Below are 71138 nucleotides of genomic sequence, written 5' to 3' on the forward strand. Positions count from 1 at the left end.
AAAGTTACATATCTTCCGCATTTTACCAGCAAGGATGAAGCTTTCATGCAGCACTCAGAGGAACTAAGAAGATTTAGTTACTATAGCTGCTAGAACTGTGTAAAGTGTTTTGAGGATGAGGAGCTGTGTGTGAAAGTTAGACCATAAGGTGGTGATAAGCAGAACTGGGGTATCAGACTTCCTGACCTGACCCAAATTCTGATACCCAACAGCAGCATGTTTCATTCTGATAGTTCATACTTTATCATAAAACCAGTGATAATTGTTATTCTAGCATCTGGAGTAGCTCTGGTTCTGGTCGCAATCAGACCTCAGTATCTAGCTCTAGCTCCATAGGAAATAGCTTCTAAAGCAAACAGGTATTTCCACACACATATGCAGGAATTATCAGCAGTATGTTAACTCTAATTTGGTGCCAGAGACTGCGGGCTCTGACACCCGTTTATGTGGGCTCACCGAGCAGCAACGTGCAGTTTGAAGCTACAAAGTATTCTGTACGGGCCTATTAGTTTCATTTTTTTTCTAGAAACAGGACATTTGAGGAAAAAAGAAAATTATGATAATGTATTTGGTCATTTTATGGCAGTACTGTGCAAGATTTTCCTGATCTGTCTGTAGAATAGGAGTTCAAATTAAGGCCACTGTTTTGTTTGAACAGAAAACCATTTCTTAACTGTAAAGCTGGATTGTAAAGACTTGGATGATGACACTTAAGTATTTTTCTGCCCTTTCTGAAAATGCATCTGCACTACTAAAAGCAGCACTAGTTTTGAAAGTGACTTGCATCAAACCCAGTTTATTAGAAACACAGTTTGTTTTATCGGAGTTTTAACTTATTATGGAAGGGACTTTATGCTTTCTGCTTTCTGTATCAAATAATTAGATTTATGCTCTTTGTTTGTATACTGTTTAGAAAGAGTTACTGAACCTAGTGACCTGACTGAAGCTAATGAGGTTCTTCCTAAAGTGATAAAGTTTGGTGTACTCACTGATGATACTCTTTTGATGCTAAAGAATGCAGTCTCACAGGTAAATGTGTTACAGCTTTTATACATGGAGTCTTGAGTGTTTCTATGAGTGATTTGCCTGTTTAATACTCTGCTGACCATATAGACTATAGATAAGAAATACTACTATTTAATGAGTGACCTTCATATGCCAAAATGAAGGTTTTGTTAATCCTTATTCGATATTTTGTTTCCCAGATTTTTGTAAAGATGTGGAGACAGGCATTATTTCATTGCCTGGCCCTATATGAGAAACATTTGAGAGTGTGACACCAGATACCTTTATTTTTGTGCTGACAGACTTTTGTAAAAACATGCTGGAGCTATTCCCTTGCAGAACTTGAGGCAGAGAGAATGATGCTAAAGAGGTGAAATGGAAGGAGATGCTCTTCTTTAATTTAAGAAATTAAATTTTAGAACAACATATCCAGTACTTAAGTGAATTGCTAGTAAGCTGACTTATATTGTTTTCTTTTTTAATATGAACCATCTAATCTATGGTACCTGTTTGAATTATAGGTGTTTTCACCAGCTCTCTCCTACACTCAGCAGCAGACTGAGGAAACTTCCTTTCATCCAGATAGTGAAAACACAGACCCTGAAAAAAGGAATTTACCCGAGACTGAGCTTGCAGAAAAGACAGGACAGCCTGTGGAATACTGTAATATTCAGATGAGGAATGAGATTCAAATGAACAGGCAAAAATTCTTAAGTGTTACTCAGCAGACTGTACAACAATCTGAAGGTGAGTGTTCTGCCTATGCTGGCACTGTGGTGTTTAGAGTACACGACAGTAGAAAGAAATTCACCTAGGAAAGACTTTATATAGAGTAACAAATACATACAGTTTCTGGGGAAGCTGCAGACCTGATTAGTTTCTCTTTGCTGATAACAGTAGTATTTTTACTGCCCTGAAGCATTGCAGGCAGTAGGGAGAAATGGATGAAATCAGTGATCATCTTTCAAATAGTTTGCAGTAAGAATAGGAGAGAGGGTGAACATGGCTCATTGCTCACTGATGTGCAGGGCCCTCAGGGCCATAGGAGGGTATAGGAGGCAGTAGATTGACTGAGACTTTCACATGTTGTTTAGCATCCCTTCTCTGACAGGGGCTACTGTCATGCCATTAAGGAGAGTGTGGGCAGATTGATAATCTTCAGCAAAGCCCTAATCCTAATTCTTAATAGTTAGAGATTGGGTTCAGGCTTGAAAGCTGAGAGCTTTTCATTTATTTTTAGGCATACATCTTCTTTTGCACTGTGTTAACTGTCAAGCAACTGGATGTATTTTGCCATATTCTCAAACAGGCAGAGCAGGTGGTATGTTACCTATCCTCAAATAACTGACAAGACGGAAGGCATAACCTGTTTCAGTGATGTTACTTTACTAATGCTGATGGAACAGGACAGTTAATTCTATGTGCCTTTTCTTCCAATAGGGGATATTAAACTGGAGATGCCAACTATAAATCTAGACGGAGAAGTGACTGTTCTTGCTGCAGTTCCAGAAGTGGTTGAAGCTCTGGAAAGTTGTGCAATGACCTGGCAGAAATTAATATCCACAGCTCTAGAGGAACAACTGAAAAAGGTTCCACAGGTAATGTTGCCTATAACACCAAGCTGCTTTTATTCCTGGAGACATTACTTCATTTCCCCACAACAATCTCTTTGAATGGTTTGTGCTCATTTTTAATCTCTCTTCATATTTGATTGTTGGAAAGCCATTTACGAATTGATGTAAAGTAGAAGAAAAGTAGTGAGGAACTGTGTGACTCTGGGAAATAGAATATAAATAGAATATAAAGTACCTCACTGCAGATCCTACTCACAAGATAACTGGAAAATTAAGGCACTTTTGTTGTCTGCATTCTTCTAAAAGAGCCATGAAATATTAAAAGCTGCAGTGATTATTTTTTTTTAAATAGATGATTATAGTTTTGCTTGAAAAAAGTCATCTCACTCTCAAAAAAAAATTTCCAATTGTAAGGTTCTGATTCTGCAAATACTTACACATATGACTAATACCGCTAAACATACCAAGGGATTTCATGTCTACAAAGTTCCTTGTGCATAAGCTTTTGCAAGCATGGACTCTCCAGACCCAACTCAGGGATATACTCCCCATGAGCAGTTCCCTTCAGTGTGTGTAAAACTCTTGATTTCAAGGATCTTCTTCTGTCTGGGTTTTTTGCATGGTTGAATCATATCAGGTTTTTCTCAGCATACAGCATATGGAAAAGAAGGAACAAATATAGTTCTGGTTATAGGTTTTCACTCTTGCATAATGGTAATTTAGAATTTTTATTTTATTCCACGTTTCCTGTAGGGTGATGGTCCACTTGCAGAAATTGACCTCTGGCATGAAATAAATGACAAATTAAGTGCTCTTACTGAACAGACAAAGCTTCCCAATGTGCAAAAAGTCTTGGAAATCTTACAGGAAGCTGAATCTGAGTGTATTGGAGATTTACAGATAGTCTTAAGTGACCTCAGAAAACATCAGGTGGAAGCTCTAGATAATGTTAAGTTTCTTTCAACTCTCGAACACCATTTGAAGGTATGTATCCTTAAGAAAACTTTGTAAAGTTTTAAATGTAGTTACTGAGTTTGGTTCCTCTGTTGATATAATCACATCATTTATTTTTTACTTTTTAGCAGCAATAAAGATATGCTCTAGCTTTTTTATATTTAATAAAAAAGGGCTTGTTTATTTTGTTTGAGTTACAGTTGTTCTAATATTTGAAAGCAGAAGCCCAGAGCTGTGAACACCTTGTTGTAAATCACAGCCTTGGGAGAATTTGATAGTGTGGCTGAACTGGGGAAAACAAAGATTTCTCTACTTCATTTTTGAGGTAGCTTCTATCACTGATTATAGCTGATGTCTAAATTTTTAAGTTTTATTGACGATCATCCAAACATCCAAATAAAGAGTTGAGCCAAAACCAGTGCTGGGACATCTTTTACAGAAAGAGAGCATATTAATGAGACAGGACCTAAAAAGCATTTGGAGCAAGTGATGCAGATTTGCACATCCTTAACCATGTGTGTTACTTAGGCACCAGGGTGTTTCCTTGGCTGGATTATTTATTTAATAATGTCACAGAATTTCTTAACTTCAGGTATCCATGGAGTAAGTATTGGTTTATTGAATATGTATTTGTATATTTTTATGACATCTTATTCACAATATTTATAATACATTTAATAGAATTTAACGTATGGCACTGGGTTTGATGTTGTCTTGGATACAATTCCTTCACTGATGAATGCCCTGAGAATGGTATGGATTATCTCACGGCATTACAACAAGGATGAACGGATGGTACCCCTTATGGAACGAATTGCATGGGAAATTTCAGCAAGAGTGTACAAAGTGGTGGATTTACACACACTGTTTAAGTAAGTACTGGATTCCTGTTTGACTAGAATGTATTTATTAAAAGCTTTGCTTGTTTTAGATGAAGTGCAGTAGATAACACTTTCATCAAATAGGTTTCAGCGTTTTTCACTATCTGAAGTAGTATTAGAAGGCCAATTAAAAATCAATTTATTTTGTAATTTTCATAAATTACTGAATCAGCCCTGAAGAAATAGGTGCTTGTCCTCTTTTGTCTTGAAAGGACAGAAATCAATAAAACCAATAGAATTATAGTGGTAAAAAAGTGGCATAAATATCATCAAAATCAGTCCTGAAATAACGTCTTTCAAAATCAGTCACATTGAAAATCAAGACTTCATGGTTATAAGCTTAGACTAGATTTAATATAATTAGAAGCTGCTAAACAAGGGTATATTAATCCAGTTGAGATATAATTTTCTATCTATAGTCTTTCTATCTATAGTATCTTAACTGTTTTGTTTTGATTAATAGAGAAGATAGAGCTGCCGCAAAAAAGAAAATAGCAGAAGCCAAAAGCACGCTTGAACAATGGAAGAAATGTTATTTTGCTGTTCGTGCCCAAATTGAAGCATCAGGAAAAGAGCAACACTGGGAATTTGACCGAAAACGTTTATTTGAAAGAACAGATTATATGACTTCAGTCTGTCAAGATCTGTATGATATTTTGCAGGTAGTAATACAGACAATAAATAAAGGGATTGTGTCTTACTCTGTAGAGGAGATTCTTTTATATTGTAGTTGTTGAAATGTTATCAGACTTTAGTTTTGTGAATGGTTTTGTGTTCAAGACCTGAGCAGTGCCCTTGATTCCAACAAAGCTGCACTTAATGCTTGAGATGAAAAAACTCTTCTCAAGGTACTGGTTGAGGAAAGATATTACTGTGTACATTGCTGTTATGAACACACAGACTTGTAACAACTGCTTCACAGATTTGCAATTTTTATGCGTTGCTAGCTTAAATAATACAATTTCAGTTAAAATAACCATTTACATATACTATAATATAAAATTTGACCATATATGAATCAGTTTATCAATTGCAGGATAACATATAAATGGAGAGATGTTATGTTTAGGCTAATTTGAGTCAGGGTAACTAGCAATATTAGTGGTACATCAATGGTCAGATGCTATAGACTCTGTATGTAAAAACTGCGTATGTGAAAAGTGGAATAAAAAGGAGCAATAACAGAATTATCTGTTTTAACAACTGCAGTGTTAGGCCTGTATAGTGGGGTTTTTTTTCCCCCCATAAAGCTATTTAGTGTCTTGTACAGAAGTATACGAAATGTAAACCACAGCATGAATTGATCATTCTCTGAGCTGTTTTTAATTTATAAAGGAAATAATATCAGAAAGATGTGTTAAATGGCAGAAAAAAAACCCATTAAAAATAAAGCATTCTGGTATGTTCTTCTGAATTAACAGATCATTGAAGAGTTTTACAACATATTTGGTCCTGAATTGAAAGCTGTCACAGGGGATCCAGAGCGTGTTGATGATCTACTGAGAGGCGTAAATGGACTAACTAGTCCTATGGAAGAACTGACTTTTGACCCTTTTAGCATCACAAGCGCAAATGACTGGAAACTAATTATGGAAGAATTTAAAGAAGAAGTTTCAGTAAGTACCACATACTGTGATCCCCCCCATTACTTCCTGTATACAAATTTCTTCCAGAATAACATTTTCATTTGAAGAAAACAGTATATGAATAAATATGTAAATGAAAATGTGAGGAATTTGACTGGTTTTTTTACGTCAGTATTCTGTTTCCAAGTTGGTTTTGTTTATAGTTTCACTTTCTCTTGAAAATGGTGAAGCACGCTTTTTGTTCATTGGCAGAATCACTACAGCATGAACAGAGGCTACATACGACCTCCCTGTACTTGTGCTGACATGTCTCAATCATGACCTACAAAGAAGTAAAACTTCCTTTTCTGGACTCATTCAGCCCTTCACCCCTCAGCTAGGAATACCCACAAAGGACAAATTGTTACAGTGGTTTTTGTGATTTATTTACCTGTCCAGCAGACTCATTAATTAACATGAATTTCCTGCAGCATACTGGAAAGTGATTGGTTTGTTAGTAATTTATAAGACAAAGAATAGTAAAAATATGCTTGACCACTATTATAAAAAAGTATTTTCATTTTGCCTTCCTTTCTTGGTTTTGCAAGTTGAATCTCTAAGAGATAGGATTTCTTGGCCTTCTTCCTTTGTTTAGGTTATTGAAGAAGAGACCAAACACTTTATTGATGAATCTTTTAAGACCCTTCGATCAGCAGAAGCTGCATTTGACATGCTGTTAAACTTCAGACACATCCGTTCTCGTGAAACCATTAATAAGCAGATGATGATGAAGTTCAATGATATTTTGGACCAATACTGTAAAGAGGTATTTAAGGATTTCTTATGTAGTACATGAAGCTCTTTACCTGGTGAAAATCATAAATCTGTGTATATATCTAAATACCTGTGTAGTGTATTTTACTATCTGAAAGACTGGCAAGTTTTACAAAATAAACATTGTAATTGCTCTCACTTTTTTGGAGCCTATTGGAGAAATAGTATGGTGAATTTGCTGAAATGGATGTGCATATCTGTGTATGTGTGGCACTGTATGGGAACTGAAAGGTATATGCACATACTCTGAATGCATCAAGGCTTGTGGCTATTCCTTTACCTTGTGAAAAGCAGTTCACTCTGAATGCATCAAGGCTTGTGGCTATTCCTTTACCTTGTGAAAAGCAGTTCAACAGTAATCCTTCCTGAGAAAATATATCTTTCGTACCCGACAGCCTTCTTGTGATGGACAACAAGTTCATGGTATGACCAAGAGGTGTCAGAGATCAACCATGAATGCAGAAATGATTTCTGACATGTTGAAGCCTGTACATTGGAAAGCTTTTAATGTCATAGCATTTTTCTTGATATTTCAGAGAACGTTGAGTTTAACAATAGCAGTTCCACAGGATATTGAAAGGAAGACATTCTCTGTAATGCAATTAATACAAACAAGAGATGCAGGAAAAAAATTGATTTTATCCTGCTGCTGGAATTAGCTTCAGAGCTTGTGCTGTGTACCAGGTTAGATACTGACTATGGACAAGCAAGTAGAGAAAAGATTCTTTGCAATATTTTATTCTCTTCTAGGTTGAAAATGTTAAGCAAATCTTTGTTCAGAACCTCAAGGATCCACCTTTGTACAAGAATCATCCTCCAGTGGCTGGAGCAATATACTGGTCCCGATCCCTTTTCTATCGGATCAAACACACTATTCTTCGATTTCAAGAAGTAGAGGAGCTGCTTGCCAGTGAACGTGGAAAGCAAGTATGTTAGTTCTTTTGATATTTAATGAAAGAAGAAATGCTTTCTTCATACCCTTCTTCTAAAGATGTGAAAGTGCTCTTATGTGAGGTGAAGTTCCAAGAATGTCTTTGCACAGAGCAAGCCATGTTAGATGTGAAAAGCTGACTGGGACCTTGCCACTGTTTCCCAGAGAGACAGTGACAGAATCAATGACAGAATTCAAGAATCTGAATTCTCCATCACCTGCATTAATTACAAGGCATTACTTGCCCTCTCACCTAATAAAAATTAGAAACCATACTAAGACACCATATTAAGACAGGTTAGTTGAACATTTCTCATGATCTTTAACATGAATTATACATAATTTTCCTTTCTAGGTAAAACAAATATATCTTCAAGTGGCCAAAAAGATGAAAGAATATGAAGATCAAAAATACAGTCAGTGGAGAGCTGGGACAGAACAGACACTCCCACTGTTGTTGAAAAATACTCTGCTGACTGTCATCACTGGTGGGGCTGCAACCCATGTTAATCCAGAGACTTTTGAGCAGGTGAGGTATAGGAAGGTAGTATACCAGACTTCTCTATGGGGAAGAACTGAAGAATGGTCAGTGAGATTTTTCTAAGAATAACATTTTAAACACAGTTTTTGAAAGGAAAATTTCAAAAGCTCTGAGCTCAGAATTGTTTGTAGTCCTTTATAAGACATGGTTGCTGTCCTGGTTTCTGCTGGGACAGAGTTCATTTTCTTCCTAGTAGCTGGTATGGTGCTGTGTTTTGGATTTAGTACTAGAAGAATGATAACACACTGATGTTTTGGTTGTTGCTGGGTCGTGCTTAGTCTGGCCAAGGACTACTCAGCTCTCAGCTCTGCCAAGTGCATGAGAAGCTGGGAGAGGAAACGGCCAGGACAGTTGACCCAAATTGACCAAAGGGCTATTCCGTACCATATGACGTCATGCTCAGTATATAAGCTGGGGGAAGATGAAGGAGGGAGGGACATTTGCAGTGATGGCGTCTGTCTTCCCAAGTAACCATTAAGCATGATGGAGCCCTGCTTTCCTGGGGATGGCTGAGCACCCGCCTGCCCATGGGAAGTGGTGAATGAATTCCTTGCTTTGCTTTGCTTGCATGCGCGGCTTTTGCTTTACCTATTAAACTGTCTTTATCTCAACTCATGAGTTTTCTCACTTTTACTCCTCTGATTCTCTCCCCCATCCCATTGTGGGGGGAGTGACCGAGCGGCTGCGTGGTGCTTAGTTGCCAGCCAGGGTTAAACCATGACAGTTGCTCAATGACCTGGTAAATGGATGAATGTTGTTTCTCTATGGATTCTGTGCTGTAATTCCTGTTGATTTTGGGGTTTTGGTGCAACGTCTTTGGGATGTTACAATAAAACTTGGGACTGAAGTTAGGTAGAGGTAGGTACCCAGCAGAGAACATGCGGAATCCTATTCTGACTAAACTTTTGTCTGACTATGAACTTCCACAGGGATTTCTGTTGTAACTGGTTGCAGCAGTATGTAAACCGAGCTGACGTGGTTTGTTTCTTGTAATCAGCTTTCACTGAAGAAGTAGCTATGTATGATTTCTGAAATTAGAATGCTGAGCTTGCTATTGAATTTAAAGGCATTTCCACAGGCTCTGAATGTCAGCCATTCTGACCTTTACCTACTGCCTTATCACATGTCTCCAGAAGCTAACCTTTTCCTTGCATTGTAACAATTTGGTGTTCCTCTCCTTTCTGCTGCTCTTTCTTGTGTTGTAGAGTTCTGTAACAGAGCAGCCTGTCACCACAAAGAACAGTGTCCGCTTCATAGTGAATTTTTCTCCCATACTCCAAGAGATTATCATTGAAACAAAGTACATGGACCAACTTGGGTTTCCAGTCCCAGAAATAGCAAGATATGTGGCATTGCAGGAAGACAAATATCTTAGGTAAGGCTGTAACAGAATATCTGCTCACATACAGATTTATGGCAGTGTTTCAAGTGATTTCACTCCAAACCAGAATGGGCCCTGAATCATCAAATTTTGGAAATGTGAGAGCTCTTAGTGACTTTTTTTTAAGGGTAAAATTACTAATGGCCATGTTGCACTAATAAGCTTTTCTCTGGTGCTGTCTGCATCCTTCAACCTGTCCTCTACATCATACAAATGAACATCTCGTCAAATCTGAGAAAAAACAAGGAAAGGAATTACTTTTGCAATGAATTGTTAGTGCCATTTAGATTTCAGCTCACATTTTAACTCACTGCCGCTTACTTGTGCAGCTTTGGATAAGTCACTTTTGCCCAAATTATCGCAGGCATTGAGCACACAGGTCTGCTGATAAGATCCCTAACAGGATTTTAAAGTTCACCTGTTGAGTTCACTTATGTGCTTCAAACTGAGGCTGTCTTAAACACTTTTTCTGAGTTGGGGCAGGACAGGTTTGTCTAGGTGCTATTGGAGCCATATGAAATTTTTCTTTTGTTTTCAATAGGAAATTAATTGCATTTATAATCAATACATATTCAGTGGTTATTTCTGCAAATTTTGCTTTATATGGAAGTCTGAATGGAATGATGGAAGTGATCTGTTCTTTGATCTGAGTTCAGAGCTGTATTTCCAGAAAATCATGATTTCATGTTTTGTTGTCATTGCTGTTGTGTTTCTTACATTCCTTAGGTACACAGATGGATTGAAAACCATGCTGGATCGCTATCACAAATTAATGGGAACACTGAATGAAGCAGAAGCTAAACTTCTTGATGACCATATTCAAGAACTCTGGAGAGTATTCAGATCAGGGCACAGGAGACTCAACTGGAACTCCTTAGGTAATGGAGTTACTTTTTTTAAATGGCCCTAGATACTGATTTTCAGTTAAAAAACCTTCTTCAATTCTGCAATCTGTTTTTTATATCATATGACAGCAATGTACCCCTAAATGGTACATCCTATTGCCACAGTCAGAGTCAGAATAGTCAGTTAGACAGGAGAGTATTTCTTATGTTTTTATTATATTTAAAATACTAAGTGGAGGGGGAGAGAAACCCTTAGATAACAGCTATAAGGGAGCTAGATGAAGGATTTGGTGAGAAATTATCTAATCTATCTTTCTGCGGAGCATTAGTTCACTCTCAGACATAAACCACATCTGGTTGTAGTAATTTTGATGCATTGGTGAAATATTGGTTTAAAGAAAAAAACCCAAAGGTTCTGTTTTATTTCAAGGTATTGGTGACTTTATTGTCCGATGTACACAAGCCATCAGGAAGTTTGAATCACTTATCCATCAGATTCATAATAATTCTGAAGACATAAGCAACAAACTAATGTTCATAGAATCAACAAATCTCTTTAAGTTTCCGCTTTCAAAAAATGGTGATGAGCTTCCTAGTAAGTCTTTATATTTTCGTTTCCAAGCTCTGTGATGTTCTATTTTGCTTTGTCTGCTATTTTGCATTTTTAGTTGCTACAGTCAACCCTTTTAATTGTTACCAAAACTAGATACAGTAGTATTTAATGGTGTAACAGAGGAAGCACAAGCAGAGCTTCAGTACCCTGAAGCTGATGGTGTCAACGAGAGAAACATAAAGATGAATATACAAATAGATCATTTGACTTGTGTCTACCTTACTTTCAGTCACTTTCCCCTAGCTTTCCCTTGATTTCCTTACCCTTCTTGCATGCAGCAGTATAGCCTTAGAGCTGCAATCTGCATGGAGTGTCAGCTCCCTTCTGGGCCATCTGAACTGAACAGGTTTCCTCAGATGGAAATTGCAGTGAGGCGATTGCCTCCCAGGTCTCCCTGTCAGTTGAGTGAGTCGGTGATGGACCAAATTTCTTTTAACGCTTTTTAGGTCTTAAAAAGATTACTTTCATATCTAATGGTTGCTATTAAATAATAGAATCCATATAAAATCCGAGGGCTGAAATATTAATAAATTAAGCATCAATAAGGAAGATATTTTTTGTCAGTATACAAGATCATTTTCATGTTCACAAATAAAGCCCAGCTAATTATTCCAGTATGCAAACTTGTTAGGTCTTTTGTGGTTAGTAACACTATTTTTTTGTGTCTTTTGCAGAAGCAAAAGAATTTTTTGAGTATGTTAAGTGTGAAAGAGCAAAAGATGTGGCACACATGGTTAGAAAGTATACTGCCATTCCACAGTTGCTAATACAAGTGGAAGGACGAGTCGCCAATACAAACAGTGGCAAAAATCCAAAATTAAATTCCTATTATGCATACTGGGAAAATAGGATTTATAAGGTGTTGACACAGTTAATTGTCAAGTAAGTAAATAGTTTGCTCGAATGGACTTTTAGTATTTCATCTTAATCTTTTTCTCAATCTGTTGATCAGTATGTATACTGATGTTTTCTTTGAACACCTCAGTGATTTGCGGATTTATATTTGTACTGGTTTTTTCGTGTGAAGAATGGAGAACTGATAACAAGGTACAGGAGACCCCCAAATTCTGAGAAAATGGGTATTGGCATGTTGTTAGCAGAAGGGGGAAATAAGATAAGTTTTTTTCTGCCATGTGTGTAGTTGCATATCCCTGGTTTATTTTTAAAATCAAGGTTTTGTTTTCCTATAGAATACAATTTTGATGTCTGGGTGCCAGATGCATCCCTGTAATGCAGGGGTCATCAGTGTAAGAACAAAGGTTTGTCGGATTTTATATTACCTGTTTTGCAGCAGCTGGGGCCAAGGAGGTTCCTGTAGCAAGATATTATAAAAGTTTATATTATAAGCAAGATATTACTACAATAGAGCATTGCAGGGTTATAAAAGTTTCCCAGCTGCCTCTTCCACTCATGATCCATGTCTTTGTAGTCTGATCCATGCTCAGTTGACTTCACTGTGCTTTCTTGGCTGGACTCTTGGAGTGGAGTTGACTGTAGTCTCAGGGTCCTTTTGCACCAGGATATCCCCATTCATTCCTTTCAATATCTTCTTTTAGCTACTCAAGCTTTTGCATTAAATCAGTATTAGTGGGACAATTTGCTCTGACACACATCAGTATTTCCAGCTGAAATCAGTGCCAACTGACTTCAGACAGATCTGCTTACATATCTAAGCGCATATATGATAATTGCAGTCTCTGTTGGGCATTTCCATGGGGGGCAGCACCTGATTATTATGATCTTCGACAAGATATTTCCTTTCCCAGGAATCTGCAGGCTTTTAATGCAACTGTTCTTGCAAATGTGCCACTGTTCCAAATGGAAGCTATTTTATCTGTTCCTGAGATAATCTTGCAACCTGATGCCAGTGAGATTGACAAACTGACTGCACAATGTATCCGGGAGTGTGTTGAGGTCACTAAGGTGATTTTTGATAAAGATTTACTTCTTGTCAGAGTTTGCTTGTGATTATAATAAATTAATCTTGCTTTATGTTTGGACAAGTATAAATGTCAAAGGGAAGATTCATATTGCTTCATCTTGAAATCAAAATGTCCAGTACATTGTTGTAATTTTACAGACTGTCTTAATTTTATAAGCGGATGACAAAGGAAAAAATTTCCAGAAAGCTTCATGCAATTTTTACTTAGGCAAAATTATTTGTTACTTTTCTGCAGTTTTGCCAGTATAAGGACATGATTGATTCTATAAATCAGCATACATCGGAAGGAAATACTTTTCATATTGCACTGCAGATGTTGCTTTCTGATGTATGAATAAGATGGTAGAATAAGGAATGTGAGTAGAGTAGCTTTCTCAATATTACAGCTGTCCTCAAAAGTAGCAGAAAAACAGTTCAGAAAATGTTGGGAGAAGGGCATCTAGGACACATCTAGGACAGTGGGTTTGCCGCAGATGAAATACCTATCTTGCTGGCAAAGGTGTAGCGATATTTCCCTGCATAAGTATGTTCACGTTGAACTACTTTCCAGAAAAGAACCCAAATATTTCAGCAGTGTTCCTGCCCTGTGCTGATGGAGAAATGATTCCAGATGTCACCTGAAATGAATAAATTTAGGTTAAGTGTGCTTTCTATGCTCACATTTGCTGTTCTGCTCCACTGCTGCATCCAGCCTGTTTGATCTAATGCCTGTTTCTCTGTGTCATGCTACATTGTTGCTCAGTGTAGATTTTAATAGCAGACTGAGTAATGCATGGAAGGGTTTTGTTAGGATGAAACTAACTCTTCTCTCAAGTTTATGGGAAAATGTAATCTCTTTTCTTGCTGTCAGAAAACCAATTTGATTTGAAAAATCATTCACACCACCTCCTACACAGTCTTCTAAATAAGGATGAATGATTTGACTAAAATGACGCTCTACAAGTAACTGTTTTTCAACCCTGTCTTGAAAACTCTAGCATTTTGTACGATGGATGCATGGTACGTGTATTGAATGCCCTCCTCAGCGTGTCGAGGAAGATGAAGTTGCTACTTTCAGCTTTTACAATGACATCTCCCAGAACCCTCTGATAATTGAACAGGCTGTTCTCATCACTCAGAATGTCCACAAACTCCTGGCTTCTCTCGGCAAGTATTTGAACCAATGGAAGAGGTATCACCTGCTGTGGAAATCAGACAAAGGCATAGTCCTGGAGAGGTTAGCTGCAGAAAAGCCTGCTTGTATCACCTTTGATGAAAAGTTGCAGTTCTATATGAAGGTAGCTCAAGAAGTGACTGAACAGCCCTTGATTAAAGATGAGCAGTTTATCAGGCTTCAGCTGGCTGCTTTAGCCTATGCAGTGCAGGAGAATGCTAGAGGCTGGGTGATTTCACTTGGAAAGTTGCTTAACGAGTCTGCAAGAGAGGAACTCTTCAGTCTTCAGGAGGAAATTAAGGTAGGTGTTTTCAGTTCCTGTCGTCTGATGTCACTGACACTGCAGACTAGATGACAATCTGAACCACGCTCCAAATTGGTTGAAACTATCTGGTGTATTCTGGTGCCATATGTAAAGAGGTCCCTCTCTGTAGCTGGGAAACGGGAGAGAGTAGTAACATGAAACCCCAGGACTTTCTTGCTCCTGTACTGGTGAAAGGTTCATACTAGTAATTCTGAAGTTCCCTCTAAGCAGCTGCTTACAATTTCTATTTTGTTGTAGCAAAAACATCCCTTCTGTGCTGGGGTTTATGTTTTGATGATTTTTTTGTGTGTTATCTTTATCATATAGTCTAAAAATGAAAATGAATCTGCATGTTATTTACTTTTGTTTCGTGTTTGAATAATAATTATAATTCTGCTTAATTGCTTTGTCAATGTTGCTTCTGGAAATTATGTTTACTTTTTACAGAGCTTATCAGAGAATCTTAAGAGACCTCCAGATTCCCTGGAAGATCTCAAAATTGTCCTTGGCACAATTGCAGACATAAAAGGCATGTCCTTCAGGGTGGAACTGAAATATTTGGACATCTGGGAGAGATACCGAACTCTTGCAATGTACAATATTCCAGTAAGTGTGTGTTATGGCTTGCCTCACAAAACATTTCAGAATTGAGCTAGGGGCACAAATGCCTCACATATGAATGAATAAATGTTTTCTTTTTAAGACCTTTTACAGAATCACAGTATTGTGGGATGTCTGGAGGTTGTCCAGTTCAAAACCCCTTCTCAAAACAGTATCTCCACTTTAAATGGACATATTGCATGTGTTTAAATCTGATTCAGATCACTTCAATACCAGTTTTGTGTTTTGCAGACTTACAATGTGAGGAAATATTCCTCACTGTCTTGTGACTAATTATTTCTTGTGAGAGTTATTACTTGTTTTGTTTTAGGTAGCTGAAGAAGAGCAAGAGATGGCTGACAAGATTAGGGACAAGTGGGAGGCTCTCTTCTTTGAGGCATTAGAAGTTGATCACAGTCTTGGAGGCATAAAAAGAACATTCACAAAGGTATTATTTGTAATTAATATTGAAAAAAATAGAAATGGAAAGGAAAGCAATTTAAACACTGTTCTCTTTAGATTACACAGCAACAAATTGAGGACTACAGCAAAGAGATAGGAGATTTCTTCCATAAATTCATGACCGAGGGGCCTGGTGCTGTTGGGGAAGATCTTGATAAAGGTAAATGGATTAATGTGTGTAAAGTGATGCCTTAAAAATATTAGTCTTTGGACAATTCTTCAAAGTCTATGTAAAACAAGAAAATTTTGCTTTCCTTATTAACATGCAAACTGATCAACCAGGAATGTGACATTTTTAGTACTATAACTTCTACAGACTATATGCAAATTCTGTCTTATTTATTCCCCATGTTCCATGGGATTGTTTATCTAGAAGAATTCCTCTCCTTTCCCAGGATTGGAACTCATGGCCATTTTTGAAAAAGAAATGGAAAAGCTGGAAAAAATTCATCAGGAACTGGGCAGTGTTGAGAAACTTTTCGACTTGCCAGTTACAGTGTACCCTGACTTAATGAAAGCACAGAATGATATGAAAGGTCTAAAGCAGATCTATGAAATTTATGAATTACAAAGAGTAAGTTACTGTGTATACACAGACACACATGTATTCATGCACATACATACAGAAAAGGTGGGGGAGAGAAGAAGGGGCTGCATCGTCCTCTAGTTACTCTTGACTCTGTTCTGTAAGCTGTGACCTGTAATTGACTATCCCCATGAAATTATTTTAATGATGTTAGAACAGGACTGACAGTGCCTCCATAAGGGACCAAACACATACTCTTATCAGATAGCACCAGACCTCTCTCCCTCCTAGTAATTACTGGGTGGCATTTACTGAACAAGTCTCCTGATCATTTCAGTGGAACTACTTTTCGATGTAGTATGTGTACAGGTGACAATGGGTATCTCAGGCTTTAATTGATCTTAACTTTTTAAATAAGTTTCAGTTTTCCAAAATTAAAATGCCCTGTAAAGTATGCTCTTAAGGATGCTTTTCCTGTTCTCCGTATTTCCTTTTGATTATTTCTTATATAACTGGTTGTGTTTGGCTATGAGTCTGTTTGGAGATGAACCTGTCTCTTCCTCTGTTTGTAAAATGTTAATACAATTACATCTGCGTCGTGACTGTGGTCTCTGGATCCTACTGTAGTGGAAAGATTTTTTTTTTTTTGGTCAGAAATAAAAGGAAATTTTTTTCTTCCTGATGACCTCATTCCCAGGCAGCTAAAAAGGATTGGTCTCAGACACTCTGGATAAACCTCAACGTCCAGCTTCTTCAGGAAGGAATTGAAGGATTTCTTAAAGCTCTTCGAAAGCTGCCCAAACAAGTACGCAGTATGCCAGTAGCCTTTCACTTGGAAACAAAAATGAAGGCATTTCGAGACTCCATTCCTTTGTTGCTTGATTTGAAAAATGAAGCTTTAAGAGAAAGGTTTGCTTTGATTTATTTAAATCCATTTTCTATGTATAGGAAGATTTTGTTTCTGTTAGAACTTTTAATTTCAGTTACTGGGGTCATGCCATGTCCTGCAGCTTGAAACTTCATTTTCTGCTTAATGAACTCATGTAATAGCATGCCAGGTGACTGCAATGACTAGGATACTTTATGTATTCAAAATACTAGTACCTGTTTAAACAGTAGAGTGCTGAACATGGTTTCATTATTATATATTAAATTACAGTTGTTCTCATTTTTACTGTGTCATGGTGGTTGGTACAATTGTTAATGTGTGAATTTAAAACAGGCATTGGCAAGATCTTATGGAGAGAACAGGAACAAGGTTTGAAATGACAACAGAAACATTCACTTTGGAGAATATGTTTGCTATGGAACTTCACAGACACTCAGATGTTATCAGTGAAATAGTTGGAACTGCTGTTAAGGAACTGAGCATTGAGAAGGTAATGTAAAAAATCACAATAAAACTAAAAAGACGTAGATGATAACAGTCTGTGTTTTATTTGAGATTTTTATATTGGCATGACAGCAAGTTCGGCCATCCTCAGGGAGCTGCTATAATGTAACTCATGGCAACTAAAATCAATAGCTCTGTTAATAAGCTACCACACAGCACAGAATCCTAGCTATCTTGGCTTTGGCAGCAGTATATTGGATTTCTGTTATTGCAATAAGCAAGTTTGGCCTATGAAAAAGGATCTGAAGAAGGATCCATTCTGTTTCCATCATAATACTTTTAATCGACCCTTCTTTAAAAAACAGAGTTAGAAAATCTGTGCAAAAATTTTGCTGAATTAATTGATTTAATTTTTATGCTAAGATTATAGTTCTCTAATTTTTGAAGACTGAAACATGCATCTTTTTATGCTCACATGCAGGGTGTGAAGGAAATAGCAGATACATGGGAACACCTGAAATTCACTGTACAAGTGTACTTCAAAGGCACTGAGAAGCGAGGCTTTGTTCTGGGATCTGTAGATGAAATTTTAGAGATTCTTGATGACAACAATGTCAATCTTCAGAGTGTTTTGGGCAGTCGATTTGTGGGTCCTTTCCTTTCCACTGTTCACCACTGGGAAAAAACTCTGTCATTGATTGGTGAAGTAATTGAGGTAGGGAGGAAAGTGCTGGACTAAATAATTAAAGCTTGTTATAAATAATCAGGATTTTCTATTGGGTTTTTTTGGTCTTTGATGGTAACATTTGATTCTTAGATCTGGATGGTGGTTCAGAGAAAATGGATGTACCTGGAGAGCATCTTTATTGGTGGAGATATCAGATCACAGCTTCCAGAGGAAGCCAAAATATTTGACAGCGTAGACAGAATGTTTAGAAAGGCAAGTAACTGACTTGACTTGTGATCAACATGCTTATTTAGTGCATTTTGCTTCCAGTTCCATAGTTAGCTGTAGCCTTCTGTGTCATTTGTAATGCTGAGAATGGTACGTTACAATGAATTGAATATGAGATTGGGGAACCCAGGAACTTGTGTTTTGCTTCACATCTGTCATAAACAGAAGACTTCTCCTGATTTAGCTAAGCTGGGCAGAGGTGTGATCCTTGGCTGGCAGTACAGGGCAGGCAGAATCCCCTTTTCCTTTCATTGGATACGTCTTTTTACTTTTACTATGATAATAAGAAGCTTAGATGTGTTTCTATGGATTGAGGACCTGCATACATGCTAAAAAGGCTTTCCTGGTATAATGCCACTGTTCCCATACTGAACACATACTCCCAGTATGAATATGGCTTACTTTTCTTTTTCCCGTCTGAAAAAATTGAGATAGTACTGTGATTCTGAAATGCTATGTTTGTCCTCCTTGAAGTACCACTGCATACAGGAGCAAAGGCAGGTATATGCTTATGTTTGCATGACTTGGGATACAGGCGTGTCTTGCTTACACTTACTTTTACAGTAGTATCTTCATGCTCTCAGCTTTGAAAGCATACTATCATCTCTATGTTTTCATACAGCACTGCAGCAATAGGAAACCATATTTAAAACTCTGTCCAATTAATTTCTGTAAGAACCTATACTGCTTGTGGTGCTTGTGTGCTTTGTCACTAGTTAAATATAATTTAGTATAATCCATTGCTGTTTGGTATTTTCTAAACTTTCTTTTCTCCCTATGTAGATAATGGATGAAACTGTAAAAGAACCAACAATAAAAAAATCCTGTGAAGCCCCAAATCGTCTATCAGACCTCCATCATATAAATGATGTGCTGGAGAAATGTCAGAAAAGCTTGAATGATTATTTGGATTCCAAGCGAAATGCTTTCCCAAGATTTTTCTTTATATCTGATGAGGAGTTGCTTAGTATCCTCGGCAGCAGTGACCCACTTTGTGTCCAGGAACATATGATAAAGGTACAATGTCTGGCTTTCCACAGAGCCTTGTGCTTTTAGGTGCTTTAAAAAGTTTAACAGACCATACTGTACATGCTATTAAGGGTGCACTAATATTTATTGCATAAAAAGAGCAACCTGGCAGCATCTTGAAGAAGCTTCTGAATAACCAAATCAAACCAGATTGATAGTCTCTCCTGGCTCTTATACTGGTCAGTAGCAGTTACAGTAGAGGAACATTGGTAGAGGAACATTCAAGAGACACCAGAATGATCAGTCATTAAAGAACCTCCTGTACATCCTGAGAGATCTTTATTTTCTAGAAAAAAAATCAATGCCATTTGGGCCAGATCATCTGCTTGTCTACTCTGCAGTTGGGCTGCTGAGCTATATATCAGCATTTTGTATGTGATTACTTACGAGTCAGATCCATTTCTCTTCAGAGTCCATGGGAATTTTCTTTCAAGAAGAAGTGGGGGCTAGATACACTCACATCTTTGAAGCTTTCTTTCTAAAATGCCAGTGAAATTCTTCTTTGGTGCATTTCAGATGTATGATAACGTAGCTTCCCTGAGGTTTCAGGATGGTGATAACGATAAGAAAATTGCAACAGCCATGATTTCAGCTGAGGGGGAGATGATGGAGTTCCGGCAGGCTGTAGCTGCAGAAGGCAGAGTGGAGAATTGGATGACAGCAGTGTTAGCAGAAATGAGACGAACGAACAGACTCCTTACTAAGGAAGCTATTTTTCGATACTGTGAAGACAGAAGCAGGTGAAACAATCAGTGTCAAGGATAACACAAATACCTTATATGTTATTTTGAACCTGTAGCAATATAGAAAAATAAAGACAGTTTTTAAAATTTTTACACAATTGCGTATGTGTATATGGGGGGATATGAATACATGCATATGCAGTATTTTAACTGACCAGAAAAAATTGTGTTGTCTATCTAATTTCCTAAGTCTTGAATTTTTATTTTTAGTGTTGTGTGCACAGTATGTTTTTCTTGCTATGAATTCCACTTGGCAGTCTTTACACATGGAATAGACAGCTTTTCTATCAGAATATTTCCTAGGCTTTTGAAATACTACAGCATACCTTCTGTACATCTCTGTAAAGTTTGGCTCATGTTGTAGTTGTTGCAGAAATATCAGAAACTCTTTTTTTTTTTTTTTTTTTTTTTTTTTTTCTGTCCTGATCAGTTACTTAGAATAAACAGTATCTCAGACTCCCTCCCTATATGTATTTCCCACAGAGTTGACTGGATGTTACTCTACCAAGGCATGATGGTGCTGGCTGCTAATCAGGTGTGGTGGACTTGGGAGGTAGAGGATGTCTTTCGGAAAGTGAAGAAGGGAGAAAAACAGGCAATGAAACTTTATGCCAAAAAAATGCATAAGCAAATTGATGACCTGGTTACCCGCATTACAATGCCTTTGAGCAAAAATGACAGGAAAAAATACAACACCGTTCTCATTATTGATGTTCATGCCAGAGACATTGTTGATACGTTTGTAAGAGACAGGTAAACACCACCCCCCAACCTACTGAGGAAATACCACATGCATAAATTGTATTTCCATCCTTTTACCTCATGTGAGCAAGTCTCTCTTGCGTAGCATTCTGCAGGCTCAGGAGTTTGAATGGGAAAGCCAGCTGCGTTTTTACTGGGACCGAGAGCCAGATGAACTGAATGTGCGGCAGTGCACAGGCACGTTTTCATATGGTTATGAGTATATGGGTTTGAACGGACGTCTTGTGATCACCCCGCTAACAGATCGTATTTATCTTACACTCACACAGGTATAAGTTCAAGGAGATTTTTACTAATAAACCCTTTTAAAATATACTTCTAGGCAATCACATAATTGTTTTATTGCCACTTCCTACTATCTCCTAGATGCCAACGTGAACGCTAATATGTTTGAAATCAGTTGTGATATCTTCTAACCTGATTGCCTCAAAGATAACGTAGAATGCATTCACAGATAAAATTTAAGGCTTTTTGTACCCAACGATTCATTTGTGATTTTGCTACCAACCTAATATAAATGTAACCCAAGCTTTCCTTTGCTTTTTGGTCTGTCTCCAAAGGCTTTATCAATGTTTTTGGGAGGAGCACCAGCAGGGCCAGCAGGTACAGGGAAAACAGAAACAACTAAGGATCTGGCCAAAGCATTGGGCTTGCTGTGCATAGTCACAAACTGTGGAGAAGGCATGGATTTCAAAGTAAGAGTTAAAGATCTGTGTTCTGATAAAGTGCCAGTTACTGCTCCTTTGCAGTGCCTAGGAAAAGGACATATTCTGAATTTCTGAATAGGTGCCTCCCTTAGAGATATCATGTCAACTGATAATGAATTATAATAAAAATGTTTATTTTGAATAAATTCTTGAAGGAATTTCGTGTGCTTTCAAGCAGGTGGGGCAATGACTAGATGACGTGTTTAAGTTCATCATAGGCAATCTGCACTTGGCAAGGTATTATTGCAAGACCTTACGACAGATTACTAGCTCCTACATATATAAGTACCCAGAGGTTTTACTCAGACATTAAGAGTTTTAGCATACTCCAAAATTTGCTGACACTGAATGTTTTATATATTCATTGATGAGATGTTTTTCTTGTTGTTCTTGTTAGGCAGTTGGTAAAATTTTCTCTGGTCTCGCCCAGTGTGGAGCGTGGGGATGCTTTGATGAATTCAATCGTATTGATGCTTCCGTGCTTTCAGTCATTTCTTCTCAGATTCAGACTATTCGGAATGCTTTAATGAATCAATTGAAAACATTTCAGGTAAACACTAAAAAAGAAGAGTAGCTGTGAAGGCTGATCTTGTTTTTGAGGCCAAGGTTCAGGGTTAGACCCCATCATTGGCTTGAAAGCTTCTTCTGTAATTCATTTGTGCTGAACATTTCAAACTCCAGAGTATGTACTCTCAGTTTCCGAGATGTTAAATCCTTGTTGATTTCCTAATCCTTTGCTAGGTTTTTCCTTGGTGAAGAGGGATAAAAGTAAGCTAAATAGGATAATAGTAAGTAAATGGGATAATAGTATAACAGTAATTAGGGAGAAGAGTAACTTAACTTGATGTGGATTGTGAGGCTTTATTTACTGATGTTTATTGGAATTCAGAACCCTCAGACAGAAAATTTGATTGAGAAATGTGAAATATCTTGATGTTTACATCCAAGATACAAAGAGTGGGATGAATGTATCTGGATGACTATCTAAGCTAAATATTTTAACATGTCCTAAGTGGGTGCCCCAGTATTGCTGGTTTTCTCTTTGAGCAAACAGTACTATTTATTTCATTTCCAAATACACATTGTTCTAACATTTTCTTATGCCTTTAGTTTGAAGGACAGGAAATTACCCTTGATAGCCGTATGGGCATTTTTATTACAATGAATCCAGGTTATGCTGGCCGGACTGAGCTCCCTGAGTCTGTAAAAGCTTTGTTCAGGCCTGTGGTTGTTATTGTACCAGATCTTCAGCAAATCTGTGAAATCATGCTCTTTTCTGAAGGGTTCCTTACGGCAAAGGTAAGAAAATTTTATTGCTACCCATACCCATGTACACACACATGTATGCACGGCCAGTGTTTGGCTGAGACTTACACATTTGTGATTCTCTAACTTAAATCTCAAACAGATCCTTGCCAAAAAGATGACAGTGCTATACAAGCTGGCAAAGGAACAACTTTCTAAACAGCATCATTATGATTTTGGACTGCGGGCCCTTAAGTCAGTGTTGGTGATGGCTGGAGAACTGAAAAGAGGATCAGCAGACCTCAGTGAGGTAGATTTGCTAATTAGTTACCCTGGACAGGTCGTCTTTTTCATTAGGAAGAGGATGTGTTTATGCATCTGCTGTAGTTTTTCTGCATTGAATGTAGGAGTACTGGTGTTACTCATCTTATTATTTCACTTTGCTCTTACTGAATTTCATCATGCCCTTGGCTAGCAAGTTACCACCAGAAATCAGCTCAAAGTAGGGAAATCTATAGAAAATGAGGTATTTTACTTCTTGTTAAGTCCAGGACGCAAAGAGCCAGATGAATGTCTCTGGATGAATAGTGGAAGCTGGTTTTTGAACAGTGAGTGCTCCAGTCATGCAGTTGTTAGCTGCGTAGCTCAAGTAGTACAGTATACTTCTAAATGAAAGTTTTTCAATGTTGCATTGCTTTTTAAGGCTTTCTTTTACACCAATTTTTTATTTCTGTATATATGGTTGTGGTACCCAGTTGCCTAGGGAAATTGTTATTCAGATTTCTTCTTAAGAACCTGGAGACAGCTGAAGGAAACTCTCCTATAATGTTATGTACAGATGCACACTGCAGGTTGGCAGGAAGTTAGGGTCTAAGTGATGCTCTCAAGGGGTCTACAGAACTTGGCAGTTGGTTATTTTAACATCAGATTGGGGAAGCTGTGGTGCGAGTCATTCCAGCCATTTGGCATTTGGCTAATATGGTAGAAAAAGGCGGTGTATTATTCTTAGCTATTAGTATGCTTAAATCTTATTAAATAACCTTTGTTTCCACTGGTAACTGATGCCAAGAAAACATTCTCAAAGCTGTATTAAAGTAATCAGGCAATAATTTTTAGAGATGTTTGGAGTTACTACATATTAGATAATTGGTAAAGATTGATTCTTCTATGTTTTGTCTAGGAAGTTGTACTGATGAGAGCTCTACGGGATATGAATCTTCCTAAATTTGTGTTTGAAGATGTGCCTCTCTTCCTTGGCCTAATCTCTGACCTGTTTCCTGGTCTGGATTGCCCTCGAGTCCGCTATCCTAACTTTAATGATGCTGTAGAACAAGTGCTGGAAGAAGGGGGTTATGTTGTTTTACCAGTCCAGGTATAAAAAATGTTCATTGCTTGAGTTTTTGTTACAAACGTTAGGCTGGATATGCATTGCTGCACTCTGGAGCGGCTCCAGGAAAGCTTAGCTGGTATAGACCAGCTGCTGATCATTTCCACAGAAGAATTACAGAGAGCAGTGTATTGAATCAATATTTATTTTACAGGTGGATAAAGTAGTTCAGATGTATGAGACAATGTTAACTCGTCACACTACAATGGTAGTTGGACCTACTGGAGGTGGCAAGTCAGTTGTCATTAATACTTTGTGCCAGGCCCAAAACAAGTGAGTATAAAATTTGGTAGATGGAAATCTGGTTGCAAAATGGCATAGGCTGCATTTTTCAGCCCTGTGTAGTCATTACAAGATTAATAGCTGACCGTAACATATGCTTGGGTTAACAGGAGAAGGTATTGTGTCATTTTAATATTGCTTTTCTTGCTGTATCTCTAGGCTAGGATTATTGACAAAGCTTTACACACTGAACCCTAAAGCTATGAGTGTGATTGAGCTGTATGGGATCCTTGACCCTACCACACGAGACTGGACAGATGGAGTCCTGTCAAACATTTTTCGGGATATCAACAGGCCTACTGAAAAGAAAGAGCGAAGGTAGACAACTAGAAATCATTGTGATGATTTTTAGGTACTGAGTTTTACATCAGTGTTTTATTTTATTTTAAATACTTGATACTGCACTATTAAAAAAAAAAAAGCTAAATAAATAGTATCTAGGAGGTTTTCTGTCTTCTGTGAGTTTCCAGCCTCAGTGAGATGGATGGAAACTATGCAGTTATCAAAAATGAATGGGAGGCTTCAAAACACCTGGACTGACATTGACACTATTGGTGGCACACCCGAATTCTGAAATATGTTACTAAAATCAGAGATTTGTCAGTGCCTCTTGGCCCCTATATCCACAGGTACATTCTGTTTGATGGAGATGTGGATGCTCTCTGGGTTGAAAACATGAATTCTGTCATGGATGACAACAAGTTATTGACCCTGGCAAATGGGGAGCGGATTAGACTTCAGTCGCACTGTGCTTTGTTGTTTGAGGTAAGTAATGACTGTACCATTTAATACATGGGAATGGTTAGATACAGATGGGTCTACAAAGCCTGAAAAGCAGTTACTGTCGCTGTTCTTTGTTTAAGTGTATGATTGTCTTGTATGATTATTTTATAGGTTGGTGACTTACAGTATGCATCTCCTGCCACAGTATCCCGCTGTGGAATGGTCTTTGTAGATCCTAAAAATCTGAAATATAAGCCCTACTGGCAGAAGTGGATCCAAGAAAGAGGAAATGAGGTGGGAATTTCTGCACTTGTTCAGAGAGTATCTGTATTGAATACTGAACTGTAGACAGCTGTGAAAAAAAACACCTTTGTAAAGGCAGTCTGATTTTCTGACAATAAATCTAATCACTAGGCCTGCAGCAGAGGGCTAGTTCCTAGCTTTTCTAACTTCTGATTGTTTCTGAGAAGTGAAGAACCAAGAAATCAGTCTACCTGATCTCCAAAGAGTTAACAGTGAGATTGCTTAGGTTCTTGTTTCTTACATTTAAATTAAAAACTCAAGTTCACAGGGAGCTGAAGTAAGACAACTTAGTTGCTAGCACTTAGTGAATGCAGATCCTCACCTGCTGAGAACCCAGTCCATACAACAGTGTCACATTTCTTCATGTGACTATACCCTGTCTTTGGTAGAAGTGATTCCTGCAAGAACAACTGTACTTGGTCAGCCAGGTATTGATGGGAGGCTCTGCTGTCAAAAATCACCTTTCCAGGTTTTCTTTGTGCTGAATTATGTCCTTTTCGTTTCTCAGCAAGAGAGAATTGAATTGGATCGTCTCTTTCAAAAATATGTGCCCTACCTTATCGATATGATTGTAGAGGGAATTGTGGATGGCAAACATGGAGAAAGGCTGAAGACCATTGTTCCTCAAACAGATTTAAATATGGTAAGGAATAGAGAATAAAGATTGAAAAAGTTTATCTAAAAAGAGAAATGGGATGGTGGAGAGAGTAAAAACCTCCCAAAGAAAGTACAGGAGTAGAGTCCATGCTGAAATGTCAGTTCGCTAGTGATGAGCATCAAGAGACAAAAGAAACAGTAAGTTCCTAACAATGCTATTCTACTGTCATTAATACTCATATCAGTAGATACATCTGTAAGGATAAAAGATCAGCAAACACTCAAACACCTGAAAACATATTAAGAGTTTTCATGCATCCGAATGGCAAGTCTGTTTACAGTTTTGTCTTGTTTTACAACAGGTGGTGCAGTTGACTGTGATGCTGGAAGCTCTAATTGTGGTACAGCCTGATGATCCTGATATTCTGGAGTGTTTTTTCTTGGAAGCTTTGTATTCCTCCTTAGGTGCTACTCTTCTCGATGCTGGGAGAATTAAATTTGATGAAAATGTTAAACGTATTTCCTGCATGTCTACTGTTCATGACGACAACATCCTGGCTAAGCCAGGGGAGCTGCCAGGTAGGATCTTGTCATAATTTATTCTGAATCCCATTGATTATATTAGAAAAGTGTGAGTTTCAATGAAGGTAGAACATTGTTCTTCCTTCCAGCTAGCTATCCTGGCTGCAAAATATGCTCTCTGAAGGCCTATCCCTGAAAACCATGTAGTGATACTGATGCTAGAGGACTTTTAGCTACTGGTCTGTCCTCACAGAATGGTACTTTTCTATGCCAAGATGAAGAGATAAACAGTGAAAGGAAAAATAAAACATGAAAGGAAAGCCAGTGGAAGGTGCTTAAAAAACGATAGAATGATCCAAGTGCTGGAGCAGGAGAATTTTGCTTGATGTCTTACTGGGTTAAATGACAAGTAAACAGAACACAGTGTTGCCCAACTTGGTCCTGAATCTTACCCTTCACTTTCATCTCAATCAGATTATTTTCTTATGAAATATTTCAGTGTCATAGAAAACCTCCAGTTGCTTAATGGTTTGCAGGTCAGCTGCCAACTTTGTATGACTTTCATTTTGATGGATTTCAAAAAAAGTGGGTACCTTGGATGAAACTTGTTCCTGAATATATTCATAAGCCTCAAATGAAATTTCGTGACATTCTAGGTGAGTGTAAGATAAAATATAGTGATGATATGCCTTTAATTTATAATATGCCACCGCTGAGTGCATGGCACTTAACGTGAGACAACCTCTTTCTGTACTGAAGGTCATCTACTCAGGTTCAGTTTCTTGTGATGGCACAGATAAATTTCTTTAATGTTCTTGTCATAGTAGTTTAGCAGGAATAGAGCTGATATTTACAGCAGTGTGTAATAAAGAAACAAGGAAGGGATGAAAAGCTTGTTTCGGTTAATAAGGCTTATTAGGAGCTAACAATGGCCTTTATAAGCCAGAATAGCAGAAAATTCACAGTCTTCTCTACCAGAAACTCTAGAAAAAATGTCAGCTCTGTGGTTCAAGTACTTGGTAGATAAAAATTACATTCTTAAGGCTGTTATTAGTTGTTACTTCAAGCACTGTATAATGGTGACAAGTGCTTTTCATAGTTAAGGACAAATTAATGCAGGTTACTTTATAGTAATACTTCAGCAAGCACAGGTTAACTTCACTGACCCAAGAGATAATTATATGATCTCTAAAGTTGCTCTTAATGGCAGGCTATTCACATAGAACAAAATTAATCTCTGTAGAGTTCTGGGAAAATGCTTGTGATCCAAATAAATCCTGATTATATCCTTGAAATAGGGATTAAATGGAGCTTAACCAGTCTATGACCCTCCTACATGGAAGATAATTTCTTTTTAGATATATTTATAGGAGAAAAGATCCCAATGATAAAAGCTGAAAAGAGATGGTTGATCAATTAAAATTTTCTTTCAACATTGTTAGTGAGTTGATATTTCAAAGTATGTCTCTGTGCAACTGTATGTTAATACCTTGAGAATCTGATCCAGCACTATTCTATAAATATAAATCCCTCAGCTGTACTGCATTTTAATTTAACCTGCTATCATATTCATGATCTTTTTCAGTGCCTACAGTGGATACAACACGCACTACTTGGTTACTAGAACAGATGGTAAAAATAAAACGCCCGGTTGTTCTTGTAGGTGAATCGGGTACATCTAAAACAGCAACTACACAAAACTTCCTAAACAATCTGAACAGAGACCTCAATGTATGTATGAGGCATTTTGCCTTGTTTGTAAAGACGCATTTTTGTTCTTTGTCCTTGTGTTAAATTTGCATTGTGAAGCCTGAGTCTGTGGGTAGCAATATTGACTTTGGTAACATGACTGCAAGCTCAAACCCAAAGTGTGTGAATGATTTGAGAATCTTTCAGGATCAAAGATGTTTTGTTCTGTTCTACCATGTACAGACTCAATTTTATAAAGTAAGTATGTATTATCGAAGTGCTAAGAATGGGATTACTTTTCTTTGTCATCTGTAATTCAAGTGAATAAATGGACCAGAGAAGTGTTTCCTGTATGTCTGACAGTCTAACATAAAGAACATTTTTTGAATCATCTAGTTAAAAAAAAGAACAGGTAAAAATACATTCTTATCCATTTCCTCCCCTTTGTAGCTACTGCTAGTAATTAACTTCTCTTCTCGTACAACATCAATGGACATTCAGAGAAACCTAGAGACAAATGTAGAGAAACGAACTAAAGACACTTACGGCCCCCCTATGGGAAAACGCCTCATTATTTTCATGGATGATATGAATATGCCAAGGGTAAGCTGCCAATAGTTTGCACAGTAGTATAGAAACATTTGGGGTGGCACTGACGTGGTCCCTTCATACACAGATCCAATGAATCACAAGTCAAGGAGATTCATGGTAAGTGCATGACTGGATTTCAGCTTAGGATCTTCAGAAGAGTTGGATTTGTGTGCAGCAGGGGGTGTTTCTGTCTATAACAATATTTGTCCTATATGTAAGAGAGATCCTGTTGGATCATTTCTTTATGCCATTAAAATCATGTCTCGGTGGCCTGATATTTGCTGCAGGTTGTGTATTGTGGAAACCATCTCTTTCTCTTTACAAATGGTGCAAAACATTATGTGTGCATTTAGTTTATCTTGGAGAAGAGGCACTTTCCCCATGGGAGACATTGGAATGAATGTTCACAATCAATGCTAGAGCTTTAGAAAGTGTCACTTAGTCCTTCTAATGTTCTTCTGAGTATCGAGCACAATATTTCCACATTTATAGCAGTAATTGGCATGCTGATGTACTGTGCTTTAAATATCTTGATTCTTTTATATTACAAAGGTTGATGAGTATGGCACACAGCAACCCATTGCCCTGTTGAAGCTGCTGCTAGAAAAAGGTTTCTTGTATGACCGTGGCAAGGAGATGAACTGTAAACTTCTTCGAGACCTGGATTTTATTGCTGCCATGGGGAAGGCTGGAGGAGGTCGGAATGAAGTTGACCCTCGATTCATCTCACTCTTCAGTGTTTTTAACATACCCTTTCCTTCTGAGCAATCGCTGAATTTGATCTATGCCTCCATCCTGAAAGGCCACACTGCGGTAATTTCACTGTTTTTAACATGTTTAGTATTTTTAAATAGACATTTATTTGTTATCGCAAGTCCTGAAATCTTCTGTTATCAGGCTTTATTATATTTAGAACCTCATGCTAACCTTTCCCTTCCTCTTCTCATTCTCAATGGGTTTACACTGTTTGGATAAATTCTTGAGTAGTATGTAAACATTCAAGTCAGCAGGTAATTTATAAACCTGGTGCTTTTCATAGGTTGAAACGCGAACAATTTGGTTATGGTTCCTGTGGCCAAATACACAAAGGTAGCAAACTCTTTCCTGAATGACAGTGAAAAATTTAATATAATGCAGAAGACTGCATTACAAGCAAGTAACCTGCAACATTATATAAGAAAAGAGCTGTTTATTTTTTTCTGCTGTAGAAATGCTGTGGTAATTCCAGTCATGGAGTTTGATATTATCTTCAGCACTGTGCGAGGTCAGGAGTGAAGATGGGGCCTGCCCAAAACATTTAACTGCAGAATGTTCATACTACAGAGGAGTATGAATTTTTGAAAATGTTTGCCCTCAGTTATTTAAAATATATCAAGCAGGTTTAAAAGCTGGAAAGCAGGATATGTTTAATAGCATTGAGTTCTCTCTGGGCTGCCTCATTAAAAACACCTCTTCTTTCTCTTGTTTGCAGATGTTTAATGAGTCTATATCAACCATCTCTGACAAGATTACTGTGTGTACTTTGGAGCTTTATAAAATGATTATTTGTGACCTACCGCCTACTCCTTCCAAATTCCATTACATCTTTAACCTCCGGGATCTTTCCAGGGTCTATAATGGACTTATTCTTACAACTCCAGAGAGGTAAGAATAGAAAAATCGTCTTCAGTGGTCCTACACCTATTTATATTGGATGAATGTGGGTGAAGATGAGGTAATTTGGTACATGAAATCAGTCACATTTGGTCACTTTTCATTAAATCTTTGCCAAAATTAGAAAATATTCATGAACATCCTAAACTCTGATCTTACTCTTGATGACAAACGCTGATGCATTAGCCTTTCTTAAATAAGATATCCAGAAGTAAAAATGCAAGCAAATTAGTTATTATGAAAAGAGCAAAACCAAAAAGAGTAAAAAAAAATCTATCCAGAATTTGGTCAGGGTTATTAACTGTATGGCGTTAGGAATCATGCCAGCTCGTTTGGTGCAGTCTGATATTTTAATGTTAATTCAGGTTTCAAACAGTGACCCAGATGGTAAGAGTCTGGAGAAATGAGTGCCTGAGGGTTTTCCATGACAGGCTGATTAATGAAGCAGACAAAGCATTGGTGAGTAATTTCTTTCAACTTTTAGTAGTCACTGACTATTACTATGGCAACTAATTTGCAACAGCAACATTACCAACTGTTGCACTCAGGTCCTGTAGTCACACTGCAGACTCGTCTAACCACTATGTTGCTCCATTAATTTAAAACATGGCCCATAGAGTTTTCTTTTCTAAAAAAAAGTGACTATGGCAGACTAAGTGAGCAGATCTGCTGAAGGAATGGAAAGTGTCACTCGGTTTGCCTGTCCAGGAAAATTGGTTAGCAGTGGCACAGGTGACGAAGTGTGAGAGCAGTGCAGGGGAAAACTCAGGAAATCACTTCAAGTCCATATTTTTCTTTAGGAAGAACTGTATCAGAATGTGAATATACAATCAAGAAGGAAAAAGAAGGGTAAGAGCTGAGTCCTTAAAACTATGGATTCAGTTTTGGTTGTTACACAAACTGGAAAATGCTCCAGATTGTATCTTAAAACACAAGAGAGAATGACACCAGCTTTATACCTTGAGAATTAGGGGAGGAATTGGGGTAAAGTTTACTTACATATAAGCAACTTGCGAAACAACTTGCTTAAATGAAAAGAGGCAGATTAAGATGGCTTCAGATTGTTCTGCTTAAAACTTTTTCCTCTAACATACAAAGATACATTTCCAGCTCAATTTTCACAATTCGGAGTAATTATATCGCAACTTTTCTATATTTGTACATTCATTCAGACTTACAAGATTTGTGACAAATCTTGGTGGTGAGACATCTGTGAATGCTGAGAAGGAAGGTTTATTAATATAATATTTACATCAATATATAAGAAGGCATTTTTTTTAACAGGCTTATCCTTTTCTGTCTCAAATTTCTGTGGTCCATTGGCTTGAATGGTTCAACTGCCTATTAGATCATTTTAGATGATACACAGAACACAATAGGAGGCTGTGGTCTTTGGATCTTCTATGACATAAGTAAACCCTTGAAATCAGTATTTGAGCAAGAATCTGCATTATCACCCTTCTAAGTTTTACTGGATTCAGAATCATCTGCTTTTTGTTGCCTGACTCATTTCATATCCTTGAAGGTACAAGGTCATATAAAAAACCTGATTGAAGAGAATTTCAGAGATGACTTGGAGCAGGCCATGAGGGATCCTATTCTTTTTGGAGATTTCAGAATGGCACTGAGTGAAGGAGAACCTCGTATTTATGAAGATATCCAAGACTATGATGCAGCAAAAGCTCTCTTTCAGGTAGTGTGCATCAGCTTGGAACTGTGCCTGATTCTGTCTCTTGTGCCTGAGGAATGGGCAGGAGCCTGCCTCAAACTGTAGGAAATCTGTTCTCTTTCTGTGTGCACCTAGAATTTTATGTTACCCATTCTGGGTCTGCAGTAATCAAAATTGAGGATCAGCTACAGAGTTGGCAGGGTTTTCCAATAGTTTATTTTCCCTGAGGAAGGGGAAAGGAATAATGCTGCTAAATGTGTTATTATTTTATTAATGTTTTTAATTGTTTCTTTGGTCTCCTAGTAACATTCTGCCCACCTTTCTCTGCAGGAGATTTTGGAGGAATATAATGAAGTTAATATTAAAATGAATCTGGTTCTTTTTGATGATGCTTTGGAGCATTTAATCCATGTACATCGCATCATACGGATGGATCATGGGCATGCCCTGCTGATAGGAGTGGGAGGCTCAGGAAAGCAGTCTCTAACAAGACTGGCTGCCTATACAGCTGGGTGTGAGGTTAGTGACCCTGCATCTTTGCAATGAAAGAAGACAAGGAAAGCAATATTGTGATCAGGATTAAATTGGGGGCAGGGAACGGAAGTCAGTCAGAAAGACAGAAAGCGAGGATGGGTTTGATGACGAACAGCTAATAGTCCCTAACTACTGCTTTTGTTGCTTACCTGTATTACAGCAGCACTCCGGTGCTGCATGAGGAACCTTGTCATTGATACTGTAATATTTCAGATAGGAAATGTTCCTCTCTCAGAGGTACTTTCAGTCTCTTACAGAGGCTTGGAAGGGAAGAACAAAAAAGGAAGATGAACACCAAGCAATATAAAAATGCAGTCCTGCAGGGTTGTACAAAAGTAATTTTTAAAAAGAATGTAGTGCTTATTTTTTTTTTTATACTTACCCATTTATTGATGATAGGGGCCAAACCAAATTCAGAGTTACCATCATGTTGAGTCCACCTGTGTCTTCTCAGTATATGTTTGCATCCTTAGGTATTTGAGATCATCTTGAGTCGAGGATATGGAGAAAATAATTTCCGAGAAGATTTGAAAAATTTGTACCAGAAGCTGGGTATTGAGAACAAGTCAATAGTCTTCTTGTTTACAGATGCTCATGTAGCAGAAGAGAGTTTCCTGGAACTCATCAACAACATGTTAACTTCAGGTGGCACAGGCAGCCTCAATTACTCCCGATCAGTATCTACTTGTGACTCATAATCTCAAATGTACCCTTCATCTAGCTATTACTGTTTCACCCTGTGTCCTCTGCTGCTTTAGTTAGTTACACCTTTCAGTACTACCTGAAATGATCTTGGCCTTAATAATGGCTTTTTGGCATCTTCTTACAGTCATTTATATGTCTGGGAAGGCTACAGGGTTAATTCAAGCTGATCAGTATGTTTTGGGAGTCTCAGATTTCTTCCAAGACTGAGGTGTAACTTCAGCTGCATTTGGCCATAAACCCACCTTTTGTCCCCTTGGCTTTTGTATAGTATTCACCTAACTGCAGCAACTGCTTTTATACATATGTCCTAAAATGTAGTTTAGTATCTTTTAGAGTATGCAGCAGCTGAAAATGAGCAGCAGCTGGCACTGTGTGACCACCCTCTCCATAGAAGTTCCTACTCAGTCTGATTTGAAAACAAATGTGTTAAATCTTATCCCTTTCCTTAGTCTAGTTTTCCCTGTTCCTAGTCTGCTTATGTCTGTCATTAGGTAACTTATGCAATATTTGCCGCATGATTGAGAGAATGAAAATGTGAATTGATGGTTTCTAGACACTAATGCAGATTTTCTTTGCAGTGTTAAAAGCAGTTTATGTTCCTGTGACATTTTGTATATATTGCTGAAGCCCCCTCAAAATGATTTAATTATTCCTCTAAATCCCCTCACATCATCCTAAGTACTGCCTCTCTATTTTGCATGGGGGTTGGAGGAGGGGGGGAAGCATAGAGAGCATAGGTTCATTCAAAAATATCCGGAATAATTTTTGCAGAACTAGGTTTTAAATCTGTGAATCTGGTTTCTCATCTGCCCTATCCCCAGCCATATGGTTTTCTCTTACTGGTTGTCCTCCCTAGCATTCTTCTGTCCTCATGTTACAGGAATGGTGCCAGCCCTTTTTCCAGATGATGAAAAAGACACCATACTAGGTCAGATTGGAGATGAAGCTACTAAAGCTGGCGTGAACCCAGCTAAAGAGAGTGTCTGGCGATATTTTGTAAACAAATGTGCAAGCAACCTTCACATTGTCCTGGGAATGTCCCCAGTTGGGGACAGTCTGAGAACGTGGTGCAGAAATTTCCCAGGTATCACTTGTACAGACTGCTTAGTCCCTTCCCTGTGAAATACGGGTTTGCAGGCAAGAGAAAATCTCCAGTGGACACTCAGAGATGTCTGGCAGCTAAAGCTAAGCAGAGCAGGTTTCATGATTAAGGTTTTGCAGTGCATGATTTTTTTTTTCCAGTTAATTACCATAAATCAGTGAGTATTATTGATTAGCATTTACCAGATCAGTTCATTTTCCAGCTGAACAGCTACAAATCAATTGGTCATCCTCATTTAATTGTAAATGTACAGGCTATGTCTGCAGCTTCTCCTCTGTAGTTTACAGAAGAATGTGTGGTATTAAATCATTATGAAGCTAGGATGGTGGTAAGAGAAACATTTTTGTATCCAAAGCCAAAAAAAAGGCATGGTGAGAGGGACACCCACCCACTGAGAGAAGAAACACCAGAGCCTGGTGGATGCTGTGCTTCAGCAGGTGGCTGAAAGGAGTCCTGAGAGACTGAAGAGACACATGAAAGATGGGTATGGGTGGGAATCCTAACCCCAGGCATTAAAATACCTTGTTGCAGCTCTTGACTGCATCCTGTAGAATGGTACAGCCTAAAGAATAGTATAGCCTAAAGAATAGCACTGGAGTTAGCAGGACACAGGTGCAAAGTTGGTTGTTTACTATCAAAATGGAAGTATTGACTTTGTGGTAAATATTGTTGCTAAGCAGGAGTCAAATAAGACAGATTCTGCAGGTTCCTGATGCAAATAAAGTTAAGCACGGGACTGCCTGGCAGATTAGGGTCTAGTTTTACAAAGGAATTTTTCAGATAACACTATACTTTTTTTTTAAGGTCTTGTCAACAACACTGGTATCGACTGGTTCTTGCCCTGGCCTCCCCAGGCTTTGTATGCAGTTGCACAATCCTTTGTTGGTATGTAAAATGTCAGTATTTTAAGCCATTAACCCTTGGGATACCCTAAGAAATATATTCTTTACTTCGCAGTTATTGTAGATTTCATAATTTGATTTCCCATTGTGCTTGTTACCCCGAGTCTAAATGGGTGATGCAAAATCCCAGTCAAAAAATGTTTCTGGATGGAAGTTTCTTACTCAAATAGATTTAAAAAATTGCTAAAATTCAAGTTCCCAACTCTGCAATGTGGCCTGCCTACCAGGAAGCCCAGGTTCTCTTCTGACTCTTGCTTTTTGCCTTGATCTTGCTTTTTGCCACAGAAAAGGCTTTTTCTGGTGCCTGGCTTAGTTGTACATAAGTCAGATGGTAATTGGCAGACTCTTAAAAAACCCAACAAAACCTTTGAAATTTTTTATTTCTTCTGCCCAATTTTAGGAAATAGCACACGCATCCCATCAGAGAGCTCCAAGTCAGTGATTGAGCACATGGTCTTGGTGCATGAATCTGTAGGGGATTTCAGCAAGAAGTTTCTGCAGAAACTGAGACGTAGCAACCATGTCACACCAAAGAATTACCTTGATTTTATCCATAGCTATTCAAAATTGCTGGAGGAGAAAAATGAGTTCATTTTAGGTAAGGCTGTGTAGATGTTTTCTACTTTTTAATAAGTGATAGAAATATATTAAAAAGAAAAAAAATTTGTGAGAATCTCACATATTACCCACATTATGCAAAAATAATTTTATCAGTACTATCTCAAATGCTGTGCTGGCATCTGGTTTTGACATTGGACCAATATCCTGGCCACATGTGAATGTTCAGACTCTTGCCTGTCAAATTGAGGCTCTCCTCAAATTCTTTTGTGCATGAACCTGAGCCAGAATCTCCAAACTAGACACTCCTCTGCTTGGGGAAGAGCCTGACTAGATCTAACACCTGCTCAGCCTAGCTCAAGGTTTGATATTCTTCCTCAAGCAGCAGTTCTTATTCATACTTCAGTGGGCACTGAAATGTGAACAGTGTGATATGGAAAACAAACTGTGGCACAGGGCCACTATGTGGCAGCTCAATGACATTAACACCATCTTGGGTGGGAGGCTTAGGATAGGCAAAAATCTCCCAGAGTCATTTGCCTTTCATAACCGAGGTTGCCTTGGTACAAAGTGCACCTATAAGCATATTTACCTTCCGTGAGATTGTCTGTTGCTGTGTGATAGTACACAATCAACGAATCACTAACATTTCTCCCTTTTTTTTCTACCTAGCACAATGTAAACGGCTGGATGGGGGCTTAGTTAAACTGAAGGAAGCTAGCATACAGCTGGTTGAGCTGAACAAGAAACTTGCTGAGCAAAAGATTGTGCTAGCAGAAAAATCAGCTGCTTGTGAGGCTTTGTTAAAAGAGATTTCAGCAAACACAGAAGTAGGTAGGTAGGTTAGAACTACTGAAGTGTCCCTAAGCAAGGCTCCCATAGTCTGTGTTGGGTTGGGTTGGAAGACCCTCTGAGAGCTTCAGCTGCTTCTAGAGGTAACCCTCTTGTTCTATCTGTGCTGATCTAGTGTTTTGCTTGAAGAGTAGGTCCCCTATCTTGCCCAGATTGCCATCTTTGCTATATATTTGGCCTACAGTACTTTACACAACTCAATATTATGATTGCCTGCCCTTGTCTTCCCTTTCCAAGGTATAGGTCATAACATGGGAAAGAGGCATTAGCAGGAAAGGGACCTTCTGATTCAGAACATTACTGTTAGAGGAAAAACAGAGGGAAGTGTGAGAGGAAAAGAGATTACATGTGCTGTTGTGGGGAACACTAACAGTGTTCCTAACCTGATGATGGAACTGTAAACATTGGCAAGCTAGCAACAAAGAGATACTGACTTGATGGTAATTTCTGATTTTCAGCCAAGAGCAAATCTATATTAGTATATGGTCTGTATAGAAGTTTGAATTATCCATTTATGGTCCTGCCTTTACAATTCCTAGCTGAGGAGAAGAAAAAACTGGCTGAAGAAAAAGCTGTGGAGATAGAGGAACAGAATAAGATCATTGCTATGGAGAAGGCGGCTGCTGAGACAGCTTTGGCTGAAGTCATGCCTATTTTAGAAGCTGCCAAACTGGAGCTTCAGAAGCTTGACAAGTCTGATGTTACTGAGATCAGGTGACTCATTTGGATATACGGTAGCATAAACTATGGGAAATTCACTGAGACACCCTTGTTTGCAGGGTTTGAGCCTTAGCCTCACCTTTCTCACCTGCATAGTGTATGGGTGAAGGTCAGGACATCAGTTGTCTGGGTGCAGAGGTCACAACAGAATCCCCTGATTCGTAGCCCAGGACTTCACCTCAAGCCTGTTCTTCCAGTCCTTTGTTTGATGTCTTCCCCCTTTTTCTGTACCCTGTGTCTGATGATCTAGCAACTGCTATGGCTTTTGGCTGAGCAGTGACTGTCCAGACCCCTTTGTTCCTCCTCTGTTTTTATTCTGTGTGAATAAGAACACATACCAGCTATTTTTCAGGGATGCTTTGATAGCATGAAACTATATTTCTCTGCTGAATTAACTTCTCCCTGTGTTTTTATAGTATTTGGGTATAGATACAAAAGCACATCCAGTCCTTGGCTCTCCCTGAAATAGCAACAGCTCTCCGTCCCCTGCCACACTCATTTAGTTTCCTTTCTCCATCTCTGGATTCTTCCTGTACCGCTCCTCCCAACGGACAGCTGCTTCCCTGCCCTAGGGAAGAATATCCTGTCTCAGGATTTTAGGCCTTCCACCATTGAAATCCTTTAGTATTTCATTGATCAAATTGTCTGAATGCAAGAATCTTTTTGAGCTTTTGACGAGTTAATAATTTCTTGTCTCGCCTGGATTATCTTTTTCACTTTGTGTAGGATGTCTTATGTGCTAGCTCTTGTATTGCAATGACTCTCTTAAAGGGAAGTACCCATCTCTGGCATCATGTGCTTTGTCTCCTCCTTTTTCTCCTCCATTGTCTCCTTCATCTCTTTTCTAGATCCTTTGCAAAACCCCCTAAGCAGGTGCAGGCTGTTTTGGAATGTGTTCTTATAATGAGAGGTTACAGAGAACTAAACTGGAAGACAGCCAAAGGAATGATGTCTGAGGCAAATTTCCTGCGATCCCTGATGGAGATTGATTTTGATGGAATTACTCAGAGCCAAGTGAAATCTGTCCGAGGTAAATTACAGATCTGTGTACACTTGGAATGAACGTAGGATCCTGTTAATGTGATTAGCCATGTCCGCGGCAATCCTTCCGGTGTTGTTTGGGAGGATGGGATTCACTTTGTGCAAAGGAACAACACTGTCTGCAGTGCTGCAGATGTTGCACTGTTGGGGTGACTGGGTTTTTCAGAGTTCAGAGACCTTCTGCTATGTGTTGCATCCAGTTTATATCTTAGCTGGGATCTTACACACTTCAGTTTAGAACAGGCAAGAAAGAAGCAAGACAGCTGAGCAGGCCTGCTGTCTGCTTTTAGCCACTTAGGAAGTAGCATTATGACCTCATCCATGTGGTCACAATTAAAATGTGATATATACAGAGTGGAAAGAAGATAAACTATATGTAAAGCTTATGGGCCAAACTTTGCACGTGCTCCTGAGGCTGTAATACAGAGTAGTTCCTTTAAGAGGGGAATTTGGCCCTTTGAACAAAATTACATCTGACTGCTGCGGAGAAAAAAAAACATGATCCTGAGATGTGCTGAACAACTCCTGAACGCACGCCCTTCTTGGAGAAAGAACTTGGGAGATCACTAGCAATACTGTGCTTGCATTGTTAAAGTTAAAGCCCAGTAGCTTCATCTTAAGGTCAGAGTCTCTTTAATATTCTGACCAATGTTTCATGTTGCTGGTAGGGGAAGTTATTTCTTTGAGGATTTCTGCACTGTAATTCAACTCACTTGCAATATTTTTCTGTTTCCCCATTTAGCTCTGTTAAAGAATCTTAACACTACCTTCAATGAAATGGAACTTGTTAGCAGAGCAGGCCTGGGAATGTTAAAGTTTGTCGAAGCAGTGATGAGTTACTGTGATGTAGTTAAAGAAGTCAAGCCGAAGAGAGAAAAGGTAAAGTGTGTGGATTCAAACTTAGAGGAGGATGAAGCATGATCCTGATGAGAATAACAATACTTGGCAATTTCATAGACTGCCCATTTCTCCTCTTTGAAGTGCTTAAGAAGAGGTGTTTAGGAAAGCTATTGGAGTAGGAGTGAGGCAGGTACTCAGCTATAAACTGCTGTGTTTGTTGTGTCATGATGCTGGGATGTGGGTTCCCATCCACATCAGTGCTTGAAGGAGAAGGGAGGAATGTGTTCAGATGGACTTTTGTAATCTAACATGGTTAGAAAAACACAGTTTATAGCTGTCTACTGAAAAGAGGCTTCAAAACGTGTGGCATTTGGACAGAGCAGAGCTCAGCAGTTCACAACATCCATGTCCCTTAAGCACAGACCTTTTGATTAACTGTTTTTAGAATGACTGGAAAGTTAACTGTATTACCAAAGGAAATCTAATGTCCAACAGATAATGCTGGGAAACTTTCTTCAAGAAAAGGTTATTATATACAGCTGACTACCGAGAAAGTATATTCACTAGATGATAAGTCTGACGTTTTTGAGGTCTTAATGTTGTTATTAAGCAGACGAACCTCCCCTTCTGTCACAGGATGGCAGTCCTGCTGACCTCCAATGTCAGCCAGACTGCTCACATGCTTTAATATACCTTGTGGGTACAAAACTCTAGGAGATTTATCTGCTTTGGAACTGCAGTATCAGACCATGATGTATATGTCTGGGATGGGGCAAGATGGGTGAGAAACAATGCCAGTTATTTTGTCTTACACTTTGAAATATATGAAATAGCCAAAAGAAATCTGAGAACTTAACACTTCTCTCCAAAGCCCTTCTTTCCTCTGATACTCTTATGTTTCTTTCATAATGTGATGTAGGTGGCTCGGCTAGAACGGAACTATTACTCAAGTAAGCGGGAACTGGAAAAGATAAAGGCAGAGTTGGCTGCCATTCAGGATGAGCTTAAAGCTTTGGGGAACAAGTATCAAGAGGCAATAAAAGAAAAGCAACAGTTACAAGAAGAAGCAGAGATTATGCAGAGAAGATTAGATGCTGCTGACAAGCTCATCTTTGGCTTGAGGTCTGAGAACAAGAGGTAAGTCTAGATTCAGAGGGACATTTTTGACATCAGAGGGTCCTGTGCCAGGGATAAAATCTATCACAGAGACATTTTTGGAAACGTCATTTCCTGTGATGTTTGTTTCTGAAAAGAACTAATATCCACTCTAAGCTAATATCCATTAGCACTTGAAAAATAATAATTTTTAGTGCAGAAGAAAAAGGTGAACTCAGATTAAAAGGAAGAAGGTTCAGATCAACTCAGTGTCTGTGGCCATCATAATAGCGAGAGAATAACCGATTGTAAATTTGTGTGTCTCAACCTACATCTAAAGTAGCAGCAGCTGGAAATTCTGCACATAATCCCCACCTCCTTGGTACAGACTAACCCAGGATTCCCTTATAATTCTATCAGGTGGACAAAGGAATTAGAAGACTATGAAATACGAAAGGTGAAGTTGCTTGGAGACTGTCTACTCTGTGCTGCCTTTCTGAGCTATGAAGGAGCATTCAACTGGGAGTTTCGTAATGAAATGATCTATCAAATGTGGCAAGAAGATATCCTCTCACGAGAGATTCCTCTCAGTCAGCCATTTAGGCTAGAAAGCCTCCTGACTAATGAGGTGGAGGTTAGCAGGTATGTCCAGTAAAGAAATCCAGTGACTGCTGAACGTGAAATTGTGAACTGAGAGTCTGGATCTGAATCTGTAGCATAGAATTGGCATTGTGGGCAGAGGTGCACAGCCATAATAGAGAGAGCCCATTTTACTTTCACGTCTCAAAGATGGTAAGAAGATGAATTATTTTTCTTCTGGTTAACAGAGGGTATCTATTATAACAAACCATTGTACTTTACACTCCAGGGACATTCACTGAACCGAAGACACATATAATACTTTTATAGGAGATTTTTTTAAGGAGTTACCTATAATATGTGTTCAACCCAAAGCCCAGCAGGAGTCTTTTCATTAACTTCAATGAATTTGGAATTAGACTCATGCCCAGATAGCCCATATTTCAACTACTGCAGGATTACTCACCAAACGCAACAGTCGGTGTTTTGAGTAGTGTAGTTACAAATGACTCAGACAATGAGTCAGTCTGAGTTTTGACACTATTTGCACAATCATATACACTCTGTTTCCATGTCTGTCTAATAGTGTGCTCAGTAAATTGCATAATTTTACTGACAAATGAAATGTGCTGTTCTCCCATGAAGTTTTTGTCCCAGCCTGGTCTTTGATCCATTCTGCTCCCAGGTGGGTTTCCCAGGGATTGCCTCCAGATGAGCTCTCTGTCCAGAATGGCATCCTGACAACATATGCAAGCCGCTTCCCACTCTGTATTGACCCACAACAACAGGCATTACATTGGATTAAGAAGAAAGAAGAAAAAAATAACCTGAAGGTAAAGATAAATGATCATTTTATTTCTTTACTGGTTGTTTTAAAAGCTGCATAAATATCTGTCACCTTGAATGGGAAACCAGTTATATACTGACAAATGTGTTGACTACTGTGTCTCTGAAATAGATAGAGAATATCACTGTTCATGTGACCTTCAGTTCTTTGGGACAGATGGTTTGTTTGGGATCTTGGCCAGCCTTCATACATGCAGAAATGGTATAACCAAAAGGCTGGTGTACCTTGTATTTTATCTCAGTTCCAGGGTGGAGTTTCCGTGTAGGGCAATAACACAGTCAGAGGCGCAGTTGGAACTTTGAAGAATAGTTCTCCAAATTGAAATTATTCTCAACTGATTAGAAAAAAATAAGCACCTTTACTATTTTGTACCAGTGCAGTTTATATCATCTGTAAGAGGAAAGACAGAAAGCAACAAAGAGCAAACTTCATTAGTGCTGGCAACTATTGTAAAAGAATAACGTTCAGCAAGTTGAGTATCAGTTCTCTTTTCATATCTTCCCATTATTCTCTTGCAGATGGCTTCTTTTAATGACCCAGATTTCCTTAAACAACTAGAACTGGCCATAAAGCATGGAAGCCCTTTCTTGTTGCACGGTGTTGATGAATACATTGATCCTGTGATAGACAATGTCTTAGAGAAGAATATCAAAGTTGCACAGGGGCGCACATTTGTTGTCCTGGGTGACAAAGAGGTTGACTATGACAGTAATTTTAGATTGTACCTGAACACCAAATTATCAAATCCAAAGTATTCTCCCTCTGTGTTTGGCAAAGCTATGGTTATCAATTACACAGGTAAGCAAAAGTGTGTATATAGTAATAAAGTAGTGATTATGCTGTAGTGCAAGTGTAGGGCCTGGGTGCTTGTCTGAACAGCACTGAAACTCTCAAAAATTCACAGTCTCCCTTATACTTAGCATCTGATTTAATAAAAAATTCTTCTCACTTCTCTCTTTTAATCTGAAACTGAGCTAAGTATCTCTTTTTATATCTGTCAGGTTAGGATGCTTTGGTAGAATTAAGATACAAAGTTATTAATCAAGTCACTCTGCATTGCTGTAGTTTTATGAGATGATTGAGATGAAACAAGTTCTGTAAAAGCTCTCCTTGTGTTCAAAAAAGACCGTGTGCTGTGTACATGTATTGTATCTGTAGTTACACTAAAAGGCCTGGAGGATCAGTTGCTCAGTGTCATTATGGGTTTTGAAAGAAAGGAGTTGGAAGAGCAGAGAGAACATCTCATCCAGGAGACAAGTGACAACAAAAACTTGCTGAAAGATCTGGAAGACTCTCTCCTTCGGGAACTGACATCTTCCACAGGAAACATGTTGGACAACTTGGACTTGGTGCAAACCCTGGAAGAGACAAAATCCAAAGCTACTGAGGTACTGGCTCTGGGCTTTTTGGAAGGATATCTACTGATAGAACATTGTCTTTCCTTTTTCATTGTGCATCATCTTTCACCCTTGAAGCTAGGAATCAGTTTGAAAAGCAATGGAGAGTTTTCTCATAAGTATGTTGCATCTTTCAGTATTGGGCAGTATTTTATTGCATCAGAGAACCAAAACCTATCTTCAGGAAAGTCCTGATCAGGACCAAAGTAATGGTTGTTTACAGTTCTAGAGCAAAGAGCATGTGATATATTTCTTTCAGCTCTGAAACAACCTTTGTCTTGTATTGTATCAGATCTGAAATGAAAAATTAAGATATTTGTTACTCGGATAGGATGTAGAATCTCCATCCTTGGAGGTTTTCAGGCTGGAGCTGGGCAAAGCCACAGCTGACCTGATTTAGTAGTGGTCATAGCCCAGCATTGGGCAGAAAGTTGAACTAAAGATCCTCATAGGGCCTTTCCCACACTATTTCCATGATTCTGTGCAAATCTTTGCCTTTATTTTTCATTAATATACAGGATGGGATTAACTTTATCTAATTTTTGATTTTTACAATACATACTACTTCTTCAGGGTTATCTGCCCAGATTGCCTGTACAATCAATGTAGAGAGGCAGGCACTGAATAGCTCTGCTTATTGTGGTGTAATGTACTATGGATCAGCACAGTAATGACGTGTATAAAATCCATGTATGGCTAGGTGATTGAAAAACTGAATCTGGCTGAGACGACAGCGGTGGATATTGATCGTCTTCGAGATGGCTACAGACCAGCTGCCAGGAGGGGCGCCATTTTATTCTCCGTTTTGTCTGAAATGGCACTTGTCAACATCATGTATCAGTACTCACTGGTCTCCTTCTTAGAGGTTTTTGGCCTCTCTCTTCGGAAATCCATGCCCAGTCCTATCCTTCTGAAGAGGTTAAAAAACATCATGGATACATTGACTTTCAACACCTATAACTACGGCTGCACAGGTTAGTGCGATTTAGCAATGGGCTGATCCTGTGTTGTGCAAATGCTTGATAAAAGCCACACCTTCAGTTGGTTTACATTAAAGAGGCAAGTTACCAAACAGTGAATTCACCAATTTTCAGTTCTCAGCATGGGTCCTGGTTTTACACTTTACCCCCTCCTATTTCTGTTTGAAGAAACCGTGCATATTACCAATGTAACTTTTAAAGAAATGCTTTTCTTAATGCAGTTATGAATGGTGAATCACAGCTATGGTTCTCGCATCCCTGACTGTAGCTCACAGATGCTGCTTTGACTCTGTAAACCTGATCCAAAGCCCCATATTTGATCATCCTGATCTTTGTGGGGTGACCAGGTGCAGGATATGGATTTAAAGACTACTCCAGTTCCACATGTTGTAGCAGCTGATTCTTGAAAGTATTGTCCTTTTAATGCAGGCTTGTTTGAGAAGCACAAGCTACTATTCTCCTTTAATATGACTGTCAGGATAGAACAAGCTGATGGCAGAGTTCCACAAGAAGAACTTGAGTTCTTTTTAAAAGGTAAAGTGAATATTTGTATATAAATATATAGCTATTTGTAGCAATAGCTAAAAGATCTTTCAAAGAGATTTTTGACTAGATATGAGTTGCTGTAAGAGCTAGCACCTAGAGAAACCACTGAAGAGAGCTGAACTATGTTGGTTTACACAAATTGTGGATTCTGCTATTTCTATTTTTTTTACTTTGTTAAACAGCGAAGAAGCTAATCGTTCTCTGCAGGTGTTGACAAATCTCACACTAGCTGATTGTTAGAATGTTACCTGAGAAAATAATCTTTAGTTATTTTCTGACTACGTATAAATAATTTTAGAAATGGTTGCAAAGATACAGCTCTGGCTTTTGCAAGCACTTGTCAAATGCCAGCTTCTCTTCAGCAGACCAGTTTAATCTCACAGTGCTTCCAGAAATAAATCTCCAGTTGGTTTCTCTGTGCAATGGGACTGTATGTGTGGTCATGTATTGGAGAATTAATGACATGGACACTCGCTCTGGTTTCTGAATGTTACTAGGCAATATTTCCCTGGAGAAGAGTGCACGAAAGAAACCGTATGCTTGGCTTCCAGATCAAGATTGGGAAGACCTAATTCGCTTGTCTGAACTATTTCCTGAAAAATTTGAATCTCTTCCAGATGATGTGGAGAAAAATCCAGATGTATGGAAAAATGTACGTGCTTTTCTGCAATTCTGTTCTCTCTCCTCGCTTTTCTTCTGGTATTAAATGTTCAAGAATGATGCAGTGTGCCATAGCACTTGGCAGGAGGCATGTCACCACTGGCTTTTTCTGTCAAGGCCTTGCTTTTCTTCTTGACCTCAGCTAGTGATTGGCTTATTTCCAGAAGAGTTAGGGCTCTTATTATTTAAAAAACAAACCAAAAAAACCCTTCCCTGGTATACTGTAGATTTTTTATTTTCCACTCAAATGCCTTAGATGAATTATTTGCCCTGTTGAAGTCACTGGAATTTTTGCTGTTGATTTCAACAGTCAACATTTCACTTATTTTTGTACTGCTAAATTGTACTTTGATTATCTTGCGGCAGTGAGTTCTATAGGCTAGCTACAAACACAGACTTCCCTTTGTTCTGCCTTTAGTTTCATTCCGTGTCTTCTTGCTTTATAAGAAGTCTTCCTGTAAGCAATCTGTTAATACTTTTTGCTTGAGATGCTGTTTTCTTTATTGTAAGAGAATTACTTGACATAAAATGAAAGTACAAATGTGTTTCTGGACTTGAATACTTCATACTGAAAAAGTTGAATTTTTTACATTCACTTAGTCTTTTAACATTCCTTTGCAGCTGATTGACTTTCTTCTTCATTCTCCTTGTGTCTCTTGGCCCCTTGTTAATCAAAATGCTTTTGTCTGCTTTCCTAGTAATTTCATTGATAGAGCCGTCTGATCCGTTTGCATTGTCTCCCACCTTCTCTTGCCAGTGGTATGATACAGATGCTCTGGAGCAGATGCCATTCCCCATGCAGTACCAGAACAATCTCACGGACTTTCAGAAGCTCCTACTTTTACGGTGTTTCCGGGTGGACCGGCTCTATCGGGCAGTGACAGACTACGTTACTCTGACAATGAGTGAGAAGTAAGTCACGCTCTTTCAAATCTGAATCACACCATTCAGGTATTTCACACAGAATGGGAATTGTAATCAACTATATAAATTACTTTGTAATTTGCCTAAGCAAGAGAGTGTGATTTGTCTCTGTATCGTTTCCATGTGCACTCTGCAATGAGCTTTGATGTTTGTGTAAAATAAATTAGCAGTTTATTGTGCTTCTTTTCCTACCAGGTATGTGCAGCCCCCTGTGATCAGCTTTGAAGCTATCTTTGAGCAGAGCAGTCCTTACTCACCAGTTGTTTTCATCTTAAGTCCTGGCTCTGATCCTGTCAGTGACCTCATGAAACTGGCTGAGAGGACAGGCTTTGGAGGGGATAGACTCAAACTCCTAGCCATGGGACAAGGCCAAGAAAAGGTAACTTTGGTGGGAGGGTAGGGATGTTCTGTGTGCAGCAAGTTAGTTTGTGAATTGCAAATTATGATCCTAATGTTGTGGGCCTGGTCAAACTTCCTTTCTGAAGGCCTGCTCCATTTTAAAGGGAGTTACTTTGCGGTTCAGACATAGCATACGATTTGCCAGCCTGGGAATAATTACAGAAACTGTAACGTGAAAGGGGGCATTTGGCTGAGTGGCTGATTCAGAATCAGAATGATATCGTCATCTGTTAAAAAACAGTTGAGCTGAAAAGATGTTACTCTGCAGCCTTTCAACAGTTACTCAGTGATCTTGTGTCTCTGTGTGGACGAGTCGATTGGAAGTCACAATATTCGTTACCAAAAAGACATCTTGCTGCTCCTTGTCTTTCCTGTAGCTTTCCTTTTGTTATGGACACTGAGGCAGGCTTGTCCAAAGCTTAGTAGCTGACTGAATTTGCTGTGAATTCAGTCAGTGGGGAGGTCTCCTGCTAGATTCATTTAGATCACCACTTCCTAGGCCCTGATCGTCACCCTTTTCTGAGCGATGCACACTCCTGTACTGTTTTGAAATACTGCAATACTCTGTGTGACTTTTAATTTCAAAAGGAATTAATGAAATAAAAAAAGCATCTCAGAGCAACTTCTTGTGGTATTGGAAAAGGCCTGTTCTCATCAAGGAGCATTCTGCTATGTCTACTAAAACTAACTACAAGGCCGAGTGTGCTTGCTAGCAGGAGGAAATCCATTGCACTAAGCCATCAGGGTCAGTTTGCTTACAGGATAAAGGGAGAGCTACTCAGAGACCGTTCCTTCCCTCTTAAGATTGCTTTGCAGATGCTGGAGAACGTGGCGGTTCATGGGGAGTGGCTAATGTTGCAGAACTGTCACCTTTTGGTGAGGTGGCTTGTCAATCTGGAAAAGGCCCTGGAGAAAATTACAAAGCCTCACCCAGACTTTCGCCTCTGGCTGACTACTGACCCGACCAAGGGCTTCCCGATTGGAATACTGCAGAAGTCCTTAAAGGTACTGTGCCGTGGGGAAACCCCAGTCAGGAGAGCATGTCCTGCCACTCTTATTCAGCAAAACAGGCTGCCTTTGGGAGGAGCACGGCCTGAACGCAGCATGTTGACTTGGGCTGTAGGTACTAGCTTTTTGTCTTTGTAAGCCAAATCCTTTTTTCATCATCCTGTTCATCTTACAGTGATTTTTTTCCTTTGGGTGAAAGCTCCTCAGCAGATTTTTTCTGAAGGAGTTATTTCAGAGTAGAGGTTTGTGAGTAAAACCTGGAAATGCGACAAATGCTCTTTAGATTCAAATGCTGCCACAAGTGAGGAATATCCGGAGAGACAGAAATAGTCCTGTCAGTCCTGATGCTGAAGTGCAGAGCTGAGGTCTCTGTCTAGCCTGGCAATAGTGCCAGTGGAGCAGACGTCGTAATAGGATAATGGCTTCCAGCTGCTACTTCAGGCTGCAGCATTTATCACAAGCAAGCTGAGCTGATTATTTTGAAGGCACAAGCCATGAATGCTGCCCCAGTGCTCCTTTCTATGGCTGCTTTACTTCTGTTGTGGTGGACCAGTCCTGTAAACATAATAATTTTATTTCACATGTTTGAAGGCAGTGGCATGACAGATCCACCCAATATGTGCTCCAGGGTGTCCATGACGGCTCTGGAGTACTCCCCTCCAGCAGTGCTTAGTGCTGCAGTGGGGAGAAGCGAGCATGAATGTCTCTTTGAAAGGCTGCAAATACGCGCTTTCTAGGTCTAGTCGTGAGCGATGAGATCATAGGTTTTATAGCACTTGCAAAAAGCTGCCAGGAAGCTGGCCCTGCCTGTTTGATCATCAGTAAAGCCGCACTGAAGACTGCTAAGCCACCTGACTGTGGTGGTATGTAGGACATGCCAAAATATGGAAAGCAGTGGTAATACTTCAGTAAATTAGATCTTCAAGTACGATAAATATTAACATCTTTCCAATAACGTGACTATTTCTAAAAGAATATCAAGTTTCTCTTTGCATATGTGTGTTTACCTTGATAAACTTTAAAGGTCTGCTTTGTGTCTTTACTTAAGAAAAGCTCCATATTGATAGGAATTTGGAAAGCTGTTCAAAAATTTCAAGCTTGCGTTGTATAGCTTACTTAGAAAGCGCGATACATCTACAGCTTATTTTCCTGAGGCTATCCGGTAACTGATGGCTTCCATAAATATTTTGATAGGTTGTGACAGAACCACCTAATGGTCTGAAACTGAATATGAGAGCCACCTACTTCAGAATTCCCCAGGAAGCCTTAGAGCAGTGCCCACATCCGGCCTTTAAATCCTTAGTCTACGTCTTGGCATTTTTCCATGCTGTGGTTCAGGAGAGAAGAAAGTTTGGGAAAGTTGGCTGGAACGTACCATATGATTTTAATGAATCTGATTTCCAGGTAAGAAATAATTACAATGGCTCTTATATTCCCGAGTTGCTCAGATTACTTTTGAAAACATACAAAATCTATCCAGCTTTAATCCTTCCTCACGATAACATTTTACCTCATTTTTTTCTGCTGCTGTGTACTCATGTAGACTCCTGATCTTCTATAATGTCAATTGTGGCCACTAAAAATTAATCGGATTCCCAATCCTTCACGTTTATATTGCTTCTGTCATGGGTTTCTTTTCTGAAGAGGATTTATACTTAACAATCTTTTTTTTTCTCAAATAATTAAAAAGTTAAGTTTTCAAACAAGAACTACATTAAGTCAAGTCTATGGATATGCATAGCTGATTTATGAATCTTCTTATCTCATGTTCCAACAACTTTATTAGGTCTGCATGGAAATTCTTAACACATACTTGACAAAAGCTTTCCAACAAAACGATGATAAGATCCCCTGGAGCAGTCTCAAATACCTTATCGGTGAGGTGAGTGCCTGCAACGTCACTAAGGAGAGGAGAGCCCTCCAATGTCCCTAGGGAACACCTGATGATAAAAGAATCCAGATAAAGGAAGTTTCCTTTCTGCGTGGGCTGTACCCTCACGGTGGCTGTGAATCTCTCCTGGGCAGTCTTGAAACTCCTGTGTAGCCCTGAGCAAGCCACTTAATCTCATTGTCTCAATGAAACAGGGCCGTGGCGTGTAACTGCACAACAGGGGAGTTACAGTGCTTAATTAATTTTGAATGAGAGCCCTTGGGATCCTCTGATGAAAGGTACTGAACAGCCCAACCTTACGGTGTTATTGGTACAGCGCAGTATTACCGACACGAGAGCTGCACAGGCATTTCCAGAGCCCCTGCAGCGCTGTGTGCCATACGTGCTGTGTAGCAGCCGGACAGTTCAATGTAGCTGCTGTGACACGAAACGGTACCAGAAGCTGTTATTTTGTGGCACTTTGTCACAGCTGAGCACGAGCTGGTACCTAAGGAAGGTACCGCTGCACATAAATCACCAAGACTGGCTGTTAGGGGTGCCCAGAGCAGCTGGCTCCTCCGTGCAAATATTTCCTGCTCGCTCCCCCTCGAGAGGTACCGGGTATCCCCTATGGGAGCCAGTGCTACACCATGCGGTCACTGCAAAAGCAGAGAGGGTGTAGGACCTTTCACTGATTTGTAACTGTATTTGCTGCCCCAAAGCCAGCGCTGTAACACTGCTGTAACTGATTTCTAGGTCATGTATGGTGGGCGTGCAATTGATAGCTTCGATCGTCGCATTCTGACCGTCTATATGGATGAGTACCTTGGCGATTTCGTATTTGACACATTTCAAGTGTTTCATTTTTATAAAAACAACAAGGTTGATTATAAAATTCCCCAAGGGACTGTAAAAGACGACTTTGTTGGTAAGAAATGCTTTTCCTGCCACATAAGTTAGAATTTTTTTTAAAAAAAGCCTACTTACAGTGTCTGTTTTCGCCTTCTGTCCATTGCTGGATATGAGAAGCTGAAAGGAACTTTGGGCATTGTGTGTGTGTGTATCGCAATGTTGTGATCCACTGATTGTATGGTTCTTGCTTTATGTGAGCAGCCCTTTGTAGCGTGCGCTTACCAGCCAGCTCCTCATTTCTTTAAAAAAAAAAAAATCCCCAGGTGAAGAGCATGTTAATTGTTTTATTACGAAGCGATACATTTCGGGGGGTGGCTGGGTGCGCATTTCATGCTGTCACGTTTAGTCAATCCATGCAGTGTTTCAACACCAGCTAGAGCATTTGCTTTTTTTCAAGCGGAGCGATAACAAAAAATCGCTCGTGGAATTCTCTGCAGCGTTCTTTTTTGCCTGGTAGCTGGGGTTTAATACATCACATCTCTAGGAAGCGCGGTTTTGTATTGCAGAGGCGATAGAATCTCTGCCGCTTGCCAATACCCCCGAGGTGTTTGGTCTTCATGCAAATGCTGAGATTGGGTACTACACGCAGGCGGTGCGTGATATCTGGGCTCATCTTCTCGAGCTGCAGCCTCAAACAGGTACGTTCTCTGTTAGTTTGACTTGTTGGTGTAAAGAAGTAAGGAGGTGGCGAGCTCCTTGCCTGGGTCCTGGCACTGAGGCTGTGGGGCCGTCGGGCTGCCTGCGCCCCGCCGGGGGCACGGGGGGTTGTGCCACGGCCCTGGGGAGCAGAGGCAGCGGAACAGCGGGGACTGGGAGGGGAGGGCGGCAGCTGAGCTGCGTAACCCTGCAGCACGGGCGCGGGTCAGCCCGTGCCCAGAGGCTCCCTCTGAGGCAGTCAGGGAGCTGCTGGTGGAAGCGTCGGTGCTGAGGTGGGTGGGGGCTCGGGCGCCAAACGGCGCGTCAGCTCTCAGGGTTCTCTTAGAGAATTAACAACAGAAGGGGTAACCTATGCAGGTTTAGTCTCACTAAAGTGTTCTTGTTTCAGGTGAAACTGGTACAGGGATTAGTCGAGATGAACATATCGCCAATGTTGCTAAGGATATACAGAACAAAATACCGCAGGTATTCGATCTTGACCAGATACGGAAAGGGTTTGGACCAGAGATATCCCCTACGACTGTGGTGCTGTTGCAGGAACTGGAACGTTTTAATAAGCTGATCGTTCGAATGGCAAAGTCATTGGCTGAGCTGCAACGCGTAAGTAAGAACGCGGCGGCTTGAGAAAATCAGTCGGGCTTCACCCACCCCAGGCTGGCACTCAGACTCTCATCATCTTTCCAGGCCTTGGCTGGGGAAGTTGGAATGAGCAGTGAGCTGGACGATGTGGCTCGGGCTCTCTTTAACGGACAGATTCCTGGCATCTGGCGGCGCCTGGCCCCTGATACGCTCAAAACACTTGGAAATTGGATCATTTTCTTTAGAGCTCGGTATAACCAGTACACCAGCTGGGTGAGTGCCTCCAGAGAGCGCTTGGGTTTGTTACTCTGCGTGATACGCGACACAGGTCGGTGCACAAGTCAGTGATCGTGCGCTGCTTCAGAGGCGTTACTTGAACTAATGCCAGTCGCCACCTAGAACGACGGTGAATTTTTGCACGACTACAGGCGCAACAGACCAGCCACTGGCTACGTTGTCAAGAGTGCTGGCCTCTGGGCTGAGTACCAGGCGTGGAGGGAGAACCAGGTGCCTCAGCTCATCTTCTGTGATTGCAGGTTAACGAGTGTGAGCCAAAGGTGATGTGGCTCTCAGGCCTGCACATCCCAGAATCGTACCTGACGGCTCTTGTTCAAGCCACCTGCAGGAAAAACAAGTGGCCCCTGGATCACTCCACCCTCTACACAGAGGTAACCGCGTACAGGACTGCAGAAGACGTCACTGAAGGGTCTACTCAAGGTATGTGTTTCTATGGTTATTTGGCAAAAATAATAAAGTAGTTCATGGGGGAGGGGGGAAACCGCCAGGCACAGAGTAAATTACTTAGACTACCCCCGCGCAGCCAGTACCCCTGGTTACGTGTCACAGTCCGCAGGATTTCAAGCTGGGAAGTAGTGGGGTCCTGGTTTCTGACACAGGGTATGAGCGGCTTGCTTCAGCTCTGCACCCCATGCACGCCACTGAACTCGCCCCCTCCCTTGCTCGCTCTCGCTAGAACGTTACAGGTCTGAGCAGGGTTACAAAGACCTATTTACACCACAAATAATAGACTGAACGAGATTTAAACAACAGCTAGGTATGAGTTACTGTGTAAATGTATCTTTATGAGCTACCTGTGACTAGCAGTGCTCTGATTACTAAATACAACAAACGCTGGGCAGAGGGGAGGGCTAAGCGATGCTTTTGGGTACGAGCCCTGATTGGGAACACAGGAGGAAAAAGAAAAGCCTGATCGGTTTTGCTCACTCTAACTTTCAGTTAAAAATAAAAGTCACCTCAAGGGCTTACCCAGACGATTCTTTATTTACTGCCATTTCATCAAAATGCTTGGTGTTTGTACCAGAACAGCTCAATCCCAGCCCTTCACCTTTTGCCAGGCCTAACGCGCAGTCCCACAGGAGTTAAAAACCTCGCTTAGAACTTGGCTGTTGCTTGGGCAAGTGACTGGAGGATGGCGCCTGCTGTGAGGAAGTAAACTGCAAATCAGTATTTATTCCTACTAATGTCCATCATCGGTCATGCAGCTGAGGCCATTTTAATTTGAAAAAAATGTTTTTAAACACAGTACCAGGCACCACAGAGAAGACCCCTCTGGGTCGCTGCAGTTGAAGATGTAGTGAGTTCTGTCGTGCCTGCGGGTGCCCAGGGCAGCTGCTGCGGGAACAGCTGTCTTAAACTGATTTTTTAGTAGCTCAGTTCACAGGAGATGTTGCATTTTCTGCCTGTGCAGGCTGCTTTGTTTCCGGTCTGTTCCTGGAAGGAGCAGACTGGGACAGGGAGCGCAGCTGCCTCACCAGAAGCAAGCCCGGCGTCCTGGTGGTGGAGTTACCCCTGCTGAAGATCATCCCCATCCAAGCACACAGGCTCAAGCTCCAGGTACGGCTCCTCCGGGGGACAGGGGGTCGATGAGCTGACCACCTTCCGTCTGTCTGCACACCTCAGCAGCTGGTAGCGCCTTCGCTCTTGGCGCAAGCAGCAGTATTCTATCGTTACTGCTAGTATATAATGTACGCGGTTTAATGCTTCTCACATGAGCCATCACTGAAGCTTCTCTTTTCTAGGGGCTACGCTAGGGGGGGTCAATATAAACATTCGCTGCCTCTTTTCCGTTCAGGGAACGTGGAGCCACCTTGGGACACTCTTATAATCCCACTGCTCCTTTCATTCTTTCCCATTACCAGTTACTGGCTGAAATGCTGTTTACATTTCCTGGGTATCAGTTATTTCAGGCTTGTAAAAAAAAAAAAAAAAAAGGGAATTTTTGAAGGGCGTCCTCTCTCCTGGAGGCCCTTCTCGTTTCCAGCTTCGTGCCGTACCGCAAGCACCACTCAGTGTCCTCCTTCCCTCCATGCTCTTTCAGAACACCCTCCGGACACCTGTGTACACAACCTCCCTGAGAAGGAATGCGATGGGTGTCGGCCTTGTTTTTGAAGCTGATCTTTACACTACAAAGCACATTTCCCACTGGGTCCTGCAAGGCGTCTGTCTCACCTTGAACGCAGACTGACACTCTGAAGCTGGCACTAGATTTTCCCCACAGAATCCAGCCCTTTGGGGGGGTGCGCGTGGTGTCTGCGTGCGTGTGTGTGTGTGGAGCCAGGCAGAGATTCACACCATGGGTGGGGCAGCGGTCACTTAGGCACACTTGATGTTAAATAGTGCAATACAGCCAAGCTAGTGCTATCAATAAACAAACACATTTGAAAAGCGGGGTTTGTAATTTGCATTTCCTTTTAGCTGGAAGGGCTCCAAGCTGGTCTATGCATATGGCAGAGGTAACACGTTAGTCTCACGCACACAAAGACTAAGGTTTGCCTGTGTGGTTGTAAGAAATGTTTTTAATTGCCCAAAGCATCACTTCTGCTGTGCTGAGAAGCGGTGCCTTCCATCATCTTTGAACAAGTGGCAGGGTATCAGTCATACAACAGCGCGCCATAAAAATACGGCAACAACAACCAAAAAAACCCCAACCCACTGCTGGTTAATGCAATACACTTAAAAATAGTAAACCACAGAGTAACAAGCCTGCTTTAACCAGCCATTTTCCAGGAACACACTTTCCCTATCCCTCCCCACCAGTCACAACACGCATCCCACCGCACAACGGGCAGGGTTGTCTGTCTGTCTGTCTCGGGCTCCAGAACAGCAAGTGCCTGAGGGGTGGGGGTGCAGGGGGTAGGGCACAGGAGGCCTTAGGGCCAGTGGCTGCTCAAACCCTGACTGGAACAACCCTGCTGCAAGGCGTCATGCTGCACAGGACATTCAGCAGTACCACAGTTGGGAAGAACAGCGTTTGTCATCCTGCCAGCGCCTGCTGGAGGCAGCTGACGGTGATCCAAGGCTCCGGAGGGAGACACACACCAACACACAGCTGCAGAAAAAGCTTAGGAGGGGCAGACTACAGCTGGCAAGGGGAAGGGCAGAGGGCAGGGATCCTTCCTCAGCTTTCACAGGGTTCTGAAGGCACATCGTAAGCTTAGCAGCATTTGGGAGCCATTGGGTCTTGCTGGTCCTACTCGGAGGCTGCAGCCAAGAGTGAAGCAGAGGCGAGCTGGAGGTGCTGAGCAGAGCTTAAGAAAAAAATGGTCAAATTTGTGCTCCTCTCCCCAAATTACAGACTCTCACAGCTCTCAGTATGCCTTTCTTTCCTAGGGAAAAAAATAATAGTTAAAAATAATCAAGTAGTCTAACAGATGTAGGGCCTACCTGTTGCTTACTAGAGAGGAGTAGGGGAACCAGGGCAAGTGCAAGGCAAGTCCATCCCAGTCCACAAGGATAAAAATCAAGGATGCCAGGTTCTCCGCCTGTGTGAACTGGATACAGCTGTTAAATTTACAACTAAATACACACAGTTTAGAGGGACAGCTCAGCTGCCTCAGCTGGCAGAAGCCAGCACTGTCTGATGATGATATCACGTCTTGAACAAGACAAAGGTTTTTCAGGAAACAAAACAAACAAACAAAAATCCCTTTACAAAAAAAAGTGCAGGTTAGAGCATAAAGACCCATTTCCATATTGGGCAGCCAGTTACGTTTTTCTCCCTGGAAAAGGGGCTCTGAGCCAGTATGGAAGGTGCTACAAGTGCAGTGTACTGACGAGTGTGACATGGGTAATGGAGCCACTCAGGTTTTATAAACCAACCCAGTGTTCATATTCTTTCTAGAAGGATCACTAACCCTTTAAAAGAGTGCTTTAATACCCCCCTTTTTTTTTTTTCCTTACTTACAGAAAGCCACAAACCAAAGTCTGTCTTTAGGATTACTCAGGTAATGCTTGCTTGGACTTTCAGGATTTTGAGAAAGAGAAACTGAACACAATTTGCAATTGCGAGCATGTGCATGTGAAGGAAAAGCTGCCCGTCAGTCATTTCAATGTGTACGTACGTCTGTGTTGTTTCCAATGCTACTGTGAGACAGGCTGTCGTGGCGGTTAGCGGCTGTGTATGGAGCGCTTACGGACACAGTGAAGACAAAAACCCCACTGATAGTTCAACTGTTAACAGCCAATAGGTATCGCTGCAGGTTTAGAGTTAGGTTTGTTTTCACTACTACTGATTAATAACGCAGCCTGCAGCCTGTGCCTTTGTCCACACGTGTAGTTACAATAAATGGTGCAGTGCTCAGAAGCAAGCGGTCAGGTACCCGATTTGGCCACAGCATTTAGTAGTTATATACCTTGCCATATGAACACAGTCATGTTAGGGTTCGTTAGAGGAGCGTAATCTATTAATGATGTATCTGGAAGAAGTTTGGCATGCATGGGGCATCAAAAGAAACTTTACTGCAGGTGCTATTTATCCTACAGGATCACAGTGCATAAACAGCAACAGAGTAGAGCATTTCAGTGATTTTACTCAAACAGTTCTGTCTGTCCCTGAGTGCTTTCTGACCACTTTGCTTCCATGGACCTGATCCACTGCCAGCGTTTCAACCTCCGGCTGAGGCTGGGATGGCGCGACATGGTGGATGCGATGCGCCACCCCAATGTGTGCCTTGTGCGGCTTCTCTCGGGCTGGGCTGTGCGATTCACCGGGTGCACGATCCGAAGCAATAGGTGGAATAACTAACGGCCTCTCCTTAATAAGATGGACCTCCGCCGTCTCCCTGGCCAAGAGAAAGGGAGTGGGATCAGGCATGGCATCCACGGGCTCTCTCAGCAGCAGCTTCCGGCTCTCCGAGCCTATTCTGTAGGCCTCTTCAAACTCGGGGTTGAGTGGTGTTGACAGACTCTTCTTCATTCGGCGCCGTGGAGTCTCCGGCAGTTTATCTTTGGGAGGGGAAGGCTTATAGTTGGACAAGACAGGACTGCCAGAAGGGGTCCCCTCTGAAGTCCCACTTGAACTCATCAGCTTCTTCTTAGCAGCATGCAGCTGAGAAGTTAAATAAGCGATAGTGCTTGCTCTCTGCTCTAGTTCACTTGACAACATGTTGAGCTTATGGCTTTTCATTTTTAACTCTTCCAAATACTTCTTTTCTCTTTCTTTAATAGTGTTTTCCAGCACCATTATCATCGCATTCTTTTGTTCAAGTTCTTTCAGTAATTCGTTATTTTCAGCCTCTTTGACTTTCAGCTGAGCTTCAAGATCTTCGCACTTTCTTTTGAGTTCATCACTTCTTGAACTACCATTCCCTAGAAGAATAGGAAAAGCAGAAGTGTTTCAAGTTAATAATAGCCACCAAGTAAAATAGTGCTCTAGGGTTCCTTTTGCCATCCCAAAGCCATAAGAGAAATCTAAGATGACTAACTTCAGCTAATTCTCTTAAAATGACTTCATCTTCAGGAGCACCAGGACAGCTGTTAGGGAAATGATGACGAGCCAGTGCCACTCACCACGGTTTAACAGTGTTGATACTAAGTAGAGAGGCCTCACATGGCCTGGGGAACAGGGATTACAGAACCCACACTTGCTGAACTTTTGCTCAAGATTGGAGCCATTTTGTGAATCCTCTGGTCGTTAAGAGGAAATTCTCCCACTGCAAATGCCAGACTGGCTGGAGAGCGTGCAGGAGCAGCTGTCCCAGCTCTCCAGGGGGATGTGCTCCGTGACTCCATAAGGCAGAGGTGTGCCTCGTCACTGAGCTGCTGTCTGAGCCTGGCTGCCTTCTCTTCACAACAGCGTGACACGCCACCTGTAACACTAGGGGTTCCTGCACCACCAGAATGGGCAGGCTGACCCCTCTCAGCACCCCTGCCCTAATGCCATGGGGCCCATGGGGCGATTCTGTCACTCTTCCCTCAGTTACCCCTGCCCTAATGCCATGGGGCCCATGGGGCGATTCTGTCACTCTTCCCTCGGTTACCCCTGCCCTAATGCCATGGGGCCCATGGGGCGATTCTGTCACTCTTCCCTCGGTTGCTGCAGCAGGATGGCTTCCCAACTCTTTAGCAGAGACCAGCAGCCTGAATTTCTCCAATAACAAGCACCCAACATCACAGGGCTATCAACTACAAAGCATTAGGTGGTGTCTCCTCCACACTGGGCAGTGGCTGAGCTTGGCACAGCATCAACGCAGCGGCATCACCCACACATCACCTACTGCGAAAATCCTGTGATGAGAAGCATCTGAGCAATATTGCAGTATCAAGAAATAATGCTGAGCACATGCAAAGCTGCTCAGTTCCTTTGCTAAATTAGCCTATTCTCTCTTATCTGCAATATGTGTCCTATCCCTGATCCGGGAGGTTACTCCCAGGGAGTATTTTATTCCCGTGCTTCACCTGTTGATAACATAATACATCTGAAATAACTAGAATCTAGCGTGTGTATATAAATGTATATATAACAATGAAAGCTTTGTGGTGTAATTACAGGACCAGCTAAGTTTTAATAATAGTTTCAACTCTTCTGCCCCTAAAATTCACGTCCCATGTTCCCATACGGCATGCAGGGAACTGTCAGAGAGGAGTCAGCAGTTCTCCACTCCATTCCTGGCTCTTTCAAAGATTTCCTATGTGGCCTTGGTAAAGAACTTGTGACATTTACTTCATAAATAACAAACTAATTCTGGAAAGTAGAAAACTACTCTTACACCTTTAGAATTTATAGAGCCAACATCCCAAGTGCAAAGTATTCTCACTTAACTGTAATGGAAAAACAACAAACTTTGAAAAAGATGAGGAAGTTTAACATGAATGTTAGAAGAAAAATGCTATGTATTCCTTACCTGACAAGTCTGAACTCTTTACAGTCAGCTCATAGGTTAAATCTGAGGAAAGAAGTTGTTTATTTTTGTTAGAACATCATCATCTACCCCATACCCCACCTGGTGAGCATATTTACAATGGCATACTTCAATCTAAATAAACCAACCCTTCCCTCCACCTGAAGCAATAGTAGATCCACTGCAATTTATCAAATCTGTAAAACAACTGGAACTATCAGGTGACACATTGCCTTTTTTTTTTTAAAAAAAAAAGTATCTTTGGTTAATGGCCACACAGTTGTGCCCCGAGACGCATGCCGATCACCCCAAATATAGCCTGGTGGCGGGCTTTGTTGCTGAGGTTTCACCGCTGAAGTAGGAACCAGTTACTCCATTCCTGTGAAGAGAGTTAAGCACCAAATCAGCATCAGCCTCCTCTCCCAGCTACCTGTGCAGTGCTGCTGCAGGCGTCGAATCTCGGCGTGCAGGCCTTTCAGCGTGTTGGCATGTTCTCGCTGGAGAAACAACAGATTCTTCTGGGCACTCTGTAGCTGGTTCTCCAGGTTTGGAGTTGCCATTCTGACATGCAGTTACCCTGTTGGTGAACAGATGCAGAACTGTAACAGTGAGTTACATACAAAGACCCTCCCTCTGCAGCAAAAAGGAATAGCTGAACTCCACTATTAATGAATTGCTATGCAATCAAGCAAATGCCACAAAAGGTTTTTCCATTTCATGACTATTTATTTAAATTAGAAGTGCTCTAAGTTCATAGAAAGCCTAATTATACTCTAGGCCAGAGCAGCATAGGGGACGCATTTGTTTGGAGTTAACACATTTAAAGGATTAACTTCCGACAGAAAAAGTCACTAATCCTGTTACCAGATAAAAGTGGAGTTCTGAGAAATGGGCCAGTATGTCCCTCCGTCTTGTTGGGGGTTTTCCACTTACCTCCAGGGATGCAGGAATTAGTAACATCCCTGGATAACAACAAGAAAGAACACACTAAAAGGCATTATCTGTAAAGAGAAATGCAAACCAGGGAGTCTAACACACAGCCAGGCCCAGCGGTACCGTCATGGATGTGAGTGCTATGGGGCGCCTTAGCCAAGATGTGCTCACTGGGACTTGTGTGAACCATAGAATGTTTTGGGTTGGAAGGGACCCCTAGAGGTCATCTAGTCCAGCCCCCCTCCAGTGAGCAGGGACACCATCAACTAGATCAGGTTGCTCAGAGCCCCATCCAACCTGGTCTTGAATGTTTCCAGGGATGGGGCCTCCACCACCTCTCCGGGCAACTCCTTCCAGTGTTTCACCACCCTCATTGTAAAGAATTTCTTCTTTATATCCAGTCTAAGAAGAAGTGAGAGAAAGCTCTGGCTGCTGTTGCATTTCCTCAGCCATGCTAGAGCAGGATCCCATACCGGTGCAGGTCCCATGGCACTGGATCCTGGGATCCCACACGGGCCCTGATGCCATGGACCAAGACAATTGCAAGGACAATGTTTCATTTAAAGAGTAAACAGATTTTTCTTGCTCAGGTTATGAGTACATGGAAAACTGTTCCATCGCTGGGTCTTCCTTGCAGAACACTCTTATAAAGGTAGGCCTTGACCACAGCAGTGCTCAGACTCAGATAAAGACAGAACTGGTTAAGGGCACAATGCTGAGGCATTCTGGAAGAGCCCTGCCCTGCCATCGTTACTACTGCTCCTGGTGAGGCAACGATGGTTTTACGCATTCCCAGAGTCCAAACTGCAGAGAAGCACCTGCCTGGTAGAGCTGGAGATACAGACTGCTGGATGAATTCCCTGATGCATGGGTGCAGCCAGCCCTTCCTGGGGTCAGCAGGGCCATGCCGTGGGGCTCTCCTGTGACCTTTCAAGAGGACCTGGAGGAGCACTCAGAGAAGCATGGAGGAGCTACCAGGTCCCTAGTGATATCTAGTCACCATGTCTGTCATGACACGATTTTGTTTATTGTCCTGTTTCCTTCTGTATACTAATGAGAAAAAAGCGACGTTGACAGTATGCAATCCTCCTGCAAACTCCAAGCACAGTCACTCAGGTCTACTTTTAGCAGTTCTTGAATTTCCCTGTGAGATCATTACAGCTCCCTGCAGACACAGAGGCTGTCCCATGAGCAGTGCTGCTACAGCCAGGGCGCACGGTGCTGCTCCCTCTGCAGCTGGTTTAGAAAGGCTGATGGTTCTACATGAGAAGACCTTTCCAGAAACATATGTCCTTAATAACGCCACATTACTACAGCTTACATTTCTTTAGCAAGAAAGCTGTCGTGCATGCAAAGCTTTCTGAAGACTTTGGGAAGTCAGCCGCCTTCTTGGGCAGCTCAGGAGCACGATGACAGCACAAAAATAGGTGCACAGACAAGTTCTAGAGCACTGGGCTAACGGGGACACTGAAATGACAGGCAGTAGCACATGCTGGGTGGGAATTACACAAGGTGTGGTGGGAGAAACACTTTCAGGGGGACAGAGCAGCACAGGGAACTCTGATAATGCCAATAATGTGGTTCCGATGCTGGGTTAAAGACTGTGGCTGCCCGAGGAGCATTTGCTTTGTCATTAAAGTACTAAGGGCTAAATTCAGTTATCTGTGTAGTTTTGTAAAAGCAATTACAGTATTTAGGTTATAAAGATAAGTAAAGAATCTGGACTCCCGTTTCCTGGACAGCCATCTGCAATGGCATTACAACCATGGTCTGTAATTACAGGACCAGATGCTGTGCATAAGACAGACCTTCATTCTGCCCCACAGCTGCCTCACAGGCACCTCAACGGGTTCCTCTTGCCATGTCATGTGTTTTCCGTTGGGCTCTTTTCGGTATGTACTTTTATGACAGAAGTTTGAGTCTATAAGTTTAAAATTGGTAGAGCACACTTTCAGAGAATGTAAGACACTTCTGTCATTCCTAAACATAACACAGCCCCGTGTTTAATTTTATGCTTTTTACTCCCAAAACAGAACGCCAGACCCAGTGGTTCTGTGCATTGGTAAAACATTTTTTTGGGGGGGAAGGAAGAGATGATAAAGAAATACACACACATACACACAGAGCCTTCCTGATGTCATCTGACACCTTAACTGACATAATCATCAACTGACGTATCCCTACAGAAGCATATATTTGATTGCAAAAAAATAAAGTAAAAGGTAAAAATAAGGTAAAATACTTTCAAGGAATCCAGTGCTGTGCAAGGGGCAAAACAGAGCTCTTGGTTACTTTGTAACAGAGATCAGAGATTAAATTCATTGCTCCAGAAGAATGAGGGTAACGGTGCCAACTTGTGCTTTGTTGAGTGGAACGGTCATTTTGCAACCACCATCATTAGCAAACAAGCAAAAATTATGGACCAACAATATTCTAAAAAGATGTTCCTGAGTTGGCTAAATAAGAAGTAAACTGAGCTGTGCATACAGACTCCTGCTCTATGGCTCCTGAAGAGCGGCTCATCCGAGCCACGACTGCTTTCGGCAGCCCGGCAGCAGAGGCCCTGGGCCGCTCCATTGCTACCACAGCCGTACCCCCCGCCGCCCGCAGCGCCAGGGCACTACCCAAGGATGGACTACACCGTCCCCAGCAATTACTGTGGGGCACCGTTCATTTTAGGGATTAATGATATTTTAGCTGTGTTACATTTTCAAAGTGACATCATCTTGTTTGCAAAGCTGACTTCAGACAGCCAGAAGCTTTACTGAATCATCCCATTTCTTACGTGAGCATTATATTCTTACCGACTCAATGTGACGCAGAATAAAACCTGCAGAGTCCATGCCCTCACCACAGCTGGAGCTCAGACTGCACGGTACACCAAGGCTCAGAAGGGATTTTTCCATCAAGAAATACATTTTCCAACAGAAACTTTAAGCACTGCCAGGGCTAGATGAAAGAGCAGCCTACACATGATAACCCAAAGCTTTACTATCACAATGGTTACTAACGGTGGCTTTATGCCCGTAACTATAATCTGAACAGAAAGACTTCACCACCAGCAACAAACAGTAAAGTGTAACTCAGTCCTTGCAAATAAATGCATTTTTAAAAACTAGTTTCTAAATGTTAGAAAGAGCAAAACAAGGCTGCCACTATTAATCTCCTCAATTGTTTTTTTCACCTTGATCTCTTGCATCTTAAAGATCACACTAGGATTACCTACTCCGAAGAAAAAAAAATAATTAGAGGCAGACTAGTTTTATAGGCTTAGGAAGAAAATAAAAATTACCAGCAGCAGAGCATCATCTTCCCTGCAGCACCTGTAAGTTCATCAGTGAGAGCAATTAAGCCAAGCCACTTTGAATTTTATCTGCAGCCCCTCTGCACTAAGTAGTTTCTCTCCTTGGAGGATGAAGGCTGCCACAAGCCTTCTGCAACCTTCTTGTGCTTTTCTTCCTCACCAGAGCCCTGTTGCCTCCCCCTTCTCTCTCCTTCAAAGGAAAGGGAAGGCCACTGTCATAAAGTCATAGCTTCCACAGCACTTATGGGCAGCAGCTTCAGTTCAAATCTCGCCCTACCCCGCCCAGTCATGTCTTTTTAAACAACAAACACTGCGCAATCTACGCGTGTCTGTTCTGGGAAACAGCCAAAACCATCTACCATAAAAAACAGGGAAAGGGGAAAGTGTCTTGCATAGACAGTCATGATACAGAGATGCTTCTGCTATGAAGTCTGCTTAGATTTGTGCACATGGGTATTAACAAGGATACATTCCAAGCCACTATTCACTTTGTACCAACTCTTAAAACACAAAATTAGACCCAATATTATTAAAGCCTGAGATCTGGATGAAACAAATTTCAACAGAATATGCATTATCTGTCAATCAAGTTCATTAACACAATAGTTAAAGTATTTTTGATTGATTTTGCAGCCATATTTGTAAGGAAATTTCTATTGCACAAATGAGGGAAGAAAAAACCCACACATCTGCAGTCTGCGTAGCTCTCGGATACCCACGATCACCCGCATCTCACTCGGTTCTAAGTTCACTGATATTTTTCCCTGTAGGACCTTTGTTAGCCAGTGCCAAAAGCTGGCCAAATTGCCAAAGTGGAAGCCAGCTAAATAGAAAATATTTTATCTTTTTGTCTTCCTAGAATAATATCAAATTGGTTTATGCCCCCAGAGATAATACAACTGAACTGGAAACAAGAAGACTGAAAATATGGGTAGGATATACAGTAAGTCAGGCCAGCAACCTAGCCAATTCATCTGCTGCTGGGCAAGCTTACTAACCAGACCATTTCTGACGATCAGAAAGATGAGGTTTAAAGGAGAGGAAAAAGCCCCTCTGCATGACGTCCCAGAAGAGTAGTCCTGAATGCAGGGACTCAAGAGCTGGACTCCAGCAGCACTCCTTCCAGGAGACATGGCTTTGCTATTACCTGTCCAGCAGCTGTGTGGTGTGCCATGTACCAAGCACACTGCACTTCATGCCTAACTTAACACCACACCATTTATGCTGCTTGCACAGCTCGTTCCACTTTCTCCAGCTATGCCAGTGAGGGTTTATTTTATTTTTCTTGCTTTGCTTGTGATTTTGCAACTGTTTACTGTATGAAAAATACGGCTGAGCTGAACAATTGCTTTTACTGAGGAATTACTCAGTAATCAATACGAAGGACTTCACTTCCCTGCAGAGAATACTGACTGGCGCCACTATTTAAAGACTGCTCTGGCAATTGTCTGCTTTTGGGTCAGACAAGAGAAGTAATCTTCACTCAGGTGTCTGAAGATACCCTGAAGAGCCTGGAGACACCACATGTATTTTGTAAAGGGACAGAACCTGGGATAGAACTCCATGTCCTGGCTGTGACCCTCCTGGATGCTCAGACCCACAATGCTTCCACAGGTCAGAGCAAGAGCGGTCATTATTTGCTTCCAGAGAGACTCAGTGGTATTTGTTGTCCAAATTGCTATGATTTGGTGTGATTATGCCCTTGAAAAGTCCACTCAAATCACGTATTTCAATTTAAAGCATACTGGCTGAAAACAGTGTTTTGTGGGGCAGTGTGTTTTGTGTTTGTTTGTTTTTTTTCCCCCCCTTTTTTTTTTTTAAAGAAGTGGCAACAGGAAAATACGCTCATTTATGACTGAGAAGTCATTTGCATACAACCAGTTTTCCCAGTTTTGAATACTTAGATTATTAAATTCTTGAATAATTGGACTATTAAAACATTGAAGACTTATTTGTTTTCCCCACTTACAGTCAGTTTGTGTATTTTGTACATTTCATAACTTCTTACAACTGATCAATTTCCTCATTTATGCAGGTTGTGTAAAGATCAAAGGACACCATTCAAAAATATAAATTAATTTTTAAAGCCAGAAACATTGACAATTGTCACAAAGTTAAACCACACACTAAAACTTGAAAAAGCTATTATATATTAACAGCACCCTCCCTTTAATTCTGCATTCTCACCATTAGTGAAAGCACCTGCGATTGCATAAAATATTTTATTTAATGTTAGTCTCAAATTTGTCAGCAGCTCATAGGATACAATGCAAGTGAGACCTACTGACTCATGCGATCTTAGTCAGAAAGTTTTTAAAATGGGAATAGACTCAGGAGATGAATGAAAAATAAACAAATATATTAAAAAAGAATTAATAATTTCTTTTAATACAAGTCAGTGAACATTTTCCCACTTCTTCCCTATGCAGATGCTTTCACTTAGTTCCAGGGAGTTTGGTTAGCGAGATTTACAGTTACTCCAAGTTCCTTAACAATTCTTAACCTGCTTTTTCGTAGTGCGTAGCACTCGGCCACAAATCACATCCAACAATGGCTCTCATGGGCAGCTGAGATCTTACACAAACATGGTCTTGAGAGGGGTCAGTCTAAACAAAACAAAACAAAAAACCAACAAAAAAATCCATTCAGGTACATCTCCCATTGGTGTTTCAAAGAGGAAATCCTATAAAGTAGTTCTGGGATTGCAATAAGCTGATTTCATCTCCTGCTCTCCGAAACAAGAAAGAATGTGGAGCCAAGAATAAGGTTATGATCAAAAAGCACAAGCAAAATAGCAAATGCAGGAATCAGCTGAGATCTTAATAGCCCAGATGAGCAATCTTCGCTCTCTCACCATGGAAATCAGCAGGACCGCGCTCAACGCAATCAGTCCTGGGCTGGACTTCGTCAGATGGATTAAGCCAATGCTGGGAAGAAAGCTGTAACTGCATACACCACAGAACAGTTATGTCACTATGGTTTTTCCCCCTTCCCCCTTGTCTCCAACTTAAAATAAAAGTTTGCTATGTTCTTATACAAAAGGCACTGTGCAATGCGGAGCTAGGCAGACTCCCATGAGGAAACCGTATGTCATTTGATAAGCATGATAAATCATTAAAAGGGGCATTGCAGTGTTCAACACTGCAGTGGTAACACACCTCCTCTTTCACAGCAAGACTTGCGCTGAACGCCAACAGCGTCCAACCTGCCATGGTTACAGAAGCGGTAGCTGGATGGTATGCTGCATTCCACCCTTAAAACACACAACACTTCTCATTTCTCAAGATCACCACCATCACAAATGTTTCTAGATACAGCTAGGAATGTAGATCTGGACACAGCTCAAAGATTGAGCCCTCAAGCCCTCCGAACAACGGAGTCTCAATTTCTCTTGAATATAGCCTAGGAAAAACAAATTGAATGAATTAAACAGCATTCCTTTGGGAACATTAAGTGCAACACTTTAATCCTTGCTGCACCTACCTAAGCCCTCATCTTCCAGTAAACTGGGCAAAGTAACTTAAATTAGCATTCTTGTAACCCCACCTTAGAAAGGAACTGCTGTCTCTTTTACAAGTGCATATTCCCTTAAAAAGGGAACAAAAATAAATAAATCTTGAATTGAAAATTAAAAATATTAAACAAGAACTTCCAAAATGCAACTTCCTCACATGCTCACCTTAAACAATCACTAACATTTTGACAGCCAAATCTTGCCTTGCAGATGATGTGCAGGCTCCAGGCCTTTTCTAATCTTAAGTATTTGGATAGAGTTCAAAATACTTCAAGGCAATGAGCATCTGGCTGCCTATTGGGTGCCTTTGCACAAAATCAGAGCATCTCTCTATCCCATTGCAGGGCAAGAGGAGGGAGATGCTAATCTAGGACTTCAGACACAGTCCAGAGGAAGCTACTGGAAGAAAGCCCAAACAACAGTAGTTATTCAACGTTTTCATTCCTGTTTGGTATCCACTAAACAAAACAAAATAACCTCCTTTTACATGGATGGGGTGACTATCACCTGAGAAGCTGCTTTAGCTCCCTGCCAACCACATCCAAACCTTCTTGAAACAGTATAGGCAGGCAGGCATTTTTCTCTCAACTGGTTATCTAGCCAGTGCCCCCTCAAAATGTGAGAGAACTGCCAAAATGCTTTTTGTGTGCCATACAAAATACAATTTCAAGAACTAATTAATGACATGGGAGTCTTCTCAGAAGAACCTTCAAAGTTTTAGCCAGTCCCCATTTTAAAGACTGTCACTGAACTGACCAAACATTTTTAAATAATGTAGCTCCAATGATAAAATGCCCAGCTGACAGACACTTAGCTGTTCTTTGCTTAGATCAGCTCTCCATCTCCAGAGACATATGCCATCCTCAAAGCGTTTGTTCAGCGTATTTCAAAGGACATAATAAAGAGAACCCTGACATCCCCACAGCCAACATGAGGGCTTTGCTATCTTTCCACTGGGACATTTGCTTTAAGCCCCCCTATCCCACAACCTGATACCATTATACTTCTGCTAATGTAGATCCGGCAATAATACAGTCTAACAACAGTCTATTACACAGTTTCAGATTTATGTTTGCCCCCCATTCAACTGTGCATTAGACTAAACCACTTTAACTAGTTCAATATTTCCTGAAGTCATGCTTTTCAGATGCTACACAACCACCCACTCAATGTCCTTCCCCTTCTCCAGTGCTCCCCCATTAGTAACGAGCACATCTTACAGCAACAACTCTATCCCCCTCTTCCTCTGCCTTCTGTGTTGAAGTATAACAATACTTACAATGTAATTATTGTCCCAATAACTTGTTTCATATTCTTTTAGTTTGTGTGTTTTAAGCCAAGCGAAATGAGTCGTTCTTTCCTGGAGACAACTGAGGGGAAAGAGGAAACGTGCCGCTCCTCCCAGAGGAAGGATATGGTTTTCCTTTCTCAGCTCCTTTTCTGTTTCTATTGCTTTTTGATGCTATTTTACTCAGTTGTTTCTCTGTCTGGCTTCCTCTTCATTTTCTGATCAGAGACTCTGCAGACTCTTTACAGTTAATCTCTGAATGTCCCCGAAAAAGCACAGGTTTTTGTATTTTAGTAAGAAAATAATTTTTGTGATTCCAACAGCAATTGGTATGGCAGCAGGAAGAATAATTAAGTGGACACACTCCTGGTAGCAGTGATTTATTTTATTTCTTCTAGATGCTCTAAATGAACAAGCTGGTACTTTGCACAGAAATTGCTGACTGTTTATGTGCCCGACTGTCTACCTGAAGTCATGAGGACTGACAAGCATAATTCACGTGGAGTTTTCTCCGTCCTTGAGGCCACACAACCCCAGAGCTGTCACGATGGAAGACGACTAAAAGTAATCAGATAAGATCACTACCGTGACAGAGACTATTAGAGAATCAAATCAAATGGTCCCGCACTGGCATTTTATACAGATACAATTATTCTGACCAACACCAGGGTATCCAATGGCTGTACAGCTGTCAAGAAGAAAGAGCCAATGAAAAAGACCCAATCTGGGCATAATTCACTCCAGGGAAACAAAGAAGGTATCATCTAAATAATACCAAATACTTCAAAAGAACCCCTTTAACAATGATGAAGTCAATTTTTATTTTTTTTTAAAGTGGCAATAAAAGCCCTCATCTACATCTTAATTGAGAGGAACAGGTTGGCTCTCTTCTGCTTTCTAGCACACGCTCCTGATGTGTTGCCTTTCTATTTCATTCTGAGCTTAAAATAGTTCGTTATTTTAATATACTCTCCATCAAGCCACAGAACACAGATCGCACCCCAATCACAACTAGTCAGTTATAATAATGCAATGACACATTAGTCTTTCTACTAAAGCCAATTTCTTTTGGCAGAAGGGGAATGAAAAGGAAATTAATATTCAGTTCCCCCAGACTAACACAATATCAATGTTACACATAAAAATGAGGCCGATTCTATTTCTTACAAAAGAGCTGAATCAGAACTTAAGCTAGTAAGGTGGGCTGTGGGATGCTTTTGTACAAGACATATTAAGTATAACTCCAAATTAATGCTTAGAAATAATACTATACCGTGGAAAAATCAAGTTTGGGTTTGTTTTTTTTTTTTCAGATACCAAATATTCACTTATGAACACTTCATGTTCTCTTTTAATTCTATTCTCTACGATCAGGAACAAGGGAGTAGCGCAAGAATTCAAAGACAATGTATTTGTGCCATTTTAAAAAATTTTTCAGTTCTGAAGGCTTAGTGAAACACAAAACAAGAAAATTACTATGCTGGTTTCACGTAAGTGACATTTTTTTCCCCCCGTAACAGGAAAATAACCTGCCACCACAAAGGCATGCAACTATTTAGCCATTCAGCCTAGCCGTGACTTTGTCTCACCCCTTCCACTTGCATATACTGAGCAAGAATTTACTGTTGCATTTCTGAAACACTTTGAAATCACCTTCCCAGTTATTCAGTGAACCAGGTCATGGAACTGGTCCAGGTGACCACAAACCCTTTTTTCCACTGCCTGTTTTTCAGGTGATGGGTTCACCATGCAGCAATGCAGACACCCGTGCAGCTGATGGGGAAGGCGGAAAAAAAAAAAAAATTAAAAAAATCAGTAACCAGAGCAAGGGGGTACAGGCAGAACAGCTTCCTGCAGCCGTGCCAGCTCCAGGCACTCACCTGAGCTTGGGGTCCTACTGCAAGAACTACAGAAATTATGATTTTCAGAGTTTACCTGGGATATTTGTGAAACACATCAAAAGGTACTGAAGCCTTACAGCAAGCTAAATAAATCTGTCCTCCTATGAGAGATCCATTAAAAAATAACAGCTATTGCAACAGCAACTCTAAAGAATAGCACAACTATTTTTCAGGCAAGTTTAACAGGCTGAGAAGTATGCTTTTCTCTAATGCATTCTGTGATGCTCTTTCATAAGCCATTGATTTTATTATTTCAGAACAGCAACTATGATCAAACATACAAAAAACGGTCTCCACTTTGCTAAAGGTTTTGAGACCTGCTGATGAAGGTGGTGATGATGACCTATGTCTAAGTCCTTTCTTAAGCAGTGTAAGATTTTTAAATTTTTTTTAAAAGAAAATAGGATGCCAAGACAAAGAATTTCAAACAGAGGTGCTTTATACTCTTATTTACATAACCCATGTATCTCAAATTGAGACAATAAAACCGTGCACAGCTTAAATTAAGCTTTCATGAGGAACGGAAAGCAAACAAGCACACATACTTTTATTACAAAGGAAACCTGCCGTTAATGACATCATTCACATGATTTTTTCCACACAGATGGACACTTCCTAAGCTTGACACCTCTACTCCACAGAGATGCGATATGCTGCATCTTTTGTGCCCTCCCTCTGGGCACTGACTCAAGTTACAGGGAGCTACTGTTCCCTGGCGCATTTTCAGCCTTTCTGGAGGCAGGTATCATTCTGTTTAGGGAGAAGCCATGAAATTTTACAGTTTTCAGTCAAGCAATGTTTTTTAATAACATTGATATTAAATCCCGTCTCTCACCCAAATAATTAAGACCAACAAGCAGCAACGTATTTTAACATTTTAAATACAAACCGAAGGTTTTCTAGGAGTGAAATGAGAGTAAACATGCTCCTCATAGAATCATGGAATTGTTTAGGTTGGAAAAGACCTTCAAGATCATCCAGTCCAACCGTTACCCTAACCCTGCCATTCCACCACTAAACCCTGTCCCTAAGCACCTTGTCTGCCCGGCTT

At 40.6% G+C, this 71138-nt stretch overlaps 2 protein-coding genes across 2 annotated transcripts; one reads left to right on the forward strand and one right to left on the reverse strand.

Annotated features, from left to right (window-relative positions):
- Positions 1-933: 933 nt before the first annotated feature.
- On the forward strand, positions 934-54500 carry DNAH10 (dynein axonemal heavy chain 10). The gene is made up of 75 exons (XM_035898537.1): positions 934-1029; positions 1527-1752; positions 2446-2603; positions 3333-3563; positions 4215-4405; positions 4878-5076; positions 5836-6030; positions 6635-6805; positions 7564-7740; positions 8100-8222; positions 9491-9660; positions 10393-10544; positions 10942-11106; positions 11799-12006; positions 12891-13047; positions 14044-14520; positions 14971-15133; positions 15459-15571; positions 15643-15745; positions 15981-16159; positions 16809-17020; positions 17334-17490; positions 17926-18159; positions 18262-18384; positions 19183-19416; positions 19945-20168; positions 20655-20924; positions 21019-21202; positions 21494-21628; positions 22038-22190; positions 22751-22939; positions 23049-23195; positions 24066-24257; positions 24427-24545; positions 24714-24872; positions 25184-25319; positions 25449-25571; positions 26089-26223; positions 26540-26756; positions 27236-27355; positions 28285-28430; positions 28839-28991; positions 29532-29792; positions 30451-30623; positions 30998-31091; positions 32158-32325; positions 32632-32820; positions 33309-33480; positions 34421-34624; positions 35447-35527; positions 35945-36142; positions 36775-36936; positions 37494-37668; positions 38523-38704; positions 39458-39594; positions 40475-40692; positions 41071-41292; positions 41915-42062; positions 42595-42874; positions 43235-43464; positions 44174-44447; positions 44883-44987; positions 45497-45651; positions 46417-46571; positions 46779-46962; positions 47787-47987; positions 49185-49394; positions 49777-49872; positions 50617-50788; positions 51279-51410; positions 51818-52029; positions 52114-52281; positions 52545-52725; positions 53717-53862; positions 54347-54500. Exons 1-75 carry the CDS (start codon positions 1006-1008, stop codon positions 54491-54493), a joined length of 13176 nt encoding a protein of 4391 aa, XP_035754430.1. The 5' UTR covers positions 934-1005; the 3' UTR covers positions 54494-54500.
- Positions 54501-56839: 2339 nt separating this feature from the next.
- Positions 56840-59707, reverse strand: CCDC92 (coiled-coil domain containing 92). Its single transcript, XM_009643134.1, has 3 exons — positions 59578-59707; positions 59151-59192; positions 56840-57615 (listed from the first exon to the last, which is right to left on the reverse strand). The coding sequence occupies exons 1-3, from the start codon at positions 59705-59707 to the stop codon at positions 56840-56842; spliced, it is 948 nt and encodes a 315-aa protein (XP_009641429.1).
- Between the last annotated feature and the right edge of the window lie 11431 nt (positions 59708-71138).

Source organism: Egretta garzetta, unplaced genomic scaffold (genome assembly GCF_000687185.1).
Source record: "Egretta garzetta isolate BGI_Z169 unplaced genomic scaffold, ASM68718v1 scaffold447, whole genome shotgun sequence".
Lineage (NCBI taxonomy): Eukaryota > Metazoa > Chordata > Aves > Pelecaniformes > Ardeidae > Egretta > Egretta garzetta.

What these genes read in the sequence shown, in the direction of transcription:
- CCDC92 (XM_009643134.1), bottom strand. Translation starts at nt 59,707, where the DNA reads ATGGCAACTCCAAACCTGGAGAACCAGCTACAGAGTGCCCAGAAGAAT. An exon ending in CCTGCAGCAGCACTGCACAG is followed by an intron (nt 59,193 to 59,577) that starts GTAGCTGGGAGA and finishes TTCTTTCCTCAG; the next exon opens with ATTTAACCTATGAGCTGACT. An exon ending in AAAGAGTTCAGACTTGTCAG is followed by an intron (nt 57,616 to 59,150) that starts GTAAGGAATACA and finishes CTATTCTTCTAG; the next exon opens with GGAATGGTAGTTCAAGAAGT.
- DNAH10 (XM_035898537.1), top strand. Translation starts at nt 1,006, where the DNA reads ATGCTAAAGAATGCAGTCTCACAG. An exon ending in TAGACAGAATGTTTAGAAAG is followed by an intron (nt 18,385 to 19,182) that starts GCAAGTAACTGA and finishes CTCCCTATGTAG; the next exon opens with ATAATGGATGAAACTGTAAA. An exon ending in TATGGTTATCAATTACACAG is followed by an intron (nt 42,875 to 43,234) that starts GTAAGCAAAAGT and finishes TTGTATCTGTAG; the next exon opens with TTACACTAAAAGGCCTGGAG.